This window comes from Oncorhynchus nerka, linkage group LG8 (assembly GCF_034236695.1).
Source record: "Oncorhynchus nerka isolate Pitt River linkage group LG8, Oner_Uvic_2.0, whole genome shotgun sequence".
Taxonomy (NCBI): Eukaryota; Metazoa; Chordata; class Actinopteri; order Salmoniformes; family Salmonidae; genus Oncorhynchus; species Oncorhynchus nerka.
This window is the reverse complement of record NC_088403.1, coordinates 52,393,265-52,465,353: the sequence shown is the minus strand read 5'-3', so window position 1 is coordinate 52,465,353 and position 72,089 is coordinate 52,393,265. Positions and strand designations below refer to the sequence as shown.

Genomic DNA, 72,089 nt, shown 5'->3' with positions numbered 1-72,089 from the left:
GGTTTCCAGAAGTCTCAGTTGGAAGATTACTGGAATCAGGAAATCAGGAATCCTACAACCAGGATTTCTGGTAAACTTGGGAATTTGTGTAAAGTTACTGGAATTTTGCAACCATTTGTGTGTGGATAGAGCAACTTCTCAACCTCACTGATTCTGAGCATAACAGACCTGAAAAGTATTTAAATGCCAATTAAATGTACTCCTTTCTGCAGGGAATATGTTCAAATTACACTGCTCAAAAAAATATAGGGAACACTTAAACAACACAATGTAACTCCAAGTCAATCACACTTCTGTGAAATCAAACTTTCCACTTAGGAAGCAACACTGATTGACAATAGATTTCACATGCTGTTGTACAAATGGAATACACAACAGGTGGAAATAAGACACCCCCAATAAAGGAATGGTTCTGCAGGTGGTGACCACAGACCACTTCTCAGTTCCTATGCTTCCTGGCTGATGTTTTGGTCACTTTTGAATGCTGGCGGTGCTTTCACTCTAGTGGTAGCATGAGACGGAGTCTACAACCCACACAAGTGGCTCAGGTAGTGCAGCTCATCCAGGATGGCACATCAATGCGAGATGTGGCAAGAAGGTTTGCTGTGTCTGTCAGCGTAGTGTCCAGAGCATGGAGGCGCTACCAGGAGACAGGCCAGTACATCAGGAGATGTGGAGGAGGCCGTAGGAGGGCAACAACCCAGCAGCAGGAGCGCTACCTCCGCCTTTGTGCAAGGAGGAGCAGGAGGAGCACTGCCAGAGCCCTGCAAAATGACCTCCAGCAGGCCACAAATGTGCATGTGTCTGCTCAAACGGTCAGAAACAGACTCCATGAGGGCGGTATGAGGGCCCGACGTCCACAGGTGGGGGTTGTGCTTACACCCCAACACCGTGCAGGACGTTTGACATTTGCCAGAGAACACCAAGATTGGCAAATTCAACACTGGCGCCCTGTGCTCTTCACAGATGAAAGCAGGTTCACACTGAGCACATGTGACAGACGTGACAGAGTCTGGAGACTCCGTGGAGAACGTTCTGCTGCCTGCAACATCCTCCAGCATGACCGGTTTGGCTGTGGGTCAGTCATGGTGTGGGGTGGCATTTCTTTGGGGGGCCGCACAGCCCTCCATGTGCTCGCCAGAGGTAGCCTGACTGCCAGTAGGTACCGAGATGAGATCCTCAGACCCCTTGTGAGACCATATGCTGGTGCGGTTGGCCCTGGGTTCCTCCTAATGCAAGACAATGCTAGACCTCATGTGGCTGGAGTGTGTCAGCAGTTCCTGCAAGAGGAAGGCATTGATGCTATGGACTGGCCCGCCCGTTCCCCAGACCTGAATCCAATTGAGCACATCTGGGACATCATGTCTCGCTCCATCCACCAACGCCACGTTGTACCACAGACTGTCCAGGAGTTGGCGGATGCTTTAGTCCAGGTCTGGGAGGAGATCCCTCAGGAGACCATCCGCCACCTCATGAGGAGCATGCCCAGGCGTTGTAGGGAGGTCATACAGGCACGTGGAGGCCACACACAATACTGAGCCTCATTTTTACTTGTTTTAAGGACATTACATCAAAGTTGGATCAGCCTATAGTGTGGTTTTCCACTTTAATTTTGAGTGTGACTCCGAATCCAGACCTCCATGGGTTGATACATTTGATTTCCATTGATAATTTGTGTGTGATTTTGTTGTCAGCACATTCAACTATGTAAAGAAAAAGGTATTTAATAAGAATATTTCATTCATTCAGATCAAGGATGTGTTATTTTAGTGTTCCCTTTATTTTTTTGAGCAGTGTAGTTCAGATTTGTTTTCCGTGGCAGTTTTATGCCCATAGTCATTGTTAAGAAATTTAGTTGATATAGAGTATCGTTGTAGCTATTCAGAAACACCTAAACAGCCATGTATTTTTAGTTGTTGCCACAGTCCTCTAAGACAGAGGTTCCCAAAACTTTTAACTCGAGGCACCCCCCCCCCCCCACCCCTCCAGCATTGGGAAAATCCGGCGCCCCGCCCTGCGTGCGCATGTGCCACGTCTATTTCGATGGGCACAAGCACTGTTTATGAAACAAACTGTCCACATCCCTCTTGTTGGTGGAGAGAATTTTGCAGGTTTAAAACTTATATCTGGCAATTCTACACATTGTCATGGGGTGCAAAGAACATTTTGCAGTTTTAAAGCTCATTTTCTTGCAATTCTAGACATTTTGGGACATCTAATGTGTATTCATGTGATATGAGTGACAGAAAATGGGCTACAAAACAAAACAAAAAATGTTAGCTGGCATGGGCTAGTTGATCTGGACATTTCTGACAAGCTATAAATAGCTCTCTAAAAAGGTATGTACTGAATGATGATGCAGTACCCAAGTTCGAAATTGCACCTTGTACATTCTACTATTACAACGTTCAAGAGCAAGTTTAAAACCGGAATGAGTTCCTTGAAAATATTTTTAGATGTATATTTCTGTCGGGGGGGTGATACGCGTCCCCCCTGCCTACCCCTCGTGCCCCACAGTTTGCAGTTTGGGAACCACTGCTCTAATATACAGTCTCCATTACCTCTGAACAAGAGAAGTGCTAAGCGTAATGATGTTGGAAGGACACGTTTGGTTTACAGCTTGGGCGTTGTGCTGTCTGCAATGCCAATGACCCAGAGCTGGACAATGAGAGACCAATGAGCCGTTGATTCCTGGGAGGCATTTACATTAGGTCTAAACCGGACAATGACCTGTCCATGCACATGCTGCAACTATACAGTAATATTCAGACAGACTCAGTTTTGCAGAGCGATGCTGATGTGGCACAAATCTGTGGATTCAACTGCTGATATGCAAGCTATTCCCAAGGTCACAAATCAACTTTTGAAATGTGTTACTCAACTTGGAAAGGAAATAGCCGAAGCCGGATCCATCTGTACGCATAAATATTCAGTGGCATCACTTCAAAGCAAGGTGAGGATGTCTAATGTTGGGAAGAGAGCGTCAAAAATAAAGTCAGCTCAGTACATGTGCAAACCACCCCACTGATATCAAAACACTTTTTTATTCATTCTTTCCTGTAAGCACAGAAACATTCCTAGCCTCTTGGGAGGGACTGGTATGTTATCACGTTTCTAGTGTAATTGCACTTCAGTTTGTTGTTGAAGTACACCAACTTTATTTCAAGTGCTGACTTCTTCATTCCCGTCAAAGAATTCCCCACCCGGTGAGGGGATAATGTCCTCTTCCTTACTGTAACAAGCCAGCGTCCACTGCATGGTTTTGAATTGGTGATTGTTGATAAGGGCTCAGTGGCGTAGGCTCTTAGCTCACATCACTTAAAATGATTAACACACTAAATGTGTTCCTTGGTCTGAGAGGAAGCACTGTGTGTCCCCCAGGGAAACGTTTGTCGAGGGAAAAGGCATTGTCTCCTCTATTGCTCTTTCAAGTACTTCCTGGGGAAAGCCTGGGCCATACTGTGACCCCCTTTCACCACACATTTGATCGTCGCATCGGATTTCCACGATCACTCTTTGCCATTGGACAGCTTTGTTTAAAAGCCCATGTTTATTCAGTGCAAGCTCACAAGACCTTTGGCCCGCCTGAAAATGATTAGCTCATATTGGGTTGTACAACCGATTGGATCAAGTGTGATATCTACACGGCATTAAAGCTGATCGATAGGACTGGTTGCCTGGCGAATCAAAATGAATTCTTCTGTTGCTCTATGTTTGCTACATACTTCAGTCTGTGGTGGCCATTGTTGAAGTTGTTTGTGGTGACATCAAAATGAGGGGTGTGGTACAAAACAAAGTCATCAGCGATTGGATAATCTCTAACCAATCCGAGTATCAAAGCCAATGATACATTTTCAAAACGCCGCTTCACCCACGTGTGTTCTGGTTCTGGCCCAACCCATCGGTTTGTGGGACCAATCAGAACCGTTAGAATGTGTTGGCGTTCTAAAAATTGTCTGGGAGGTACTCGGATCCAGGCTCATTGCAGAGAAGAAACTAACGTCCTTGGGCATAGCGTTCGGCCGGAGCAAGGAGTCTGGGTAGGCAGCCAATAGGACCGGAGTCCAAAGCAGCAGAAATTACATTTCATCACTTTAAACTTTGTCCCAAATTTAGCTCACTACTTCAGGATCTTCAAGATGATAAAAGAGGATTGCACTCTAAAGACTACTGTCATTCAAAATACACTGCCATTCAAAGCGCTTTCAAATCTGGGAAACAAATGGTTGAAAATTTGAGGCTAGATGACCTTTGCAAGTCTGTGTATAAAAAGAGTCCCGTTATTCCTTTTTCCTGCCCAATAAGATGGCAAAAATAAAGCCACAGCCAAACAAAACTGTGTTTGAGTGAAAAGCATGTAATATACAGTACCAGTCAAAACTTACTAATTAAAAAAACATTTTTTAAATCCTACATTGTTGAATAATAGTGAAATCAAATCAAACTTTATTTGCCACATGCACCGAATACAAGTGTAGACTTTACTGTGAAATGCTTACTTACAAGCCCTTAACCAACAGTACAGTACAAGAAGAATCAAATATTTACCAAGTAGGCTAAAATAAAAAGTAATAATAAAAAGTAACACAATAAGAATAACGAGGCTACATACAGGGCACACCAGTACCGAGTCAGTGTGCAGAGGTACAAGGCTAGTTGAGGTAATCTGGACATGTAGGTGGGGGCGAAGTGACTATGCATAGGTAACAAACAAACAGCGAGTAGCAGCAGTGTACAAGAGGTGGGGGGGTGTTGTCAATGGCGATTTTTATGAATTGTTCAGCAGTCTAACGGCTTGGGGGTAGAATCTGTTGAGGAGCCTTTTGGTCCTAGACTTGGCGCTCTGGTACCGCTTGCCGTGCGGAAGCAGAGAAAACAGTCTATAACTTGGGTGACTGGAGTTTGACAATTTTATGGGCTTTCCTCTGACACCGCCTATTATATAGGTCCTGGATGGCAGGAAGCTTGGCCCCAGTGTTGTACTGGGCCATTCGCACTACCCTCTATAGCGTCTCACAGTCAGATACCGAGCAGTTGCCATACCAAGCGTTGATGCAACCGGTCAGGATGCTCTCGATGGTGCAGCTGTAGAACCTTTTGAGGATCTGGGGGCCCATGCCAAATCTTTTCAGTATCCTGAGGGGGAAAAGGTTTTGTCGTGCCCTCTTCCAAAGTGTCTTGGTATGTTTGGACTAGAGGTTGACGGATTATGATTTTTCAACGCCGATACAGATTATTGGAGGACCAAAAAAAGCCGATACCGATTAATCTGCCGATTTAAAAAAATGTATTTGTAATAATGACAATTACAAAAATACTGAATGAACACTTATTTTAACTTAATATAATACATCAACAAAATCAATTTAGCCTCAAATAAATAATGAAACATGATCTATTTGGTTTAAATAATGCAAAAACAAAGTGTTGGAGAAGAAAGTAAAAGTGCAATATGTGCCATGTAAGAAAGCTAACGTTTAAGTTCCTTGCTCAGAACATATGAAAGATGGTGGTTCCTTTTAACATGGGTCTTCAATATTCCCAGGTAAGAAGGTTTAGGTTGTAGTTATTATAGGAATTATAGGACTATTTCCCTCTATACCATTTGTATTTCATTAACCTTTGACTATTGGATGTTCTTGTAGGCACTTTAGTATTGCCAGTGTAACAGTATAGCTTGCGTCCCTCTCCTCACTCCGACCTGGGCTCGAACCAGGAACACATCGACAACAGTCACCCTCGAAGCAGCGTTACCAATGCAGAGCAAGGGGAACAACCACTCCAAGTCTCAGAGCGAGTGACGTTTGAAACGCTATTAGCGCGCACCCCGCTAACTAGCTAGCCACTCCGCCAACTAGCTAGCCATTTCTCATCGGTTACACCAGCCTAATCTCGGAAGTTGATAGGTTTGAAGTCATAAACAGGGCAATGCTTGAAGCATTGCGAAGAGCTGTTGGCAAAACGCACGAAAGTGCTGTTTGAATGAATGCTTACGAGCCTGCTGCTGCCTACCACCGCTCCGTAAGACTGCTCTATCAAATCATAGTTAGTTATAACATAATAACACACAGAAATACGAGGCTTAGGTCATTAATATGGTAGAATCTGGAAACTATCATCTCGAAAACAAGACGTTTATTCTTTCAGTGAAATACGGAACCGTTCCGTATTTTATCTAACGGGTGGCATCCATAAATCTAAATATTCCTGTTACATTGCACAACCTTCAATGTTATGTCATAATTACTAAAATTCTGGCAAATTAGGCGGTTAAGCGGCCCAAACTGTTGTATATACATTGACTCTGCGTGTAATGAACGCAAGAGAAGTGACACAATTTCACCTGGTTAATATTGCCTGCTAACCTGGATTTATTTTAGCTAAATATGCAGGTTTAAAAATATATACTTCTGTGTAGTGATTTTAAGAAAGGCATTGATGTTTATGGTTAGGTACACATTTTTTTTTCATGAATGCGCACCGGGGCGGCAGGGTAGCCTAGTGATTAGAGCGTTGGACTAGTAACCCGAAGGTTGCAAGTTCAAATTCCGAGCTGACAAGGTACAAATCTGTCGTTCTGCCCCTGAACAGGCAGTTAACCCACTGTTCCTAGGCTGTCATTGAAAATAAGAATTTGTTCTTTAACTGACTTGCCTAGTTAAATAAAAGGTCAAATAAAAAATAAAAATAAATATGCAACGCAGGACACACTAGATAAACTAGTAATATCATCAACCATGTGTAGTTGACTATGATTGATTGATTGTTTTTTATAAGTAAATTTTTAAATATATATAAAAAATACAAAATTAAAATAATAATAATAATAATAATAATTTTTAAAAATGTTTTATTTTTAAAATCGGCCAAATTGGTGTCCAAAAATACAGATTTCCGATCGTTATGAAAACTTTAAATCGGCCCTAATTAATCAGCCATTCCGATTAATCAGTCAACCTCTAGTTTGGACCATGATAGTTCGTTGGTGATGTGGACACCAAGGAACTTGAAACTCCAAGGAACTTGAAACTCTCGACCGCTCCACTACAGTTCGGCCCGCCATTTCCTGTAGTCCACGATCAGCTCCTTTGTCTTGCTTACATTGAGGGAGAGGTTGTTGTCCTGGCACCACACAGCCAGTTCTCTGACCTCCTCCTTATAGGCAGTCTCATCGTTGTCAGTGATCAGGCCTACCACTGTTGTCGTCAGCAAACTTAATGATGGTGTTGGAGTCGTGTTTGGCCATGCAGTCGTGGGTGAACAGGGAATACAGGAGGGGACTAACTACACACCCCTGAGGGTCCCCAGTGTTAAGGATCAGCGTGGCAGACATATTGTTGCCTACTCTTACCAGCTAGGGGCAGCCCGTTAAGAAGTCCAGGATCCAGTTCCAGAGGGAGCTGTTTAGTCCCAGAGTCCTTAGCTTAGTGATGAGCTTCGTGGGCATTATGCTGTTGAACACTGAGTTGTAGTCGATGATTCTCACATAGGTGTTACTTTTGTCCATGTGAGAAAGGGTGGTGTGGAGTGCGATTGAGATTGTGTCTTCTGTGGATCTGTTGGGGCGGTATGCGAATTGGAATGGGTCTAGGGATGTCTGTGAGGATGTTGTTGATGTGAGCCATGACCAGCCTTTCAAAGCACTTCATGGCTTGGTTACCTTCGCTTCCTTGGGCACAGGGACTATGGTGGTCTGCTTGAAACATGTAGGTATTACATACTCAGTCAGGGAGAAGTTGGTCCGTGCATACTTTGAGTACACGTCCTGGTAATCTGTCTAAGAACAGTGGCTCTGAATGTTGACCTATTTAAAAGTTTTGTTCACGTCGGCTACCGAGAGCGTTATCACACAGTCATCCAGAACAGCTGGTGCTCTTGTGCATGCGTCCGTGTTGCTTGCCTTGAAGCGAGCATAAAAGGCATTTAGCTCGTTTGGTAGTCTCACGTCACTTTGCAGCTCGCGTCACTGGGCAGCTCGCGTCTGGGTTTCCCTTTGTAGTAGTGAAGACATCAAAACTATTAAAATGACACATATGGAATCATGTAGTAACCAAAAAAGTTTTCAACAAATCAAAATATATTTTAGATTTGAGATTCTTCAAAATCGCCACCCTCGATGACAGCTTTGCACAGTCTTTGCATTCTCTCAACCAGCTTCTTGAGGAATGCTTTTCCAACAGTCTTGAAGGAGTTCCCACATATTCTGAGTACTTGTTGGCTGCTTTTCCTTCACTCTTTGGTCCAACTCATCCCAAACCATCTCAATTGGGTTGAGGATTGGTGATTGTGGAGGCAAGATCATCTGATGCATTACTCCATCACTCTCCTTCTTCATCAAATATCCCTTACAATGCCTGGATGTGTGTTTTGGGTCATTGTCCTGTTGAAACATAAATTACAGTCCCACTAAGCACAAATCAGATGGGGATGGCGTATCGCTGCAGAATGCTGTGGTAGCCATGCTGGTTAAGTGAATTAATTGAATTTTAAATAATTACTGACAGTGTCACCAGCAAAGCACCCCAACACCTCCTCCTCCTCCTCCTCCAAGCTTCCAAGATGGCATAGCAGTTCAGACGTCTTTTGTCCTCGTCTTGTCGTGTGCCGTATATATATATATATATTTACAACTTTTTTCACATACATTTTTTAAATTTTCCATCAACTCATCTTCAAAACACTCTCCTCCAACCCGCCTCACCAATTTATATTTATAAAAAAGTATTATTTACCTCAAATCTGTAATCCTCCAAGAAGCTAGCCAGAAACTAGCCAGAAGCTAGCCAGAAGCTAGCCCAGAAGCTAGCCCAGAAGCTAATCCAGAAGCTAATCAGAAGCTAGTTCAGAAGCTAGTTCGCTTCTTTACTGGCAAATCGTTAGTATTCAGCTAACCACGGTTTGTGGTCATCAGCTATCCTTTAGCTCGAAAATCTATCGCCAGTTTTGTACGGCGCAGCGCGGCTCGGAACGGAACATACCGGACCAATTTCTCTCTCCATGTCCCTGGATTTCAACCGCTCTCTGGACATTCATACCTGGATCTCACAGCTAGCTAGCTGCTATCCGTGTGACTATCGGCTTTCGTCGATTCCGGAGCAAACATCAATTATTCCGGAGCTAGCCAGCTCCGTCAATCACTCCTGGGCTGCAGTCACCTATCCGGACCCGTTTTACTGCCTACGCGGAGCCCCACCGGGCCTTCACAACTGGACTGCCGACGTTATCTACCCGAAGGAGTTATCCGGCTGGCTCCTCCGTCGCGAGATTACCTGAACGGCCATCTGCGGCCTGCTAACCATTAGCTGTCTTATCGGCTGCTATCTGAATAGACAATCGGACAATTTATTTTTATTATTATTATGTTTTCTTCTTGGGCCTCTATAACTATATCTATTGTTTTTATTTTTTTTGTTGTTGTGTGATTTGGATTAATCCCCTCTACCACACGGAACCCCACTAATCTACTGACGGAACGCAAGAGGTGGCTAATAACAGACCTCCATCCTATGCTAGCTTGCTACCGATGGCCTGGCTAGCTGTCTAAATCGCCGTGACCCCCAACCAACCTCTCCACTCACCGGACCCTTTTGATCACTCGACTAAGCATGCCTCTCCTTAATGTCAATATGCCTTGTCCATTGCTGTTCTGGTTAGTGTTTATTGGCGTATTTCACTGTAGAGCCTCTAGTCCTGCTCACTATACCTTATCCAACCTATTAGTTCCACCACCCACACATGCAATGACATCTCCTGGTTTCAATGATGTTTCTAGAGACAATATCTCTCTCTTCATCACTCAATACCTAGGTTTACCTCCACTGTATTCACATCCTACCATACCTTTGTCTGTACATTATACCTTGATGCTATTTTATCGCCCCCAGAAACCTCCTTTTACTCTCTGTTCCAGACGTTCTAGACGACCAATTCTTATTGCTTTTAGCCGCACCCTTATTCTACTCCTCCTACGTTCCTCTGGCGATGTAGAGGTGAATCCAGGCCCTGCAGTGCCTAGCTCCACTCCTATTCCCCAGGCGCTCTCTTTTGACGACTTCTGTAACCGTAATAGCCTTGGTTTCATGCATGTTAACATTAGAAGCCTCCTCCCTAAGTTTGTTCTATTCACTGCTTTAGCACACTCTGCCAACCCAGATGTTCTAGCTGTGTCTGAATCCTGGCTTAGGAAGACCACCAAAAATTCTGAAATTTTAATTCCAAACTACAACATTTTCAGACAAGATAGAACTGCCAAAGGGGCGGTGTTGCAATCTACTGCAAAGATAGCCTGCAGAGTTCTGTCCTACTATCCAGGTCTGTACCCAAACAATTTGAACTTCTACTTTTAAAAATCCACCTCTCTAAAAACAAGTCTCTCACCGTTGCCGCCTGCTATAGACCACCCTCTGCCCCCAGCTGTGCTCTGGACACCATATGTGAACTGATCCCCCCATCTATCTTCAGAGCTCGTGCTGCTAGGCGACCTAAACTGGAATATGCTTAACACCCCAGCCATCCTACAATCTAAACTTGATGCCCTCAATCTCACACAAATTATCAATGAACCTACCAGGTACCTCCCCAAAGCCTTAAACACGGGCACCCTCATAGATATCATCCTAACCAACTTGCCCTCTAAATACACCTCTGCTGTCTTCAACCAAGATCTCAGCGATCACTGCCTCATTGCCTGCATCCGTAATGGGTCAGCGGTCAAACGACCTCCACTCATCACTGTAAAATGCTCCCTGAAACACTTCAGCGAGCAGGCCTTTCTAATCGACCTGGCCGGGGTATCCTGGAAGGATATTGATCTCATCCAGTCAGTAGAGGATGCCTGGATATTTAAAAAAAATGCCTTCCTAACCATCTTAAATAAACATGCCCCATTCAAGAAATTTAGAACCAGGAACAGATATAGCCCTTGGTTCTCCCCAGACCTGACTGCCCTTAACCATCACAAAAACATCCTATGGCGTTCTGCATTAGCATCGAACAGCCCCCGTGATATGCAGCTGTTCAGGGAAGCTAGAAACCATTATACACAGGCATTTAGAAAAGCAAAGGCTAGCTTTTTGAAGCAGAAATTTGCTTCCTGCAACACTAACTCAAAAAAGTTCTGGAACACTGTAAAGTCCATGGAGAATAAGAACACCTCCTCCCAGCTGCCCACTGCACTGAAGATAGGAAACACTGTCACCACTGATAAATCCACCATAATTGAGAATTTCAATAAGCATTTTTCTACGGCTGGCCATGCTTTCCACCTGGCTACTCCTACCCCGGTCAACAGCACTTCACCCCCAACAGCAACTCGCCCAAGCCTTCCCCATTTCTCCTTCTCCCAAATCCATTCAGCTGATGTTCTGAAAGAGCTGCAAAATCTGGACCCCTAAAAATCAGCCGGGCTAGACAATCTGGACCCTTTCTTTCTAAAAATTATCTGCCGAAATTGTTGCCACCCCTATTACTAGCCTGTTCAACCTCTCTTTCGTGTCATCTGAGATTCCCAAAGATTGGAAAGCAGCTGCGGTCACCCCCCTCTTTAAAGGGGGGGACACTCTTGACCCAAACTACTACAGACCTATAGCTATCCTACCATGCCTTTCTAAGGTCTTCGAAAGCCAAGTCAACAAACAGATTACCGACCATTTCGAATCTCACCATACCTTCTCTGCTATGCAATCTGGTTTCAGAGCTGCACCTCAGCCATGCTCAAGGTCCTAAACTATATCTTAACCGCCATCGATAAGAAACATTACTGTGCAGCCGTATTCATGGATCTGGCCAAGGCTTTCGACTCTGTCAATCACCACATCCTCATCGGCAGACTCGACAGCCTTGGTTTCTCAAATGATTGCCTCGCCTGGTTCACCAACTACTTCTCTGATAGAGTTCAGTGTGTCAAATCGGAGGGTCTGCTGTCCGGACCTCTGGTAGTCTCTATGGGGGTGCCACAGGGTTCAATTCTTGGACCGACTCTCTTCTCTGTATACATCAATGAGGTCGCTCTTGCTGCTGGTAAGTGTCTGATCCACCTCTACGCAGACGACACCATTCTGTATACTTCTGGCCCTTCTTTGGACACTGTGTTAACAACCCTCCAGGCAATATTCAATGCCATACAACTCTCCTTCCATGGCCTCCAATTGCTCTTAAATACAAGTAAAACTAAATGCATGCTCTTCAACCGATCGCTACCTGCACATACCCGCCTGTCCAACATCACTACTCTGGACGACTCTGACTTAGAATACGTGGACAACTACAAATACCTAGGTGTCTGGTTAGACTGTAAACTCTCCTTCCAGACCCATATCAAACATCTCCAATCCAAAGTTAAATGTAGAATTGGCTTCCTATTTCGCAACAAAGCATCCTTCACTCATGCTGCCAAACATACCCTTGTAAAACTGACCATCCTACCAATCCTCGACTTTGGCGATGTCATTTACAAAATAGCCTCCAATACCCTACTCAACAAATTGGATGCAGTCTATCACAGTGCAATCCGTTTTGTCACCAAAGCCCCATATACTACCCACCATTGCGACCTGTACGCTCTCGTTGGCTGGCCCTCGCTTCATACTCGTCGCCAAACCCACTGGCTCCACGTCATCTACAAGACCCTGCTAGGTAAAGTCCCCCCTTATCTCAGCTCGCTGGTCACCATAGCATCTCCCACCTGTAGCACACGCTCCAGCAGGTATATCTCTCTAGTCACCCCCAAAACCAATTATTTCTTTGGCCGCCTCTCCTTCCAGTTCTCTGCTGCCTATGACTGGAACGAACTACAAAAATCTCTGAAACTGGAAACACTTATCTCCCTCACTAGCTTTAAGCACCAACTGTCAGAGCAGCTCACAGATTACTGCACCTGTACATAGCCCACCTATAATTTAGCCCAAACAACTACCTCTTTCCCAACTGTATTTAATGTATTTATTTTGCTCCTTTGCACCCCATTATTTTTATTTCTACTTTGCACATTCTTCCATTGCAAAACTACCATTCCAGTGTTTTACTTGCTATATTGTATTTACTTTGCCACCATGGCCTTTTTTGCCTTTACCTCCCTTCTCACCTCATTTGCTCACATCGTATATAGACTTGTTTATACTGTATTATTGACTGTATGTTTGTTTTACTCCATGTGTAACTCTGTGTCGTTGTATCTGTCGAACTGCTTTGCTTTATCTTGGCCAGGTCGCAATTGTAAATGAGAACTTGTTCTCAACTTGCCTACCTGGTTAAATAAAGGTGAAATAAAAAATAAAAAGCTTCACGGTGGGAACCACACATGCAGATTGCACATTTTGTACTCGTCAGACCAAAGGACATTAATTTATCCTCTGCAGCAGATTTAACTCTGGGTCTTCATTTCCTGTGGTGGTCCTCATGAGAGCCAGTTTCATCATAGTACTTGATGGTTTTTGCGACTGCACTTGAAGAAACATTCAAAGTTCTTGAAATTTTCTGGATTGACTCTCTTTGCTTATTTCAGATGTTCTTGCCATAATATTTACTTGGTCTATTACCGAATAGGGCTATCTTCTGTATACCAACCCTACCTTGTCACAACACAACTGATTGGCTCAAACGCATTAAGAAGGAAAGAAATTCCTGTTAATTGAAATGCATTCCAGGTGACTACCTCATGAAGCTGGTTGAGAGAATGCCAAAAGTGTGCAAAGCTGTCAATGCAAAGGGTGGCTACTTTGAATAATTGATTTTGATTTGATTAACACTTTCTTGGTTACTACATGATTCCATATGTGTTATTTAAAAGTTGATGTCTTCACTACTATTTTACAATGTATAAAATAGTAAAAATAAAGAAAAACCCTGGAATGAGTCGGTGTCCAAACTTTTGACTGGTACTGAACGTGTTTGGTCAACAACTTAAATCATTAACTGTAAACGTTGTCTCTGAAGCTTGAAATTACGTCACGTTTTGCCTCTGGTGTCATGTGACCTTGTTAAACTACTCTTTCTCCAGGCACTAGGGGTTAATGAGTTACATTTTCTATTTCCATGAACGAAATGAGAGTGAGCGAGAGCAAGAGAGACAAATCATCATATGCATGGTGTGACCCAGAACTGTTATTTGTATTTATTTAACCCTTACCTATCCAGGAAGCTCACTGAGATGAAAAAGAGATTCTAAGGGAGACCTGGTCCAACAAATACAGCAGCAGAGGGAACAATGTGCCAGTCAAATATGAGACGTAACGACTTACAGACATAGACACACCATAAACAAATTACAGACGTAGACACATACATGTAGGTTACAACTATACAATACAAAAGTGGAGCAAAGTAGCCTATACTAAAGAATATAATACAATAATAGAATGCACAATATTTGCATTCTACACTAATGATTTTTTTGTTGTTGAATTTTTAAAATAATTGTATTGCTTTCTTTATATAACAGGATTGGGCAGATGTTGTTTGGATAACAGGATTCTTACATCACATTTTTGTAGGCCCTACAACTGGGGTGTAATCATTTGTCCAAACGGTAGCATTTTGCAACGAAAGAGAGTTTCTATTGGACAAATTCAGCTAGGTCCCGCCCAGTTTAATTTGCTTACATTTAAGAAACATTTTGCAACAGAATTGAGGTAATGATTTCAGTTCTTCATAATCCACAAGCACAGGTAAAATTGACAAGATTATTGGGGGGAGTCATGCCCCCCCAATATTCAGGACAGGTTGATTTGTCCCCCACAATAATTTCATATATGATATGAACATGCCATAAACAATGGCAAAATGTGTAGAATTGCAGAATTAAAAAAAAAAGAGTAGCATGAGATGAGCAATAAAACACCACATTTTTCTCTGAGCCTCATTATAATTTTTGGGGAAATGCAGGAAGTTAGCCGTTTTCCTAAAACAATCTGTTTTACCCCCATAAATATCATTATTGTTCGTTTTTGGGGGACCCCTGGAGGTTGGTGCCCCATGGCCCCAAATGTTGGCTGGAATAATATTGTGGCTGCCCTATCGAGTTTATACAGTCGGGAGACAGACTCCTGATCAATATTCAACAACACAAGTGTCAGTCTGACCATGGTACTGTATGTTCACACTCAATTATTATTATACAGTATGTATGTATTTTATTTGGACATAAGGTAGGGGAACTCGAACTATAATAAAACTCAGTCTTTATTTTGCGTCTTCTTAAAGCTGCAATTTGTAACTTTTTGGACGACCTGACCAAATTCACATAGTAATGTTAGTTATAGATCTGTCATTCTTTTTGAAAGCAAGTCTAAGAAGATGTAGATCTGTTCTATATGTGTTATTTCTATGCTTCCATTCTTAAATTCGTTTTTTGTGTCTTTTATTTTCCAGTTTTGCACACCAGCTTCAAACAGCTGAAAATACAATATTTTTGGTAATGAAAAATATATTTCACAGCAGTTTAGGTGGTACAATGATCATCTACACTATTTACTTGTGTTGACACAAACTGAAATTTTGTGAACTATTAGAATTGTAGCAACCAGGAAATTATAATTACAACTCAGTCTTAATGATGATATCCTTCCACTGACAGCTTTCAAAATCCCTCTCCATATTCCCCTCAAGAGATAAATCATGTCAAACTGTGTAGAATTACAGGAAATGCGTTTCAAATGTAAAAATAAAAATCCATCTACTGTTCTTTGGACTCGTCCCACCAATATCTAGGCTACACCACAATTTCGCCCTTGTTATCCTTGTTTTAGGCCTAATTGTCGCCACATTGCTTGCTTTGGAAGGCTGAGCCTGGCCAAACTATGTAAAAAATGCATAGCCAACCGGTATGCTAAATTCGACTCCTTCCATACCTGCCGCCACAATATGCTCAAACTGCACCCTACCTGAGTGATTGGTGGCGGAAAGTTCACAAGAAAGTGCAGTGAAACTCCTCCCTTCGCTCGCAGAGAGTCGTGGTTGCTGCCTGTGCGGACGTGGTTCAGTAGGCTACAGAGGGCTGCAGTAAATACAGTGCCGCTCAAGAGGCGGGGTTTGACCTCGCAGCTCTGAAAACATCACTAATCCAGTATTTCAGGTGCCGAATTCGATCATTGCTCACTACATCTGCGCATCAGCAACTGCAAGAAACATACGACTCTAAAAACCGGAATAGCCTACAGCAAGTGAATGGGACGGATGGTGTCAAAAACTGGAATTATACAGGAAGAAAGAGTCCGTAACAACGATAACAGCAAAGTTGTAACACGTGCTTTTAGTTATGTGGTTTAATTTATAACGAGCCCTCTGTATGTATATATATATATATATATATTTATTTTACCGCAACGACTGTTGGGACAGTATCATAGGCGTCGTAAATTTCTTCCCGAAACTCCTAGCTGTTTCCATTTCAAGAATTCAAACACATTTGGAAGAGCTGCAGATTCCCTCCTTGCGATATATTGGTATTTCTTTAAAACGGTGAGTGTTGTGTTCTTTTGGTTTAGGTTGGGTTGTTTGTTATTTTCTCTCTAAAATTTCCAGCATCAACGCGCATGAGGCGTAAATGTACCTGAATTACAGGTAAATTCAGTCGAAATGTATGAAATCGCCGGTGAACTTCCGATTTGTTAGCCTAATAATAGGCTGTGTCATTGACCTATTCATGAACGAAACAAAAACGTCAAACTATTAGTGCGGTATATTAGCAGTGCTTATATGACTGCATGAAACAAAAAGTAGCCTTCATGTTACATATATATATATATATATATATCTCCTAAAAATTGTGGAAGGGCCTGGCTTGACATATTTCCTCATTGTTCTTGCGACATTGTATCAACACGAACAAAGACTAGTCTGTCACATAGCCAGTTGACACTGACAGCAATTCATAAAAGTTTACTTATTGAAAGCCTCCCAAACCCATTTCCCATAAACTATGCCATATTTTTGTGCCTGGTCAATCATGTTGTTGTTAAAAATCTCCAGCAAATAGGCCAAAATACTTGTGTAATTGCAACCTATTGAACATGGCAGGTTACTGCAGCCTTGGCTTGGTTTTATTCTCACATACACCTGAAAGATGCAGTGAAATGTTGTTTTTACAGGGTCAGCCATAGTATTATCACACCGCTGGTGCAAATTAGGGTTAAGTGCCTTGCTCAAGCGCACATCGACAGATTTTTTTTTTTTTATCCCACCTTGTCAACTCGGGTCGGCTACTCGAACCAGAGACCTTTTGGTTACTGGCCCAATGCTCTTCTAGACTACCTGCAGCCCCCAAAATGTCCAATGCAGCAGTTTTTTATCTCCAATATCCAATTATTTCTGGGTAACAATTACTATGATTGTTTTCAATTAAAATGGCCAAAAATAAACAAAAATGGCTTTTTTTTAGCAAAGAGCAATTTCTCAAGCAAGAATTTTGGGAGGACTGTCACTGCTCAATAATCCCTCTGAGTGGGAGGGGAAAATGGAAAATTAGCAGAAATTGACAGAGTGAGTTGGAACTCTTTCTCATTGGTCTATTAACTCATTTGATTTCACCAGGCAGACCAAAACTCCATCCCACCAAAACAGGCAGACATTTGAGTCTGTCTTTTCAACAGCTCTTACACTAAAAGGGCATTTATCATTTTCAAAATGTCACAGTATTATTCCAACCTCAGTGTGGGAAATATACTCTCACCGAACAGTTTTAGGTACACCACCCCGTTTATTTATTTTTTATCGCTTCTACAGATCGTGAGTCACATGGCCTTGGCCTGCTATATAAAGCAGGTAGACCGGCATCGAGGCATTCAGTTATGTTCGATTGAACGTTAGCATGGGCAAAACGAGTGACCTAAGCGACTTTGAGCGTGGTTTGATCGTTGGTGTCAGGCACACCGGATCTTGGATCTCAAAAACAGCTGCCTTCCTGGGCTTTTCATGAACAACAGTGTCTAGGGTTTCCAGAGAAGGTTGCGACAAACAAAAAACATCCAGTCAGTGGCTGTCCTGTGGGGGAAAACAGCTCATTGATGAGAAAGGTTGAAGGAGAATGGCAAGAATTGTGCAAGCTAACAGGCGGGCCACAAACAGACAAATATTGCTGCAGAACAGCATATTGGAATGCACAACTCGTCGATCCTTGTCACGGATGGGCTATTGCAGCAGATGACCACACTGGGTTCCACTCCTATCAGCTAAAAACAAGAAGTGGCTCCCGTGGGTAAGCGATCTCCAACACTGGACTATTGAGCAGTGGAAAAACATTGCCTAGTCCGACGAATCCCAGTTCCTGCTGCGTCATGCTGATGGCAGATTCAGGATTTGGCGTAAACGGCATGGGTCCATGGACCCATTTCTGCCTGGTGTCAACAGTACAGGCTGGTGGTGTACCGCCTTCCAATCTGCAGCAATTGTGTGATGCCATCGCATCAGCATAGACCAACAACCCTGTGGAATGTTTCTGTCTTGTAGAATCCACACCCCAAAGAATTCATTCTGTTTTGTAGAGGGCTAGTTTTGTTAAGAACCGCTCGCGGTACCGTTTTGGAAGCATAAGGACCTTTTCTTTCATATCAGAGAGAAATAATTTTCTAAAGTATAATTGATACACAGCCTTAATAGGGTTAGGGTTAGTTTTCCCACATGGCCATGTCTCCATGTTACAGCCATAGCCGTGGGAAGTAGGGGTGCTGAGGGTGCTGCAGCACTCCCTGATAAATCACAATTTAAGAAAAAAAGTAATTAATACAAAAACACAATTCCCCACCAAATTAGTGCACTAGGCCTTTATTACTCCTTTATGAGTGGAGCAAAGAACTTGTCAGCAGAGCAGGGAGAAATGTATTTCTAGAACCGTATATCACAATTGAGAATTGATTCATGTTTAGATGGAGTATTTTATTTGGCTGTTTTGGCTGCCAGAGCCAGGCTACCTCTAAAGAAATAAATAAAAGGTCCTTGGACTTTAAGGAGTAACGGTAGGGTCCTTAATTAATATTGGGCTAAGCTACTTAGGCATTTCCATTCATGAACATATCTGTTCTATAATGAACAAAAATATAAACGCAACATCTAAAGTGTTGGTATGTTTCATGAGCTGAAATAAAAGATCCCAGAAGTGTTCCATATGCACAAAAAGCATATTTCTTTCAAATTTAAATCCCTGTTAGTGAGCATTTATCCTCTGCCAATATAATCCATCCACCTGACAGGTGTGGCATATCAAGCAGCTGATTAAACAGCATTATTTAAAATGATTTAAGGTAAGTTGACTTAGAACAGGTTCGACGAATGAGCCAATTGGAAGCTGGAGATGATTAGATGGGAATTATGAATTTCGCCAGGACAATGGGGTTAACACCCCTACTCTTACGATAAGTGCCATGGGATCTTAGTGACCACAGAGTCAGGTCACCCGTTTAACGTCCCATCCGAAAGACGGCACCCTACACAGGGCAATGTCCCCAATCACTGCCCTGAGGCATTGGGATATGGCCCTCCAATGCCACTTCCAGCAGCATCTGGTCACCCATCCAGGGACCAACAAGGACCAACCCTGCTTACCTTCAGAGGCAAGCCAGCAGTGGGATGTATGGTCGTATGCTTCTGGCACAGGTGCACCTTATGCTGGGGACCAAAGGACCTCCACATTTGGCTTCTTCACCTGCGGGACCATCTGAGACCAGCCACCCGGACAGCTGATGAAACTGAGGAGTATTTCTGTCTCTAATAAAGCACTTTGTGGGGAAAAACACATTCTGATTGGCTGGGCCTGGCTCCCCAGTGGGTGGGGCCTATGCCCTCACAGGCCCACCCAAGTCTGCACTGATTTCTTTATATGAACTGTAACTCAGTAAAATCTTTGAAATTATTGTGTATTTTTGGTCAATATATTTGTCATGATGACAACACTAGTTTCAACACTGCCAATATCACATTTCTGTACATGATTCACTTTTACAGAACATTCAGCAAACATCTGAGTGATAAGCAGACAGTCAATTAGTATTTTTTACCACATAGCTCAGTTCTTTTGAAATACTGTCTTTTTGAATGACCAGTGAGTACAGTTTGTACTCAACTCCCCAGTGAGTGTCACTGATGTGAGTCGAGTCTTCGACACCTTATTTTTTCCCTAAAGCCTTGCTAGCAAAATTAATACCTCATCCTATCCTCAAACATCAGGCTCTCTTTTTTGATATATATTCCTCACAATCAAAGGCACAGAGCTCATTAAAAACCTGAGTTGTGGGTAAGGTATTACAAACCAAATGAAAATGATCTCATCAGAAATCAATGGTTTATTCTAGACTATATGATATTGTAGGCTACTTTTATATACATTATGTGAGTTTCTTTGAATTATTTTGAGGTGAGCGAGTGGTGTTCACTTAAAATAAAGCTCAATATGAACGTGTTATGAATATAGCCTACTTATTCATCTATTTTGGGACAACAATGAGCCTCGATTGTGACAGGGTTAGATTTTCCCATTTGACAAAGCTCCAAATTAAGTTGAATTGATATGAATGATAATTTATGTTTTAGAATAAACTTCTTTCCATCACAATTAATATTGGAAAATAGACTTCATTCAGAAATTATTCTCTATTTTACACAAACCGTATGCACTCCTCAGTATAACAACTCAACATTTTGATGATCTTTTTGTGACATTCGCTTTATTGTACACCACTAGATAATGCTATGCTGTTTTTAGCCCTTGGATAATGTATCATGCTAAACTTTTTGGGGGATCGTTTCATTAGAACCCGTAGTAAGGTAGTTTTGAAAAATAATAGAATGCTGAAGGACCAGCTTGTTTCTGTAGCAGCATGGCCCATGTTACACAATGTGTTTACTCAAGAAAATGAATGGGATATTTAAGGGAGGAGATGTTTCAGAGGTTCATGGTTGTCTATGGAAGTTTATGGGTGGGATGTTTTTGTGCTTCACTGGGATAAGTGCCATTTGGAAAAGAAAAAGTGCTATCTCAATGCAGTGCAGTTCACCAGTCAGTTCTCATAATCAGCACTATTTATGAGGTTTGATTTTATTGTACCTGGCAGTATTGTAGTATGAGTCTGGTCTCGAGACCACATTGAGTGTGTCCTTGTGTCGGTGCATTTGTACTCGGTCTTGTACTCGGTCTTGTACAGTGAGGACTAGTAATTTCTTACCAAGACCAGTTGAGTAAAAGAACACCGAATTATCAGCATCCATTCAGTCAGCGCATAAAACTGCTTCACCAGGCCAAATATATACGCTCCTTTTTTGAAACATTATATTAACAGCCTTTATATCTATTGTAGACATGTTTGCATAGTGGAGAACCTGTAGGCCTTCAGTGTGTGACAGGTTCCTGATTTTGAAAGGACAGCAACCGTAATACCAGCACACTCATGCAGGAGAGTGAAAATGTAAAAAATCTCTAGGAATTAAAAAATAAAACATAGGTGGGCCGTTTGGAAACTTTTTTGCAAAATTAGTGTGCCCCACTTCACTGCATAGGGCCGGTGGAAAGGCGGCAGTCGCACACGGCATAATGTTAACGGATAAGCGGTCCATAAACTTGGTCATAATAAGCCAGTAGGTCCCAATCATAAGAATACAAAAACACAAACATTAAGCGTTTCCAAATCGATTCGGGATGCACTGTTTCAGTTTCAATGACTCAATATTCTGGACAAAAATGGATGAATGTAACTAAGGCTGGGAATGTCAATGCAATCAAACTAGCAACGGCAATGATCACAAGTCACTCATAACATGGCTAATAGGCTAGCATGTCTATTTATGTAGTAAGCTAAAAACACAGAGCCTAACGTTTGCTAGCTAGGAGGAAGTCCTGCCATTGGAGGAGTGGGTGTGTGACTGACATTTTCCTAATTTATTTTTTTGGTGGCTATACACAGTTAGTGATGCAGGTATCGTTTGGTTAGCTAGCAAGAACTTGAATGACTAACCCCATTCCGTACAAATCTGCGCAACCGCGGCATTCAAACGAGGCTGCAGTGAAAACTAATGGGATTGTAGCGACTGTGTTGGCATCAAAATCTGGGGTGTGAACTATGTTTCTATTGAAGCGTTGTTTGACATGGTAATGGCCCAATTAGTATTGGAGAAAAGTTTTAAAAACTGACCCCTCTGACGCTGTACCTTTTTTAAATTGTGACATGTCATGATGTAGCGTACAGCACGCATAATGCAACTCCTGTGTCGGACAGCTTCTCCACCAGGTGTAGCGCTTCTCTCGCAGATTCAAAACAAGAAAGGGACAGGGTAAGGGGGATATCTAGTCAATTGTACAACTGAATGCATTCATTTTTTGCGTCATCACTGCAGCCATCATGACTCTCAAAAGCCACGACAACCGCTGTTTACTTTTGAAGATCACTTTAGCGACCGCCCTAAAAAGATGATTCAATTCGACACTAACCTTCAGGTATGTGATGGTATGTAATGACACATTATATGACACATTATATAAACTCCTTTATAGTGTTTATTTACATTTTAGAGGTGATAGATTGGACCGATCGGGTAACAAAAAAAAGCTGTTTCCCCACACAGCTTTCCCTATCACGCAGTAGGTTTCGTTCCTGACCTGTCATTTTTAAAAAGACCAGACGGAGCTCATTGCTTTCTTAAATCATGCAGAGATGGGCAGCTAAAATAAGGTCAATTGTACGTTACAGGGTGATGTACAAAAGTGCGTTAGCTAACTATAAACAGTTAGATTATCTCTTGTGTATGTAAATTCACTCTGGCCATCTACTCCAATTTCAGAGCACTCTCAAATCAAATTAAAGTTTATTTGTCACGTGGGCGGAATACAACAGGAGACCTTACAGTGAAATGCTTACTTACAGGCTCTAACCAATATTGCAAAAAAAGGTATTAGGTGAACAATAGGTAAAGAAATAAAACAACAGTAAAAAGACAGGCTATACAAGTAGGGAGGCTACATACAGTCACCGGTTAGTCAGGCTGATTGAGGTAGTATGTACATGAATGTATAGACAAAGTGACTATGTATATATGATAAACAGAGAGTAGCAGCAGCGTAGAAAGAGGGGTTGGGGGAGGCACACAATGCAAATAGTCTGGGTAGCCATTTTGATTACCTGTTCAGGTGTCTTATGGCTTGGGGGTAAAAACTGTTGAGAAGCCTTTTTGTCCTACACTTGGCACTCCGGTACCGCTTGCCATGTGGTAGTAGAGAGAACAGTCTATGGCTGGGGTCTTTGACCATTTTTAGGGCCTTCCTCTGACACCGCCTGGTGTAGAGGTCCTGGATGGCAGGCAGTTTAGCCCCGGTGATGTACTGGGCCGTACGCATCACCCTCTGTAGGGCCTTGCGGTCAGAGGCCGAGCAGTTGCCGTACCAGGCAGTGATGCAACCTGTCAGAATGCTCTCGATGTTGCAGCTGTAGAACCTTTTGAGGATCTCAGGACCCAAGCCAAATCTTTTTAGTTTCCTGAGGGGGAATAGGCTTTGTCGTGCACTCTTCACGACTGTCTTGGTGTGCCAGAGTGCAGAATAATTGATGAATTTACGAATGCGCAACACCTGCTGAATATGACCGGTGTCAGTAAATGTAGGCCAAAAAAGATAGTTAGTCAAGCACGCTCTAGAAAACATGTAAACAGCCTAGCCAGTTCTGCCTTGGCAAGTAAAATGGTCAGTGGGGTGCTCTCTCATTTGTGTCTGGAAGTAGCTAGTTAGCAAGCTTGACAACTTTAGCTTGGTTGGTGCTTGGTTGGGACAAGCATGCATTGGCAGTTTAGCTGCAGAAAGACGAGGAGGTTATAATTCCCTATAGTTTCAGTGCAATTTTGACGGCCAACTAGCTGAAAAAGTTTGAGGGGGTTTATCTAATATTCCTTTGTTAGATTTGAGATAATCTTGCTCTGGCTAGCATTAGTTGTTGGTGTGCATATCTGAGGGAGAGAGAAACTATCTTTTTGATGATTGTTTGCTCAATAGACCAATGTTCCCAAATTTAAGAGGACTCCCGTAGTATTTACATATTTGCAGAAATTCATTCAGGTGTGTTTTGTTGCTTTTGGCGACTGCGTTCTAATGACCTAAAGTCGCGCTGTTGCAACTGCCTGTAAACACACACTCCAGTTCAAAGTGAATGATTGCTGGCCCGTGTGGCAAATGGCTTGTTTGTATAAAGGTCCACTGTAGCTCTGATATAACTATAGCACACTGGTCTGTGTAGACTCCGGTCCAGGACAAGACAGATGTTCATATGAACAGGGGTGTACAGTGGTTCCTCCTTTAAAAGTTGCAGCATACTGCAGTGCAGCTTGCATGTTGCTGCAGAATTATATGGTACGTTATTGAAGTGTGAACCACTGGTACCATTTAATGATAGTTAATGCTAGTTTGACCACCAGAGGGCATCTTTGAGAAACATTTCATGGCCTTCAATAATGGCTGTACTAGAGAATGCAGCCACTCTGGAGACCGGTATTCAATTCCCTGACTGGGAGGAAGGAGTAGGCTGTTCTTAACTGATTCCATATGTGTTATTTCATAGTTGTGATGTCTTTACTATTATTCTACAACGTTGAAAATAGTACAAATAAAGAAACCCTGGAATGAGTAAGTGTGTCCAAACTTTTGACTGGTACTTGCTTAATTCATTTGATTAATATTACTGTTTCTATTCCAAGAAAAATGAAAAACTCTCTGGGTTTCCATTAGCATTGAACGGAAAATATGGCGATGTACAATGTGATGGTCGGGAGTACAGTACTGGGCTGTTTAGCTAAAGAATCCCTGTGTCGTGCGGGCAGGGCACATGGGAGACAGGGGTTTAATTCCCCGACGGGGTGGAAGGAGTAGGCTGTCCTTGTCAATAAGAATGTGTTCTTAACTGACTTGCCTAGTTAAATAAAGGTTACACTAAGAGCATAACATTTCTGCACCCTAATTTTCTAATTCTAGTCTAACCAATACCCAAACGGAGATTAAGTGAAAATAAAAATCTCATTGATTTGTTAAAACCAGTCCGCATGCTTGTCTCAGAGCTGTGCGAAACGGTGCTAAAATGTTGTAGACTTTTGCTTCAAATCCTATTGCTTCTAACTTCAAGATGCTCTTTAAATAAATAGGACTTACACCACTTTTAACAGCACATTACTCAACACTAGTGGGACTCATGTCACCTACAGTATATCGAAAAATATGACGTGACTCTCCTCCAATAATTACGTATAGAGGATTGGAGGATATTTCTACAATTCAGTGATATTTATTCCCATGTAATTCCATAACTAAATAAACATTGGCATTTGAAAGAGTATTTTTATCATTATTTTATTAATGAAATCATTGTTTTAGTTTGAACGTGCAGACGGGTACTAAGAACAGAACAGTCGGAACGTTTCCCTAGTCAGTGCCATTATTAGTGTGATGCCCCTTAAATATTTTGGCGATTTAGTTTTTCATATAATGTAAAATGAACATGGGGTGAGACATTCTTGAACATTGGGTGAGACATTGCTACTAATTTGTAAATGAAGCCAGTTTGTTGTTTAGAATTATTTCTGTTTTTAGAGGGAGAAAAAACAAAAACCTACAGTCATCTTATGGGTCTCCCAGTCGAGGCCGGCATGGGTATTGAACCAGCATCTGTATCAACACAGCTGTCTTAGACCGTTGCACCACTTAGGTGCTGCACAATGTGACCAGTCGGGAGTGGCCTACAGTACTACAGTAAGAGCAAAATAAAATAATAACCTTAGTGTAACAACAGTTTTAGCAAGTAAAACTGAAGTTGTGTACAATTATCAGTTTCTATTTAGTTTTATGTCGCCCATTCATTGTCAGTCAGACACAGTAGGACCCAAAAGCATAATCAGTGCTCTAACTCCCCCTTGTGCTGGTCTGGAGCAATGAAGTGGTGACTCAGGGTACCGTACTAAACCACAAATGACCTATAAGTCCCACGGCATAAGCTTGCAACTTCTTAAAGGAGGAACCACTGTATATGAACAGATTTGAATAGGATTTCATGTTGCTAAAATTCCACTTTAAATGCAACAATGTTTCAATACATGCATTATTTTCAAAGAGATGTCTAACAACAGCAAGCGCACTGCAATAGAGAACACATTTCCACTCACCAGAGGATGATCATTTGAAACTTAATTTCTTGTTGAAAGTTATTCTTGAAAAGGGAAAGGCTAACAAATGAGCAACAACATCCTCTTTGATAACACCTGCTGCAAACTAGCCGACAACAAAAGCTAGCTAGACCGTGGGAAAAATTCTGCTCGGTATTGCGCAGTGACCTGTTGGCCTTCGAAAGTAGAAGTTTCCATATGATTTTGTAAAACTGTCCCACTCATTAAGTCAAAGTGTGATTGGTTGATTCTACTGTCACTAACATTTTGCCCAAATACAGTTGAATGGCAGATGCCTTTTTATCTAGCTTCTGATGTCCTAGCCAATGGCTGATTTTTAGCTAGCTAGATTGATCTCCTCAGAGACCATTGTTAACCCTTTCGAACAAACTGTAGAGATTTAATTATTATAATCATTATTTTATAAATCCCTTCTCTGAAGACCAATTGTTCCCCACTGTGGTTAGTAATAATTTGTAAATTGGCTCTATTTTCCTTCAGAATGCATTTTTTTTTCACTATTCGAATGTCTAAAGAATCCATATGTTGCTCTGAAATATGAACACAGAAGTACTGGACATTTTGAACTCTTATGGTGGTGACTTGATCAAATTTACAATCATGGTCTTGAATTGGACTTGCATTTTTCTGGTCTTGATTTGGTCTTGAACACAACACTGGTACCTGGCATTGATGATAACTTTTGCCCCATTTGTTGGCCTATGTAGCAACTGCATCGTCCATTCATTAAAGCCACAGTCTGGAGGTGGTAGGCTACATCAGAGTGGACCACTAACTAAACTGTAGACAATGGAGAAAATGCATCCAATCACATTTTCACTGTAGTGTTCAAAGAATTACATTCCCTGCAAGCAACATTCATTTTTAAAACCTGTTTTGAAGCTATACATAATTTTCTTACAAATTACACAAATCTTACAGGCATTAAAGGGCTAAGCCAGAGTGCACTAAAACCCTCTCATACACACACCCCGCTTGCAGAATTTCAATTAGCTGCTGGAACTGAATAAACTCATTAATCTGTTTTAAAATAAATGGAGGGTGGGGGTGGTGGGGGGAGTTGTTGGCCATGGCTCTAACATTTATTAGCAAGTCGTAGGAAGCAGCGAAACATTTAGGAAGTAGTCTGAACAGTCTAAGGAAGTTATATTTCAATCGGAGCCTTTAAAAAAATAAATACAGGATCTGTTTTTGGGAACATTTTACTTCTGTTCTCTCCCTATTCCACTCTCGCTGTGACCGAATGGGGGCTGTTCGTTGAGTGGCTCTCAGCGAGGTGTGGCTGACCTGTTCAGTTTCACAGGGTTCAAGGAGTGTCCACGTGCTGGAATGTTTCAGCAGGAAGTTCACACAGGAAACTTCTGCTTGCCTTGGAAAATAAAATAAAAATATTTGGGTTGCGTACACATATTTGAAGATGTTATCGCAGGTGCAGCAAAATGCTTGTGTTTCTAGCTCCAACAGTGCAGCAATACCCTTTCATCTATCTATCAAAACAGTTGAAGAAATTAAGAAACATCCTAACGAGCAATGTCAGAGTTATTTATATCTAAATAAATAAATTGTGTGTGTGGACAGTATATTAATAGAAAAGGTGTGTACAGCTGTAATTTTATAAGGTTAACCTTGACTAGAATACAGAATGTGCTTTTGGAAAGTATTCAGACCCCTTGAATGTTTCCAAATGTTATGCTACAGCCTTATTCTAAAATTTATGAAATAAATAACAATTCTCAGCAATCTACACACAATAGCCCTTAATGACGAAGCGAGAACAGGTTTTTACCAAATGTAAATAAGGTATTTCTGTTTTCTATTTTTAATACAAGTATTCAGACTCTTTGCTATGAGACTCGAAATTGAACTCCGGTGAACCCTGTTTCCATTGATCATCCTAGAGATGTTTCTACAACTTGATTGGAGTTCACCTGTGGTAAATTCAATTGATTGGACATGATTTGTAAAGGCACACACCTGTCTATGAAAGGTCCCACATTTGACAGTGCATGTCACAGCAAAAACCAAGGAATTTTCCATTGAGCTCCGAGACAGGATTGTAATTGAGGCACAGATCTGGGGACGGGTACCAAAACATTTCTGCAGCATTGAAGGTACCAAAGAACACAGTGCCCTCCATCATTCTTAAATGGAAGAAGTTTGGAACCACCAAGACTCTTCCTAGAGCTGGCTGCCTGCTAAACTGAATAATCGGGGAAGAAGGGTCTCCCCAGTAAAAGACACATGACAGCCCACTTGGAGTTTGCCAAAAGACACCTAAACTCTCAATCTCTGATCTGATGCAACCAATATAGAACTCTTTGGCCTGAATGCCAAGCATCACGTCTGGAGGAAATCTGGCACCATCCTTATGGTGATGCATGGTGGTGGCGGCATCATGCTGTGGAGATGTTTTTCAACGACGGGGACTGGGAGACTAGTCAGGATTGAGGTAAAGATGAATGGAGCAAAGTACAGAGAGATCCTTGATGAAAACCTACTCCAGAGCGCTCAGGACCTCTGACTCACGTGAAGGTTCACCTTCCAACAGGACAACAACCCTAAGCACACAGCCAAGACAATGCAAGAGTGGCTTCGGGACAAGTCTCTGAATGCCCTTGAGTAGGCCAGCCAAAGCCTGGATTTGAACCCGATCTAACATTTCTGGAGAGACCTGAAAATAGCTGTGCAACAATGCTCCTCATCCAACCTGAGAGCATGAGATGATCTGCAGAGAATACTGGGAGAAACTCCCCCAATACAAGTGTGCCAAGCTTGTAGCGTCATACCCAAGAAGACTCGAGGCTTTTAGTCGCTGCTAAAGGTGCTTCAACAAAGCAGTGAGTAAAAAAAATTATTATTATAAATTAGCGAACATTTCTAAACCTGTTTTTGATTTGTCATAATGGGCTATTGTGTGTAGATTTTAGAAAAAGGCTTTAATGTAACAAAATGTGCAAAAAGCCAAGGGGTCTGAATACTTTCCGAAGGCACTGTAAACCGTGTTCTATGACTATATACATATGGCAGGGCAGGGTACTGGGCGGAGGCCGGCTAGTGGTGACTATTTAACAGTCTGATGGCCTGGAGATGGAAGCATTTTTTTGTTGTCTCCGAACTTTGATGCACCTGTACATCTCCGCCTTCTAGATGGTAGCGGGGTGAACAGGCTGTGGCTCGGGTGACTGAGGTCCTTGATGATCTTGGCCTTCCTGTGACACCGGGTACTGTGGATGTCGTTGAGGGCAGGTAGTATACCCCTAGTGACGTGTTGGGCTGACCGCACAACCCTGCGGACTGTGCAATTGCCGTAACAGGCAGTGATACAGCCCAACAGGATGGTCTCAATGGTGCGATTGTAGAAGTCTGTGAGGGTCTTGGGGAACAAGCCAAATTTCATCAGCCTCCTGAGGTTGTAGAGGTGCTGCTGTGCCTTCTTCACCACACTGTCTGTGTGAATGGACTGTTTCAGGTCGCCAGTGATGTGTACGCCGAGGAACTTGAAGCTATTTACCCTCTCCACTGCGGCCCATCCATGTGGATGGGGGGGTCGTGCTCTGTGGTTTCCTGAAGCTCTTTCATTTTGTTGACGTTGAGTGAGCGATTATTTCCTGGCACCACTTTTGCTCCATTCTGCAGGGAATTCTCCAGTTTTTGTTTCTTTCTGTTATTTCAGGATTTTCATCAGAGGGGTCTTGTTTCATTTCCCCACAGCTGAGCCCAGTTTCCTCATGGTCAGCTTGCATTTTTACATGGTCAAAAAGGTTTGAGGATTTTATGTTTCATGAAGTCGTACTGCCAAGGCCTCTGCAGCAACATCTAGGGATTGTGACATACACAAGTGTTTTCGATTGAAACCAATTGAAGCAAAAATGTGTGTGGGAAGCAAAGTGAGGCAGGTTCTGACCGAGTGTGGGGGACGATATCAATAAACATTGGTTTTCTCTTCACTTTCGCACTTCACTGCATTTGCCTAACGGCAGCTTTAAATTAAGTAGTCAGTGAAGTATTGAGCGCACATTGGAATTGATCAATACCAAGGTTTGGGTCAATTTCAGTTCAGAAAGTACACCAAATTCCAATTCCAAATTTCCCTCAATGAAAAACATGGAATTTGTGTACTTCCTGAATTGACTGGAATTCAAAATTCAACCCTGGCCAACACCGAGAAGGCTGGCTTTAACTGTCTGGTGTCTGCCCCACATGGGAGAATTGTTGAAGATGTAGGGGCCTCATTTTCCCGCAAAGGTTGATAGTTATTAACATAGAACTTGACGGGAAAGTGTGCGTATCTCCACGCAAATCCCAAACCATGCATGCGCACAACTTCAAGAAGGTTGGTCAACTGTATTGCAAGCAAATAGGCTTATTGATTGTTTTGGGGGGAAATGGGAGATGTTTGTTGCACAGGAAATATAATAATGGTAGGCTAATAAAAACGTTCAAACGTAGGCCTAATGATAAAATGGAGGCATTTTGAACAACAATTTGCATTTATTTTGCATAGATGTGGACTGTAGCATTTACTTTTAAATAGTTAGAAAGGACAATGAATCTTGCAGAATGCGCGGCCAGTGTTTGGCACCCGCTAGGCGGCATGCATTTTTAGTTTGAAGAAGTCACTGCAACATTCTGCCCAGACCTCTACAGAAATGTGATCATATATTCCATTGGGCTTTCTTTTACGAACTGTCATTATCCAGTTTCAACATACAGAAAATGAGAGTGTTTTTGTTACTATAAAAGTTGAATAGACAGCCCGGTAGGGCTGTAGCGCTCAAATATAATATGGCTCTGATTTTATCGATGAGAATATGTGTATATGTTGACAGTTTGATTACTATTTGATTTGAAATGTACACGTGGTTGACAAATGAGGCCCCGTTACATGAGGGTGGAAGGGACATGACATTTCCAGTTGGTCAAGGATGTTTCCTCTGTTGATTTAATGGACGGCTAACTGTATGTCAATCTACTGAGTCCTTAACTTGCTGTAGGTTTGCAGAACATGGCTTTGAAAGCAGTTAACCACAGTTTGATTGTTTCTGGCAAGAACATATAGGCCCCAATAGTACCAACGGAGAATATTTTGTAGGTTTTCATTACATTTTTTGTACCCCCCTTTTTTCTCTCCAATTGCGTGGAATCCAATTGGTAGTTAGTCTTGTCCCATCACTGAAACCCCCGTACGAGCTCTGGAGACGCGAAGGTCGAGAGCTGTGTGTCCTCCGAAACACAACCCAGCCAAGCCGCACTGCCTCTTTAACATAATGCCCTCTTAACCTGGAAGCCAGCCGCACCAATGTGTAGGAGGAAACACCGTACAACTGGCGACCGTGTCAGCGTGTGTTGCGCCCGGCCCGCCACAGGAGTCGCTAGTGCCAAATTGCTGTCATTTTGTGAACAAACAGAACACTCGAGTAAAACCTCGGAGAGCATAAGCAAGGAAGGCAAACTTCTGAACCTTTGAAGTGTCTGCAAACAACAGTAATATGTTTCCTTGGTAGGTATTTGTTTTGTGTAGTGTTGATTTGGGAAGTTAACATTCCCTTTATTCCCCAAGTCTGTGTGAAAACAACTTAAACTGAACAATCTTATTACCAACTGTAGGTTCTAGAGGAAAAGTGTAGTCTTTAGACATTTATATAAAGGAATGTGTTCTTGGCTGTTAGTTCATCAGATACCTCACTTGTCCCGTGTTATATTTTTGTGCATGAGTAAGTATAGTGACAATGGATGGACATGGTTTCTTTTGTTATTTCCAAAACATGCTCTGTCTGGTTCTCATCTATTTTGGGTCAGGCGGGGTGTCATGGCAAACAGTCTCGGGGGGGGGGGGGGGTTTATGATATTTCCATTTCACACTTGCATGTAATGTGTGAAACAAGAAGATTTCTGGGGGGGCGTCATAGCAAACAGTGGAAGAGTTTCTAAAAGTATAAAACATATTTTTTTATAGCAGCTGTCTTTGGTTATTTTAAGTGTGATTTCTGAACATGTTGAGTTGACCACAGTCAGGATTTGGAACAGATTGGTCTAATTAATTTAATAACACACAGGTCAAAGTGCTGGGAAAAACAACTTGTTTGAATATGTTTTTAAATTAGTCATGGAATATTACGAACGTTAAGGTGCCGTATTTACATTTTTGTCAGTCATCCAAGTTATGCTGCCATAGACAGCTCTTAGCTAAAATGTCAAGAAAGAAAAAATATATATACTTTACTTTTCATTAAGATTAACACCCATAGATTTATCCTACTGCATACATTTAAAGTGCAATGAGCCACACCATTTCTTTCCTTTATCGTCTCATATGCCAGAATCTCAAGATGAGCAACGTCTTCAGAGAGAATATGATATACATTTAAAGACCATTGTTAATACCTAATTTGATTTGAGGACAAAAAGCAGCAGCTAGCCTGAAAGCACTGGGCATTCTCTCACCCCAGGGAACTAGTTTCACCACTGAATGTGTTCTCCTATTGGGAAAGCCATCCATCAGCGTTGAGTCGGAGTCGGCGAGTTGTGGGGAGGGACACGCTTTAGCCGTCACAAAGGTGTGTAATGCGCCAGCTAGGTGGGATGATGTATTGATCTGCATTGAGCAAAGGCACACTGCACCACTGTCTAACATCAAGGATTCAGTATGGAAATGCCTCAGGGAGTTTCATATTGGAGGCAACAAGAGTGGGAAAGTCAGTTATTGAAGTTGTTACACAGGTATTAGGGCAACTTGATGTCAAATTAAAACACACTGAGCTTTGTGTTTCTGTAAAATTGCCAGTGGCTGCTTCTTGAACAGTCACGTTTTGTTATTATTTATCTGACATATGTTAAAGCAATGTTACAGTTTGACGACAGACCATCTAATGAAAGGCTCTTGACATTTCCATATAAAATACATCAGTTAAACCTCTGAGGCCATTCATCAACACATCTCTAATAGATCAATTACATCACCAGATGACTTAAATGTCCCACACTGTTGACCAGGTCACGTTTGCGGTGTTCATGTCTAACAGACATACCCTGTCAAAAATGCTGATGCAGAACAGACACTCTAGCTGATTGCTCAAAGGCCTTATCATTTTTGCTATGATGAGAATTTTTTTGTTTGTTTGCGCTTGGAATTCGCAAGACTCTCTCTTTACAAAGGACGTCTCAACTCCTTCATGTGCTTTGGTCGATTCCAAAAAATCCAGACCAGTGAAATGACTCGGGTGACCCCTCACTTGGCTACGAATCAACATAATGCTTAGGATATTACTGTTGACCAAATAATTATTTTAGAGGAATATTGTGAAGCAGAATAACAGAAAATGACTGACCGTACACAAAAGTGCTTCAGTAAGAAGAAGTCGGTGTCTGTAATTTATCTTTCCAGTTCTAGTCAGGGATGCAAATTACAGTTGTTGTTGAACAAGGATATGCAAAACGAATCCAATAGAGATGTGATGGATAGGCCCCTTGAAAGGCCTGCCATCTCAGTTGAATGTGCTTTTCATTGAGATCAGATGTTTGTTGGTGGATTTTGCATGTCTGCACTTTTTGTTAGACCCAAGGATAAGTGATCAAGCCACACTGTGCTTTATTAACAAGTCTTGCCATCATTAACAAAGACTCATTTTAAAGCTGCAATATGTAAGCAATAGATCTGTTCTATGTGCGGTATTTCTATGCTTCCTGTTCTTAAGTTTTGCCTCTTACTTTTGGTTTTGTACACCAGCTGAAAATATGTCACAGCAATTTAGATGGTACAATGATTCTTTCCACACTATACATTTGCATGTTTTGTCACAAACTGAAATCCACAGGGGATTAATAAGGATCCATCCCTCTTTAAAAAGATATATATTTTCGCCTAAAATGACATACCCAAATCTAACAGTCTGTAGCTCAGGACCTGAAGTAAGGATATGCATATTATTGATACCATTTGAAAGGAAACACTTTGAAGTTTGTGGAAATGTGAAATTAATTTAGTAGAATTATAACACATTTAGATATGGTAAAAGATAATAATACAATGACAAAAACATGCATTATTTTGCATTTAAAACACATGTTTATAACATCTTTGAAATGCAAGAGGTCATAATGTATTATTCCAGCCCAGGCACAATTTAGATTTTGGCCACTAGATGGCAGTGTATGTGCAAAGTTTTAGACTGATCCAATGAACCATTGTATTTCTGTTCAAAATGTTGTATCAAGGCTGCCTAGTTGGTTTATTAATACATCTTCAAGTTCATAACTGTGCACTCTCCTCAAAAAATAGCATTTTATTCTTTCACTGTCAGAGCTATTCTAAATTGGACAGTGCAGTTAGATTAACAAGAATTTAAGCTTTCTGTCAATGTCAGATATGTCTATGTCCTGGGACATTTTCTTGTTACTTACAACATGCTAATCACATTAGCCTACTTTAGCTCAACCGTCCCGCAGGGGACCCACTGATCCGGTAAAGGTTTTAACCAATGTATAACACTTGTATTTTCATGAGTGTTTATTACTATTTTTGTCATTTGAATTTGGCGCTCTGCAATTTCACCGGATGTTGTCGAGGTGGGATGCTAGCGCCCCAATGAGCCCAAAGAAGTTAATAATGGTGTTGGAGTTATGCTTGGCCATGCAGTTGTAGGTGAACAGGGAGTACAGGAGGGGACTAAGCACGCACCGCTGGGGGGCCCCCATTGAGGATCATTGTGGCAGATATGTTGTTGCCTACCTTCACCACCTGGAGGCGGCCTGTCAGGAAGTCCAAATGATGATAATTCTCCACATAAAACCCCTAAAGATGGACCAGCCCATCTGGCATTTGCCAGAACTGCCCTATGGCCAGTCCGTTTCTGACTGCATGCCTTAACACACAATATCTACCTGTTGCAGTCGATTACTAATGCTGTGGATCTATTTGTTGATTGTTAAGCAATGAATGGCACTTCACTGGTCTACATGGGTGCTTGTGAGCTGTAGAATACAGGATTTGCATCATCATGTACTCAGAGGTGCCTAACTTAAAACAGAAGTATGAATTGTATGACAGTGGAAACTGCTGATCAGTGTCATTTTATAGCTTCTAGATCATTTCCTGTGATTATCCCACTTGTCTGAATTTCCCCTAACCATATTTTCAGCTATATAAGTAACACTAATGTGAATAGAATACAGATTTGTATAGAATCCTTAGTGTTCCTCAGCTAACATTTACAAGTTTCAAACAGACAGATAAGAACAACAAAACACCACATGGTTTAGGAAGCTTGTTGGTTGACTGTGGTCTGCTGGTTCCCCAGTGGGATGTGTCACCCTAATAACCTTGGTACTGAATTGCCCAGCTCCTTTAGCACAAATACAGTATATGTACATGCATTGTACTTAAACAACCCTTAACCAGCATGTCCAAAGCGAGCAGATGACACATTGCAGATGACACCGGCAGCATTCTGGGAAACGGCTCTGTTGTCTCTGTCGTGGCTGCCTTACGGGTCGGTTATTGCATTTGAAGTTCAGTGTGCCAGTAGGCCCTTGAGCATGTGGGCTGCACTGCTTCCAGGATCAACTGAATCTCAAATGGTTGACGACACGTTTCCCGGTTATGTTTTTGAGAGGAGATGGTGAGCAGTAGGTCAGGCTGGGCAGGATAATGCCTTGTCTGCCATGTTAGCCTAATGCTAAGTCTGCTCCAAGGCGAACACGCACGTTGGCATGGCTATGAGAGGCACTATGTGGCTTAATGTTGAACGACTGGCCATTGACCAGGCATTGAACCTGAAGGAAGGCGTGCTGCAAGTATCTTATTTGCACTACATTGTTTACTGGGCAGATGATATTACCGTGTAACTTGGCATAGCTCCCATTTATTGTTTAACCTTCAACTCGGAAGCTGGGGCACGACTATTCAAAGTGACAAGGTGACGAAAGGTTTAAGCTTTACAGCATGTAATATGTATGCACAGTTGCCTATAATATTTTAGTTTGGTGAACTTTGGAATTTGTGACCTGATTTCTCGGTGAAGCCTGATGTTTACTATTGCCAGAAATATAATTTACTGACTAGAAGGATCCAAACACCCCTTTTTCAATAAAGGTCATACAGTATTGCACAATAGGTCCTCGAGAGAATGTTTCTCCTGGATATTCATTTGTTTTCAGTTAAATTATTATTTTTGTTGTGACTCAAGTCTCCTTTCACTCTTACTTTTACAGATCAGACCCAATTGACATCCAATGGTAAGAACTGCCTGGATAGATCTTCGCTATGGATGAACCTTGGAAAGGGGCGATCAATTCTATTTGACTGCTCTATAACGTCAGGCCAATGTGGAGAGCCCCCAGAGACAACCGGGACCCACAGCCCCTCCCATCCCTGTACTGAATCCCCAGTGCAGAATGATCCAGGTTGGAGAATGTCTAACACCCCTACTTCAGGAGTCAAACGGCTATGCATAAGAACAATCAGACTAGCAATCTGTTTTGAAAGGATTTTCTCTGGACTCAAAAGACTTCCTAGCCAGTGACTTAAAATAGAAATACTTTTTTTTTGTGACATTTCAGACTTTTCCAAGTGGTGGACAAGGTAACATTACCTTCCTATCGAGCTGTGGAGAGGTGGCAGTAGTCGCCCATGTGTAGCAGGAAAATAGCTGCTGATAGCGGAATAACGTAGCCTCAGATTGTCGGGGTTCGTTTCTTGACTGGGCGAGGGATCCCACCGCTACCAGCAACGAGCCCCAGTCTGCCTCACCGAGTCACTCCACTCCCGTCCAAAGGCAGACACTATCAAATGGCATGGGCCAAGTTCTTCAGAAAGCCGGGGGGCAATCTCGCCAAATCGTACCAGCCGGGGAGCATGCTGTCTCTAGCCCCCACAAAAGGCCTGCTGAACGAGCCGGGGCAGAACAGCTGCTTTCTCAACAGTGCGGTGCAGGTGAGTCCTAATTTACCAATAAATAGTAAATTGTTACTGCATGTTTTCTTCATATGCAGCAGAGGTAATGGCCATGAACAGAAATGCTTTGTTTTTGAATGGTTATGTATCCAGAACAATGGGATGGATCTAGAGACACTGTTAATCTCTGATTAGGGACATTAGTAAAAACTGGCAACAATGCCAAATCCTTTTATTGCAACACCTGGTAAGCCGAGTCGATACAAAACGTTCTCATTTCCAGTAGGCTACATCACTCATGTTAGCGTTGCATAGTTTTAAGAAAGGACTCGACAGCATGTCCCCCCGGACAAAAATATTTACCAACACCAGCATTACTTTACAGCCTCAAAGCCCATAGCTTAGTCACTGTAAATTTGTCAGTATGTCCCGGCAAGTTACTGGAAGGTTGTTTTTGGCTCGTGGGATGGCAGTTGTCGACAGGGTTGACTGGTGCAATCATCCCGCGGTGAGGTCACTCTTCCAGGCTGTGACTCAGGGGGCGAGACATGGCTGAGCTGGGTGACGATGTCTGACACCGAGGGCTATGTTTCCAAGGAACAGTAGCCTTCCTTTATTCTCCCTCCTTCCTCTGTCCTCCTCCATGGCCTGACTCAACCAGAGACCCCTTTTTAAATCTAAGCACCATCTACCAAGGAAGGCCATCACTAGCCCCAAATCTATGGTTGAGAATGTTTGAGAATAGGTGAAGTAAAGTTGGATAAACCTTGATTTCCACCCATAAATATTAACTGGCCCTCAAGTGTCACATTTGGAACTGAAAAATTGTTTTCTAAAACAAATCCCATTTAAAACCTGTCTTTCATCAAAGGTTATCAGGAAGGATTAGCTGGGCAAGTCTGGGTTATAATGAGAGTTGGGTGTGGATAATGAGCACTTAATGAACATGACAATACTTTGTCAATATATTTTCTTCATCCATTGTTCAGGTGCTGTGGCAGCTGGACATCTTCAGACGCAGTCTAAGGCAGCTTCCTGGGCACTTCTGTCTCGGAGACTCTTGCATCTTCTGTGCGTTGAAGGTATGCACCCTACATCAAGTCTTACAGTTGTTGCAAGCAATCACAATATATTAAAGTTACTTTTTAGGGCTTTATTGTTGCTGACACGTAGTTGTCCCTTGAACTGCTGTTAATAATTCATTTAAAATGTTTTCATTTTCAGGTTCTTGAAAGTCAGTTAGGTTTGTTCAGAAACCTTGAATTAAATGAATGGTCTGGTTAATTCCCTTTTCTGCAGGGCATCTTCTCCCAGTTCCAGCACAGTCGGGAGCGCGCTTTGCCGTCGGACAACCTGCGTCATGCTCTGGCAGAGACCTTTAAGGACGAGCACCGCTTTCAGCTCGGCTTCATGGACGATGCTGCAGAGTGCTTCGTAAGTTTCCCATGGTGATCGACCAAGCTTACCGGCTTAACCCAGGTATCCAGGGGCGCCTCTGAGCGGAGGCGACTGGGGCCTCCCCAGGGATAGACTGGAATGTGTGTTGGGGATATATGAGGGCAGACGTGCTGTAACAAAGATTTCAGCAAGGTCACCGTCTGAAAGAGCCCTGTCCCCTCTCCCACCAATCTCCTCGACACAACCCGTAATATATAATGGTGGTGGGTTATGGAAGCAGAAGCACCATCTTTGGGCCTTTACGGTTTCCTCACTGTGTATGCAGCATCACTCCGAGTGGTTTAGAGATGTCTCTATGAGCCCTCTGAATGATTCATTATAACCATAACTATTCAGTCCACTTGTGCTTAGTTCCACTGTACTTCCACTGTAGTAGTAATGCTTTCTTACCCTGTTCTTTTTAACACTCATTCTAGACCCAACAGAGAGAATGTCATTACAAGCTCAGACCCTGGAATGTTCAGACGCTTCAACACCAACTAAGAAACATCCAGGATTTAGGAATATTACTGTACCATTACATCTAGTTTTTGACTTCATCTTCGCTAATGATTTGTTCCTCTTTAGCCATAGGGATTAGGGGACGGTACACCCCAGTACATTGTGTTCTCTGTCTGCGAGTATTGGGTTTGACGCCGTAGTGAAATTGCTGTAAACCTACTCAGCACAAACGTACACTCATTTTCTGTTCAGCGCAGCAGCTCTCGAGTGGGGAGGTCATTCACTCAGGAGGGCTCATTCTACAGTGGAGGATAAATGGATTTGAAAATTAAGTCTCTCGTTCTCTGTAGAACAGGAGGTGATGAGAAAAAGAGAGGCCAGCCAAACCAAATAACCAATGAGCCCACTCTCCGAGCTCCCCGGCAACACAGGGAACTACTCACACAGGCCGTTAGTAAAAATTTACCTCAGACTCCTGTGGTTTCCGTCTCGTACTGCAGTTTGTTTTGAATAAACAATGATTTAGAAAGAACCACAATCCAATCAAATCCAAGGTGGTGGTCAGGTGCCAGACAAAACAAAAAATGAAATGTTTGTCCTGTAACCAATGTCCCATTCTCAGTTTGGCAACAACCCTGTTTTAATGATATAGCTAGAATAGAAATGTAACGTGAGATCACAGGGTTTTCTCCCTTTATTTTTTACCTGCAATTTGGTCAGGCATGTCATCTGAATCATTCTAACATTGTTACAACTGGTTTAATTCTCAATGTACGTTTCGCTGTGTGCATGTTCAGATTTGGCAAGGCCCTGCATATAGCCATTCTCTCTTTTTCCTAAGGACCTAATAACCATGTGAATCTTAGGTTCACATGCGTAAATTAAAGACCAAATCAAGGCCCTGTAATGCTTCAGCCAGTACGACTTGGATTAATTTCTGAGCAGAATTAGCCAGTGTCAGATTAAATCGCTTCGAAATGGTGAAGGTCTAAAAGCAGCCTGACTCTTTCATAAACCCAGTGGGATTCTGTAGCAACGTGTGAGTTTCAAGTGGAGGCCGCTTGCACTCAGACTGGTTCCTTAACTAAAGTAGTGAGGCACTGCATAACTCCCTAGCTGTTAAATGTCACAAAACAATACAGGTTTATACAGATGTATCAGGGGGGGAAGTATTGGTTTACCAGACTTTATTTTTCTCTTTACTGGTACATTAAGGAGATAAGTGTATAGCTGAGGGTGAGTTGAGGGCGATACATGCTGAGGAAAAAATAATTAGCTGATGATTGCTAATATTTCAATAGAGGGGGGCGATTACCAAAGTTTCAATTTGAAAATGTGAATATTCCTTTGGATAAGATCAAGCTAACTTTGCTAATGGTGATTTGGTGAAAACTATTACACGTTTTGTTTTGACCCATTTCTTATTGTCATGGTATATTTCCACAGGAGAATATTCTGGAACGGATCCACCTGCACATTGTGCCTGAGGAGACAGATGCCTGCACCTCAAAGTCCTGCATCACACACCAGAAGTTTGCCATGACACTCTACGAACAGGTTAAAGGAAACTCCTAGCATGTGGAAGCATACACACACACACAGGTCCATATCCAGTTGCAGGCACAGGGATCACACACACACACCATCCGGGGGTACAGCAGCAGCCACATGGATCACTGTCTGAGATAGGAGCTACCCAATTCGTCACGTCTCCAGAGTGGGGCTGCTACTCTGGAATAGAGAGGGGGGTTTTCCTAAGATCCCTCCCTGCCGGTATGATGTTCATCTCACTAAATCCCAGAGCAGTCCTGTCGTCAACGTATCAGACAGCTTTGATGCAGGGTTTGATGGTGATGCATAGGTGGCCAACTCTGAGAGCAAGTAGATATGCAAGCTCTTCTTCCAGCACGGTTTTACACACCTGATTCCGTTAATCAGCTGCTCAACAGGTTAGTGGAATCGGGTGTTGTGTGGTGTTGGGACCGCTGGGGTCAGAGCGCGTTGTGTTCGAGTGCACTGTAGCGGATAGTTTGCTGTGCTACAGTTACAGTATGGTTGGAACAAAACACCTGTATACCCCAGTAGCTCTCCAGCAGGAGGGTTGCTTTGATGTTTCGGTAGAGGCCCTATAGTGTAAAAGCCAGCAGTGCTGTGGCCCAGTGTTGAGAAAGGAGGCAATAGATGACGTCTGAAGACTGGACACAAAACACAACCCACCCCGCCTGCCACTTTTCCTCTCAACTGACAAACAATCCACTCTCTTCCATCACAGTTCACACAAACACCCTAAAGTAGTAATTTCCCCATAACTGCCCCCAAACTACAACACCTCGTGAAATGACACGCTGACTTGATAATTAGTGCTTGGCAGTGGCTAAGCGGCGCCTAGCTAACGGCCACGTGTCTGTGTGGTGTTCCTGTTCCCCTCTCCCCTGCAGTCTGTGTGCCGTAGCTGTGGGGCATCCTCCGACCCCCTGCCCTTCACTGAGCTAGTGCATTATGTCTCCACCACTGCCCTCTGGTAAGCCATGCTTACTGACGTCACACAAAACACACATTTCTCCATGTTCCTCTTAGGGTTACTGAGTGACTTTTGTAGCTTTGTCACTCTCTGTAAACGCTCTCTCTCATATCTTTCTCTCACTCTCTTTCTGGTTCTCTCAGTCAACAGGTTTATCAGAGGCGGGACGAGTCATTTGGAGAGCTGCTGCAAGCGGCTAGCACCATCGGGGATTCCCGCAACTGTCCGGTAAGTGTCTGTCCTATCAAGCATTAAGAAAATCATACATTGATGTCAATGGCAGTTTTGTGCAAAAACTATCTCAACTATCTAAACTATCTCAAGTCAGGATGCAGCTCCATTCTCATCACACTAGACAACTAGTAGGGGGCGATGTTGGAAAGTCACTAGCAAGACAACAGCAGAACCCCCACTGTGAAGTGGTATTTAGGGTTCTTGTTACTTAGTTGTCTGGTTAGTTAGCTAATAGAGCTGGGACGATAGCAGTATCGCAATATTTTTTCCCATGGCAAAAATGAAAACACAAAGCCGATCAAACTCTTTGGTCCTTTAAAAACCTGCTGTATGTAAAATATTGTGTGCTATAGCTTGGAAAATAAGGACATGTGACTCTGGATGACAACCATAATGATGTTTGTTTCCAACATTAGGGCTGTTTTCCTAAAGATGTGAAATCCACTTTCTGTTTGTTTCCTTTGCCACGATTCAAATGAGTATCGCAATACCGGTATTGTCCCGGCCCTGTTAGCTAAACTGGTTAGTTAGCTCTGCTCCCCTAGTTATCTGTCTCCTCCCTCTCTCGCTGTCACCAGAGTAACTGTGGCCAGAGGATCAAGATACGCCGAGTCCTCATGAACTCCCCGGAGATCGTCACCATCGGCTTCGTGTGGGACTCAGACCAGTCAGACCTCACGGAGGACGTCATTCGCTCGCTGGGGCCACACCTCAACCTCTCTGGGGTAAGGATGGCAAGCCAGCAGGGACAAAAAGCACAACAAACTGATTATATTATTACGAAGATCAGTTCAATATTGTAGTGTAGTCTTTCCCAAACTTGGTACGGAGGCCCCAAGGGTTGCACGTTTTGGTTTTTCCCCAGCACTACACAGCTGATTCAAATAACCAAATCATCATTAAGTTTTGTATTATTTGAATCAGCTGTGTAGGGCTGGGGCAAAAACCAAAACGTTCACCCCTTGGAGTCCCCAGGACTGAGTTTTGGAAACACTGATGTAGCGCTTTCAGTCTGCTCTTGTGTTTTGTTTATTGAAAGTGATGGGTCGTAGAGAAACTAAAAAAGGTTCAAAGACAGTGGAGAAGTGTACTTTTCCAATCACTGTCATAAAAAACCCATTGGGCAATACAAAGTTGGATCTTTGATCGGGGCCAAAGACCTGTGAAAAAAGTTAGTGATGGCCAAGAACCTCCACATAAGATTAAAACATGTCTAATTCTCTGTCAGCCCATCATAAAACAGATTAGTCATGTAGTGTGATTAAAATTGCCAAAGCAGTGATTGCACCCAAACAAAATGTCCACCTTACCCCCCCCAAAATGGGAACCCTGGAAATAGGAAAAACAACAATAATACACTATTTAGAATTGGTCGAGCTCCTAAAATATGGTTCAAATCACTGCATTCTGGTTTTACTCTATTTGCTTTCTGTCTTTTTCTGTTTGTTTGTTTGTTTGTTGGAGCCTCCACAGCTGGTGTTCCTTGCCCTGGTTGTGTTGGGGTCAGTTTATTTCGGTGCCATGGAGCATATGGGGGAAATAAAGTGGGCTTTATCCCTGCGTAAGTCGGAGCGTTGCGTAAGCAGTGCGTGGTGCAATGCCCAGTTGGCCCACGCCGCTGATCAAAAAGCCCCTGCTGCATGGCCAGATCGTGTCAACACCCCCTCAGTACCACGATGGAAGAGTACAGTGTTTGTGTGCGATTTGTTTGTGAGAGAATCAGAGAAAAATTACATGTGAATGTGTGTATATTATGTTTAAGAGAATGGTGTGTGTCTGGAAGGTGTGTGTGAGTCCATGTTGGAGTACAGAGTGTCCTTGGCATGGGCGTACAGGAGGTTTAATTTGTAGCACTCAACTCTGGCTGACACTGCCCCTGTTCCTTGAAGAATAAAAGGAAATGAGCTTCACTGAAACCTGCTACAAATCTAGAACAAACTGTCATAGGCCAGGAACAACATATTACACAACACCATCTCCCTTGAATACTACAAGCACAGATTCCTCTTTTCCCCTCTCCTTGTTTTGAGCGCATTCCAATACTGGATTAGTCTAGCTCGTCTAGCAGAACCCCCCCCCCCCCCCCACCACCAAGTACCACAAAGGGCTTGATTCATACTTGTACTGTTCATGTGACTGTGCTGGGTGTTGGAGAAAACCTCCCCCTGCCTAGGAATCCATTGTCTCCCATGACCAAAGAGAACCAGCCATTCAGGAAAAACAAGAGGCTATTTCACAACCTCCTCATCCAGCGGTTTATTCAAACTGGTGGGAGGATGACATTATACTGACGATTGCCTGAGCAGCTAGAGATGTGTAAATTTACCATGCAGGCGATGCCAGCAATAGTCCAAGTTGAAGGGCAATGTTACTGTCCAAATGCTACCGTGTGGATGACAAACATGAATGTTTTTGGTAAAATGCTGTATATCTGACTGAGAAGATTCTGCTGTGTGATAAGACTGTTAGTCCATTGAGCTAAAGTTCGGGGAGCCAACTTAAGTCTTTAAGTCTTAGGCAAGAATACTCATGGGCAGGGTGGGAGTGTTTTGGGCAAAATTTGTCCAAATAAAGTAATTGTAAGTGTGTGTGTCCGCAGCTCTTCTACCGGGTGACAGACGAGCATGCCAAAAAGGGAGAGCTTCAATTGGTTGGGATGATCTGTTACTCCAGTCGCCACTATTGTGCCTTCGCCTTCCACACCAAGTCCGCCAAATGGGTGTTCTTCGACGACGCCACAGTCAAAGAGGTGAGGAAGGGGAAAAAGACATGCAGTCCTCCTAGCAAGGGAGTAAAAACACTACACCTCAACCGACACTCATAGCATCTTTCGCTGTGCTAACGTATGCTGCTTGGACCACACACGTATAAATGCATGGACAGGCGCACCCCACACGCACTAGCCTCTGTCTCGTTTGCTGTAGTGGTTCACACACACTCCCTCTCTGACACTATGACTAGAAAAAGGAATTCACCAAGTAACTAAAGTAACATTTTTGTCGGTAACTTTCTTTAAAGGGAAAGATTCAACTAGTTGATTTGAAATAAAATCAGGAATACAGTCTGACATGAGAGGATTTTCCAGGAAGCTGATGTATAATATCATGGGATAAAAATCTGCTATTATCTGGAGCTAAAGCCTCCCTAGACAACAACTCAAAGTGCAGAAATGTACTCGTCTGAGCTGATGAAAAGGAGACTGTTTTACAAGAGAATGAGAGCAGGGAGCTCCCTGAGCCATCTCTTATCTCCACCATCTTCTTATAAGGGCCACATCGATCTTTCTTCACCACCCCCGGGTTGATGACTCTTCAGTGGGGTTGAACAGTCTGCAATAATCACCACCACCAACACCCACACATGTTTGCAAGGGTGGACACACACACACACACACACACACACGCAGCAGCAGCACTAGTATTAGGTTTTCCCAGTGGAAGCACCTTCAGTCTTTCCCTAGTTAATTGCATCAGTCATCCACAGTTGAGCTACACTGTTTAGTGGACTTCCACATTTCAGGATATCAAATTGAAATGACTTACGGTAAGAATTGATATGTTGTGTGTGCATGCATATGTGAGAATGATAATGCACAACACTGGGTGTGTCTGTGTCCAGTCCATTTGATTGGACTGCGGTGCAGAGGCTGGCTGGCTCGGAGTCAATCCAGCAGCAGCAGCAGCTTGTGCTGTGTATGCACTTCAGCCCGACTGGGACAGAGTGCTACAAGCACAGCACCCGAGCCAACCAAATAACACACCATAGACCTGCTGTGTTGCTGCTCGTTCTCTTACGGCCTCACACCAAGTAATGAGCAGAAATACCCTACAGTTTATGGATGGCTTTTAAAACTATATTTATATTTGACATTTATGGTTGCAGTTTGTTGACTGTCATAATTGCTTGTATCAGTTATTGCAGTGGTTCAGTGGTTCCACTAAGCCTATGTTGTTGTTGTTGTTGTCCCAGGTGGGGATCAGTGGCCAACATGAAAAATGTCAACTTTGAGCACCCTCTCTCCATCTTTTAATTAGACCCCCCCCCATTTTACTGTCACATTCCTTTCTTGCTCTTTCTCCTTCCTGTCTCTCTCTCTCACACCTTCTGCTCCTCTCTCCTTCTCCTTCCTTTGGTTAATTAAGGAGTACACTAGCATCTGTTAGCCTCCAGTCTGCCTCTGTGGCGTTTTGTAGTGAGGCACGCACTTAACTCTGCTCAGCTAATGTGATTGTGAAACTGCTTCAACGCATAATATTCACTTAAGATCCAAGACAAAGGGGCAATGTGCTTTCGCAGTGCACAACAATGTCTCCTTGGACATTCTAAAATGACATTTCCTCCCTGAACCCTTTTTGTGACATGCCTGGTCGATGGTCACCATATGTTTTCAGGGTAGTGGTTCAAAGAATGTCCCTGAATTCAAGCAAGCATTGTCAACATTTGTCCTCTGGGGTTTTTGTTTGTGCACTATCAATTTAAATGAGGCATAAGATAGTATGTACTCCGTTAATAACATTTCTTAGAGCCCAAGTCCTTTTAAATGTATGAACCAATTACAAGTCAGCATTTTCTGCACGGTGTACTCCAAGGTACCTAACATTTACATAGTTAGGTTTTGGCAACTGATGCTCATCAAATAAATAGTCTCTTCAAAAGTAGTAATGTGTATTGACTGGCACTAAATGACACATTTGGCTTCTGACAAGACCTCTCTGTCTAATGAGATGAGGAAACTGGTCGGTGCCAGTAAGACACGGGGAACATTTTATTTTCTTGTCACATTGGGAAAATGCCATTTTGCTTTTCTGCCTGTCAAGCAGGAACACACACACACACACACACACATACACACACATACACACACACACTCACACACACTCTTCATGTGAGTCTCCTATTGACCTCCCAGTCTCATCTCCCCTATCCTAGATTGGGACCCGGTGGAAAGATGTGGTCACCAAATGCACCAAAGGCCACTTCCAACCCCTCCTCCTATTCTACTCCAACCCAGATGGCAGCGCCATCTCCGTAGACGACACCTCGCGCCAGAACACTGACCAGTCCTGCTACAAGTCCCCCGTCAACGGAGACGTCCAAGGTATACATCGGACAAAGTGTCATTCTTTTTTTCATTTATAGGAAGAACTACACACTACCCCTAGAGTCATGGAACTTTTACAGCACATTGAGGGGAAATAACTGCTTTCAAATTTGCGTATATCAAAATTATGCACAAATATATATATTTTTTCAGGATGCCAACAATATTAAGTCAATTGTACAATCACTTGTCATGGTGTCATCAACCCATGATGTGACTTCTGGTGTTTTTGCGATGGCGATGCAGTCTCTATCTCGTGGTCTTGGTTTAGGTCTTTTGGAGACCAGATTCAAATGGCCCCCCTTTCCAAAATGGTTGAACGACCCGCTTAGCTTCACTCGAGACGATTCCCAGGAACCACACACCACCTTTATAATTCACAGTTCCTTTTAATTCATGCTTAACATGGGGATGCTATATTTAAGTCGGTGCAGTAAATTCTCAGCGAGAGGGGGTCCTAAAAGTGGGGGTCCTAAAATAAGTGCTTATATGAGTAGAGATCTCCGGCAAGAGCAATTTGGAATTCATGTCAGCAAGTGTTGCCAATGGTGTGTGACTGTGGTTACAACTTCCTTTTAACAGTGTGTACTAGCCAAATGACCACCACTGCCACAGAGCAGTGGTTTTCAAACTTTTTTGGCTAGCATCCCCTTGAACTATTTTGGTCTAAATTTGAGCCCTGTTCCGGATGCACATGAATTGCTTTCTGTGGAGTGTTAGCCTCACCACATTCAGTCGGAGAGATGGGGGGGGGACTACAGTACATGTTGCAGTGTAGAATTCTGTTTTGTTAATATGATTGGGTCGATGGGTCTGTTCGGGCCACAATTTTGGCATTTTGAAGTCTCTCAATGTGCTTGAGATTTTCTGTTTTGACTGTATGACCAGAAAATACGTTGGGTTGACAAAAGTGACTGACTTTACAAATACGTGCTGGACTTCAAAACAAGTTTGGGATGCCCATCACTTCAGTTGGATTTATGGTTGCAAAATTCCAGTAACTTAACTAAAATTCCCCAAATCCTGTTTGGAGGATTCCCAAATTCCCTGCTTATTGTTTCCTGATTCCAGGAATATTCCAAACCGGGATTTCTGGAAAAACTGTCAATTTGAGGAAAGTTCCCAGAATTTTGCACTCTAGTTGGATTACTGTTTATTAGTGAATTAGCTAATGGTGTTCCAACCTTTCTGTACCACTCAATGCTTGATTTGAAACTGAACTACGAGAGTTCATGAGCAGAAGGCATTGAACAATATATATTTTTTTAATTAAAAAAATTATATATACGACCTCGACCATAATACCCGTCAATGTTGGCAATGTCAAGAAGTTGTACATTTGTACAGCTAAACATTTCTGTGTGAGGATTAAAAACCTCTGGATTTGTTTGGGGTGGGGTTTATCCCCCTTAATGATCTGCTCTCTAACTCTCTGAGCTGGCCTCGCCCCCAGGTCGTGATGGTGACTGCGGCTCACTGGCCTTCAGAGGCGTGCTTTAGAAGAAATATAAATGTTCCGTTACATTTTCAAAATGTTAATTGGGTCGCACTAAACAATTAATTTTTTTAATTGAAATTTTTCCAGAGATTTTTGGAATGAACTGAAACGTAATGGTAATAGGAAGCTTATTTACATAATACCTAAGAATTGCTTGTTGGAATTGATCCCCACCCTGGTTTGTCTTACCAGTAGAAACGGATCCATGAAGAGACATAGGCCATCCATATGTAAAAAATAAAATAAAAGATTCTGTCCCTCTCCTCCTTTTTGACCAACCAGCGCCCTCCTCTCCACTTCCGGGCCCCAAGAAACTGGACCTGACCAGGGAGAACCTGAATGCACTGCTGGGCCCCAGCAGCTTCAAACAGAATAGCCAGACCCCTTCCACCTTTACCAGGGGCAGTGGCCAGACTGGCGGGGGTCGTGGACCAGGTACGACAAGGGGTTGGGGACGGGGGGGATATGATGGGAGACAGGAAGAGGAATGGTTATTTCTACACATAGCTATGGAAAATGGGTATTATCAGAGTGAGACATTTGGGAGGTACATGATAGGTATTGAGAGAAGAGACTGAAAGATGTGGCAGGGTTAGAGGTAGAGAAGATTGCAGGTAGATTAGAGTTACTATAGAGTGAGGGGGGTGGAGCATGGATAGAGGCAAGAACAGCCAAGAGGGTAGAAGGACAGCCTTTGAGAGGAGGAGTAAGGCCTGGGAGGGAGATGGGGCAGAGTTTGAAAAGTGACCTTTATGATGGAAGGGAATGAGGACACATGGGAGTGAGGGATCAGGAGCACGTACACCTCCAAGGAGAAGAGGCAAGCGATGACAAGAGAAGCAAGGAAAGAGCATAAGGGCAGACTCTTTTAAGCACCCTATTCCCTATATAGTGCACTACCTTTAACCAGGGTCAAAAGTAGTGCACTATAGTGGAAAGAGTGCGCCATTTGGGACACAAGCCGTAGTTATTATTGCACATTCCTTTGTGATTACGAAGGATTGCGTAACGTCTGTCCTTGTTTAGGTCCCCCTTTGTTGTTACTCCCTGCTTAAAGCCATCAGCTCAATATGATGCATTTTGAATGTTTTCTATCCCCCAGCACTGGAAAAGTTACCAGTCGCTCAGGGCTTTTGAGAACAGCAAGGCCACCCCGAATGACTGAAAATAATAATCATAGCAGTCAAGTATCTTGTGGGAAAAGTGATGAATTGTCCTCATGACACTTTATCCAGGCAATAGAGTGACTGTGCAATTTGCAAAATTGTCTCGTCATTGATTTCAATGCGAAGCCGAAACCTTCAGTTCTTATTCACACAGAGCCTCTTCTAGCACATTTTCTGTGCTACACAGAGTTGTTTGCCATTTTCAACGACCGCAGCCACATGCTTCTAGTTCTATCCATTGTATCCGACTTTCTCCTACTTTACGAGAAGAGGCTACAGAGATGAGACTTAGGGAGGATAGAAGGAGAGAGAATTTCTTCTGCGGGTTCCATCTCAGTGCATTTCCCCCCCGTGATGCAGAAAAGCACGGCGTGTACATCACATCGATCGGCCCTAAACTACTCCTTAAACTCAGCACTGTTCAATGCCTCCAGGGGGCTAGTCAGGGGATGGAAGGGAGGAGTAGTGGAGGTGGAAGATGGGTTGGGGGTGGCTTAAGTGACTGTAGTTTGTGTTGGGATTAGATGTACAGTAGAAAGGACTTTACCCCTTCGTGTTTGACGGCTTGTTCCTTTTGGTGTGTTGTCTATTGGAAGTCACTCTGTTTCTCAAAATGACTGAAATAGAATGTGGTCTAGAATGTGTTTCTTTCCCCTGTTGTGCAGTGAAGCTGGGCACCAGTGATCCTAAGAGCCGTCTGAAGGACATCTCCAGAGAGGTGGTCATGAAGGCAGGGGAGGTCCGGGGAATGCACCCCTCCAAGAGAGACCAGGACAGGACAGAGAGGAGGAGACAGGACGCCCGCTACCGAGGTATGGCGCTACACACACACACACACACACACACACACACACACTTTACATACACATGTCCTTGGTCGACATAAATATCATAGAAGAGTGGTATTGTCTTTAGGACAGCTGTTTTTTTGAGTTATGACATTTGTTTTTATGTAATTGTTGTATCGTGTGTGTCTAGTTTTGTTCAATGTTGTGTTAGTGTATGTAAGTTGTTTTGTCTGAATCTTTGTTCACCCTGTTGCTGTTGGACAAGGTCTCTCTTGAAAACGAGATTTTAACTCCATGAAAAAAAACCTGTATAAATAAAGGTTAAATAAAAACACACGCGCGCACACACAGGGAGGAAAAGTAACTGATATGAAATGATAGTGGCATTGCACTATACACACACACACACACACACACACACACATGAAAATAGAAAATGATCCTTGACACAATGCTCTACACAGTACACATGCAATCCATCATTACCACCATAAATGTGCACAACAAACCAGCGGTGCACTGGAATGGCCTACCAGGCAGGGTGGTTTGGGAGCAATGTGTCAGGATGGGTATCATGTCTCCCTCCCTTTTGAATCAGGCCCTTCCACGTACCGTTCTCGATCTCACTACTGGATACTGTGGTAGAGTGTATACCCTGTTCTATTTGGATTCCTAGCTGCTGTCTGGAGGTGCTATTTCAATGTGTTGAGTGATCACACGACAGTGTTAGTAGAGTATGTGAGAGTAGGATCATAGAACTCCTGGCACTGGACCCATATCGCTTATATCTAGGCCAGCAAAAGAAATAAGGCAACATCTATGACCACATGAGACCCACTACCACCCTCATATAGCCTACCTTCTCTCATCCAACCATAAGTAGTCCCTCAAAGGTGTTGTGGCTTGCTGTGTGTGTTGGTGGGGGACTTACAGGTAGATCGATGTGAAAGCAATCTCTAAAATTGTTCATAAGAACGGATCTAAGGATCAGCATACCCAAAGCCTAACCCGAACCATTGGAGGAAAATGCCAAATTGATCATAGGTCAGTGTCTAGAGGCAACTTCACCCCTTTCCTCCTTGGTCTCTAACCCTCTGTCGTATTTCTCTCACCTGTTCTGTCGTTACATTTCTGTAAACACCAAACGGGTTGGAAATAGGGGCAAGGTGATAGGAACTGAAATTGAACTAGCCCCCACAGCCACTATGTTAGCACCAGGCTCATGTCCCATTATGATTGAATGCACAAGGCTAACAGAGGCTAGCATCATGGCTGTGCTGAATGGTGAGGCTGGAGATGAGCTAAAGTAAGTGGAATAAATCTATATATAATACTGCTCGTGCCCAGGCTAGCTCTCTTCTAAAGGTACTTGATCGTTTTAGTTTCAAGTTAACGCTCTACACACGATCAGTTCCACTACCATATTTACAATATGCAGGGATACCGGAGTAATGGAGGTAGATATGTATAGGGGTAAGGTGACTAGGCATCAGGATATATGGTAAACAGGGAGTATGTGTGTTGGCGTGTCAGTGTGTGTAGGTCCCTATGAGTGTGCATAGAGACAGTGGGGAAAATAAAATACAAGGATCAACTTGGACAATCCGTGTAGCTATTTTGTTAGCTATTTAGCAGTCTAATGGCTTGGGGATAGAAACTGTTCCGTAGCATGTTGGTGTCAGACTTGGCGCACCAGTAGAGCTTGCCATGTGGAAGTAGTGAGAACAGCCCATGGCTTGGGGATAGAAACTGTTCCGTAGCCTGTTGATGTCAGACTTGGCGCACCAGTAGAGCTTGCCATGCGGAAGTAGAGAGAACAGCTTGGGTGCCTGGAATCTTAAACTTAATCTTAAATTTTCCGTCCCGTCACACTTGGAAAAATAGCAAAACAAGAAAGTTGGCGTTCAGGTCAGATAGGGAGAGTTGGTTTCAATGGGAGACATTGGCTTCATCGCAAATGGCACCCTATTCTCTCTATAATGCAATACTTTTGACCACAGGGCTTTGGTAGTACACCGTGTACGACATAGGGCTCCATTTGGGATATTGCAGTTGGTGTTACCAGGACACGTTTCCCTCTTCATCTAGCACAGTGTAACTGTGTTGACATTTAGCTTCCAATCCTAACTGACACGCATGCCGTGTTAGCATCGCTACACGCATAGTTAGACAGTCTTTGTCGCACGTGTGTACACATGCACGCACACACACAGCTGGACCAGTTCACAGAAACGCTTACATAGACGGGCACAAAATCACACATCAAATATCACACGAGTCTCTCACACACGCCATGTGAACAGGGCAAGTTACGGTCGAGGTGATTTAACCCTCGCGCTCTCCGTCAGCAGATTCCCTAGCCATAGCGACTCCGTCTCTCGGGGGAGGTTCCATCCTAAGGCGCTGTGGATTGTAACCTCTCATAACTCTCTGCACACCTGAGACCTCAGTGCAGGCTTCAATCCTAGACCACACGCCCTGTCATACTATTAATTCATATTAATATGGGGATTTAGACACTTTTATACCAGACCGCTTCCAGTTCTAAAATGTATATCCAGACCAGGACATATGTAGAATGTGTGGGAGTCAAAACCCACAACCCTGATGTTGGAAGGACAATGCTCCATCCAACCGAGCCATTGGTCATCCTTACGTTGAGTAATTGTCCCTTAGTGCGTCTTCTGTTAGAGCTCTTCAACAAAGAAGACTATCAGTAAATAAAGTTAAACGGAAATTAATATTTAGCAAGTTAAGCTTACTGCCCACCTTACTGCATACCCCTCCCCCTGAATAACATATCCCTGTACTGTTCCAGTGGAGATGTCCAGTCTAATCATATTTTTCGAAAGTGGCCGGCATGACTCGGTGTCCTTGAAAAACAAACACTCGTGTACACACACATACACACACACACACACACACACACACACACACACACTATGTCCTCAAAGTCATACACATCTCTAGGCCACAGACTCCTCTATTCAAGGAGTCATGAACAGCCAGCAGGGAGTATGTATACAGGCACTGTATACAGACATACACACACGCACACGGCCACCTTTCATCATTAATATCTCCACAGATGTCACAGCGTGAGGTTGCTAACCATACTGCTATGCCACGGAGATGCACACGGTATCCCGGCGTCCATTATTTACACCTTCCTCTTGTCTACAGACGTACAACTGACCACGACGACCTCATTGTTCCCATACTCCACTACACCCCTGCGGTCTTCCTTAGCAAACGCTGGCCTGGAATGACCTTGCCAAGTGCAACAATTCTAACTTTCAATGTGTCACACTACACTGGCATTTGGCATTAAGGGCGGCAGTTTGGATACTACGCCAGCTCGAGGGCAATGTTGGAATCAGCATTTCCCACGTGGAAAAAGAGACTTTCTTAGCGACATCAACCAGAAAAGGTTATTTTCCTAAGAATTTTAAGGTCCTCTCCCTTCGCACCCTACTTTGGCCTCAGGTGAATTGATGCGACTCAGTGGGTTTTGTTTGCCTCTTTTTGGACAAGCCTTGGCGACTTTGTAATGACAGAGGTCGCCCAACGTGTTTATTTTGTCTCATATTGTAAAAAAAACATGGAACAAATTTGTCTTGTCATGTGGAATAACAGCTTCTTGCAATGAAGCTCGAAATAGGTTTTGCTAGAGGATTTTCTACCTCATTGTAGCCAACAAATTGAAGAGGACAGCAGTTTTTAACATGTAGGATAAATTATCTTGGGCAATATCTGTAGAAAAAGCTTACCACATCCTTGTAAGTAGCAGACAGACTTCTAGGACAATGTCCTTACAAAATGTGTGTTCATGTCTTCCTAAACACTACACTTGAATAAATTCTCATAAAATCCTGCTTCTCTTTCCTTCAGATCCAATATCAGAGAGATACTCGCGCTCCGCCTCCCCGCCGGAGAATGGCTTCAAGCAGTACCTGGATACGCGCCTGTATGCCAGCCAGGGCAAAGGGCCCACCAGGACAGAGAGGGCCCCCCACTTTGGCGGCAGGTGCTCCTCTCACGAGGGTCCTCCTCACTCCCATTCCAGGGTCCAGGTACTACCAGCCCTGCCCAGCGGCAGCGAGGGCTCCGGTGGCAGCCATTACAGCCGGAGACTAGAGCAGCTTGCTAACGGCTACGACACGGACAGCAGCCAGGAATCGCGGGAGCGCCCTGGGAGCCGGGAGGGCGGCCGGAACTCCAGCTCCAGCAGCAGTAGCAGCAGCAGGCCAAGTCGGCCATGGAAGCCCATGCGCGAGGTGCTAAACGTGGATAGTGTGATAAGCGGTAGTGGTGGAGGGAGTCAGGAGCACCGACAGCACAGTCCCCACCGGAGTCCCTCCAGCCAGGAGATGGCACCACCCTCCAACGAAAGAGACAGGGAACAGGACCAGGACTTCACATGGGGCGGGCGTGAGGAGCACAAGTCCAAGAGCCTGATGACCATCTACGAGGATGAGCAGCGGCCCGAGACGGGCGACAGCCGCAGTTCACTGGAGTCAGAGGGCAAGGACAGGTCAAAGGTCAGCACGCTGAAGGTGCACAGCGACAACTGGAAGATCCAGCGCACCGAGTCGGGATACGAGAGCAGCGACCGGCTTAGCAACGGCTCGGCCAACCTGGACTCGCCTGTGGTGGAGAATTTTACATCCAAAGAGCTGAGGCCCAAACCTGAGGTACACCTGACAAGGTAAACAGGAGTGTTATTTTCTGTCTGCTGTTGATTCTCTTATAAGATCATTTGAAGCACTAATATATTTAGTTAATATACAGTGCATTCGGGAAGTATTCATACCCCTTGACTTTTTCCACATTTTGTTACAGCCTTATTCTAAAATGGATACGTATTTTTCCCCTCATCAATCCATACACAATACCCCATAATGACAAAGCAAAAACTGTTTTTTAGAAATGTTTGCAAATTGAAACATCACATTTACATAAGTATTCAGAGTTTTTACTCTACTTTGTTGAAACACTTTTGGCATCGATTACAGTCTTAAGTCTTCTTGGGTATGACGCTACAAGCTTGGCACACCTTTATTGGGGGAGTTTCTCCCATTTTCCTCTGCAGATCCTCTCAAGCTCTGTTAGGTTGGATGGGGAGCGTCGCTGCACAGCTATTTTCAGGTCTCTCCAGAGATGTTCGATCTGGTTCAAGTCCAGGCTCTGGCTGGGCCACATACATTCAGAGACTTGTATCAAAGCCGCTCCTGCGTTGTCTTGGCTATTTGTCTCGAAGCCACTCCTGTGTTGTCTTGGCTGTGTGCTTCGGATCGTTGTCCTGTTGGAAGGTGAACCTTCACCCCAGTAGGAGGTACTGAGCGCTCTGGAGCAGGTTTTTTAAAATGTACTTTTCTCTGTTAATCTTTCCCTCGATCCTGACTAGTCTCCCAGACCCTGCCGCTGAAAAACATCCCCACAGCATGATGCTGCCACCACCATGCTTCACCGTAGGGATAGTGCCAGGTTTCCTACAGATGTGATGTTTGGCATTCAGGCCAAAGAGTCCAATCTTGGTTTCTTCAGACCAGAGAATCTTTCTCATGGTCTGAGAGTCCTTTAGGTGCCTTGTGACAAACCCCAAGTGGGCTGTCATTTGCCTTTTACTGAGGAGTGGCTTCCGTCTGCCCACTCTACCATAAAGGCCTGATTGGTAGAGTGCTGCAGAGATGGTTGTCCTTCTGGAAGGTTCTCCCATCTCAACAGAGAAACTCTGGAGCTCTGTCAGAGTGACCATCGGGTTCTTGGTCACCTCTCTGACCATGGCCCTTCTCCCCCGATTGCTCAGTTTGGCCAGGCGGCCAGGTCTCGGAAGATGCCACAGTGTTCTTGGGGACATTCAATGTGGCAGACATGTTTTGGTTCCCTTCCCCCAGATCTGAGCCTCGACACAATCCTGTCTGAGCTCTACGGACAATTCTTTCGACTTCATGGCTTGGTTTTTGCTCTGACATGCACTGTCAATATGTGGGACCTTATATACACAGGTGTGTGCCTTTCCAAATCATGTCCAATCAATCAAATTTACCATAGGTGGACTCCTGTCAAGTTGTAGAAACATAAAGGGTGATCAATAGAAAAAGGATGTACCTGTGCTCAATTTCAAGTCTCACATCAAAGTGTTTGAATATTTATTTCAATCATTTAAAAAAAAATCTGCATTTGCAAACATTTCTAAAAACCTGTCTTTGCTTTGTCATTATGGGGTATTGTGTGTAGATTTGAGGATTTTTAAATTGATCAATTTTAGAATAAGGCTGTAACGTAACAATGTGTAAAAAGTCAAGGGGTCTGCATACTTTCTGAATGCACTGTATAGCCTACTTTTGGATTTTTCATTCTGTTCTATTCAGATATTTTTGAGACCCCTTTTATTCACTCGCTGCCTCCCTTCAGCTATAATCTCTTCACTACTCATGTTATGATTTGACTCTACTTCAAAATCTCTGCCATTTATGAATAATTAGACGGTGCAAACAACCCATTCTGAGACTTTTTTAAATGTTATTTTTATACAGACGTGCACACAGCAGAATCTACCGAGTCTTCAGTGTCGGCTCGCCAGGCGATAATGATCCCAACTAGCTGACGACTGCTTTCTTCCCAAGAGGCACAGTCAATCGATGGGCAAACACCAGTCTGACCAAAATGCGTTATGCAATCCAGCGTCTATTGACAGTAGTGTAGTCATTATAACAAGATTAGTACAATATGTTAATTAATCCTTATGTATATGATATAAATACCTTACTCAATGAGTGAATTATTTGTTTTCGATGAGTCAGTACTACGACTATATACACTGAGTAAAAAAAACATTAAGACACTTTCCTAATATTGAGTTGCACCACCTTTTGCCCTCAGAACAGCCTCAATTAGTCAGGGCATGGACTCTACAAGGTGTCAAGCATTCCACAGGGATGCTGGCCCATGTTGACTCCAATGCATCTCACAGTTGTCAAGTTGGCTAGATGTCCTTTGGGTGGTGGGCCATTCTTGATACACACAAACTGTTGAGCGTGGAAAAACCCAGCAGCGTTGCAGTTCTTGACACAAACCGGTGCGCCTGGCAACTACTACCATACCCCGTTCAAAGGCACTTAAACATTTTTTATTTCCCATTCACCCTCTGAATGGCACGAATACACAATCCATGTCTCAAGGCTTAAAAATGATTATTTAACCTGTCTCCTCCCCTTCATCTACAGTGATTTGAAGTATATTTAACAAGTGACATCAATAAGGGATCATAGCTTTCACCTGAATTCACCTGGTCAGTCTGTCATGGAAAGAGCAGGTGTTTTTAATGTTTTGTACACTCAGTGTAGGTACTTTACTTGACCAAGAAATCCATGTCAAAATCTTTAAGTGAAATCTCTAAAAGGCCTTAATGTACGTAGATAATCTCTTTACATGCGTCTGTAGATTACTGCACTTTATTGCTAGTTGATTTCAAGAGGTGATAGTGCCACACTTATAGCCTATTGTATTGACACCCCTCAATTCAGTGCTCCATTCCTGTTAGGGCACAATTAGTATTGACTCTTCTCAGTCACCTGAATTCACCAATGCACCAAACTGAGAGAGAAATTGATGTGAGCCATGCATGGACTAAAATAAAAAAGCTGTTTTGTAGATTTAGTATCAGATTACTCATTAATAAATAATTCACAGAACAAAGTAGTGTGGAGTGGGATCTGGGTGGGTGGGGGTGTTATTTCTGTGTTTAGCAGGTTAGATCCAAAATAATCTCTTTAAAAGGTTGGAAAAACCTGCATGTGGAGAGATGCCATACAATGGGACTTGCATAGAGAGAAAGGCCTTTGTCATGTGGTGTCAGCGTTTGACTCAGCCCTGCCCAATTTGTGAATTTCAGGGATCCCTTCCCTCGCCGGAGAGGTGACGACTCCAAGACTGATATCTTGCACTCCTCTTTCTCCTATGGTAAGCACTACAGGGTAAAGTCTCCCCTACAGTAGGTACAGATCTAGGATCCGCTTTCCCTCCAAACACTGGTAATTCACCATTAGTTGTCCGGCCTTCCCATGATGCTTTGTGCCAGTTGCCTTTCAGCTCTTCACGTACACGACTCCTTATTTGTTTTGCTAGTTTTGTACACCTGCTTCTCAGGTACTTTTTAATGATGTGGTCCTTGTTTGTTAGTTCTCAGAAAAGCCATCTGGCAAAATTCTCACTTTTGCCCAAAGCAAGAACACGCAAAAATGATTAAACGAGGCAGCTGTCCTAATTTCAAGTCAATATTTTGGCGACCTAGATGAGACCTCATTTAGACTAAATGGATTGTTGTGTATAAGAGGCAGCTGAACCTTTCCGATGGTAGGAAATATAATTTTCTGTCAGCCACTTATGTCTGATATGGAGGGAAGGAAGACTGGTGGCGTCATTATCATCAGAGAATGATAATCTTTGTCATTAGGTCCTAAAGTTTAATGTGCAGTATAAGGTCTAGCGATATTAAGAAATGCCTCTCTGTAATTTCCTTGATTTATGGTCCCATCAGTTGTGCTAAGGTCATAGCCCAATGGTGGAGATTCTGTAAGGAAGCACATGAGACCGATTCCTCATTTACTGGATCTGACCTTTTCCAGAGGAAAGTTTGTGTTCTGTGCAGTGCACAGAGTAATATGATGTGTCCTGCCCTGAACAATGCATGTATGAACATGAAGTGGTGTGGAGAGGGGTGAACATCAATATAAAGTGTTTGTTAACACTTAATCAACCAGTTTCAAAGAGAAGTAGAACAAATCACTAATTCCTGTGTCGGATTGACGATAAAAAGCAACCATCTTTTAGTACACACTTTTTTCCCAGAATAAAAACCAGGTTTACAACAAGCTATAATAGCTATTTTTTGTCCCCAGACAGGATAAAGGGAGATTAGCTGACATGAATAGCCGCAGGGTGGTTCGCCGCTCAGTCTAAGGGTGAGAACGTCTAAACGAGTAAAAGGTGCATGACAGCCCGCTTTGAGTTTGCCAAAAGGCACCTAAAGACTCTCCGACCATGAGAAACAAGATTGAACTCTTTGGCCTGAATGCCAAGCGTCACGTCTGGAGGAAACCTGGCACCATCCCTACGGTGAAGCATTCTGGTGGCAGCATGCCGTGAGGATGTTTTTTCGGCTAGTCAGGATCGAGGGAAAGATGAACGGGGATGATAGTGGACATCTTGAAGCAGGTGGGGATAACGGTCTGAGCTAGCGACAGATTTGAAAATGTCAGAAAACACAACAGCCTAAAGGACAGAGTATGGTAGCTACTTCTGTGAATTTGCGAGGCATGTAACAAGACATTGAGATTTTTTCCAATAGAAACTGAATCTTAGGAGTCGACTCCTAGCTGAATCGATTCTCGAGAGGATTTGAGGACCATTGCTGGCAGCAGCGCAGCTCTGTTGTGAATTCATTCAATTAATTTTTCTATCCATTTTAAGCAAAAACTGGTATAAAAAAAAATGGCAGTTTAAACGTTTCTTATTCTCCATTTGTTACATCCCTAGCTCAGACACCCCTTACATATACTCTCTGATTTCCATCACATGTTCCCACTGTCTGACCCATCTATTCCACCAGAGAAAAAACATTGTTTTGTAATGCTCCAATCTACGGCAGCCCTTTAAACACCCGTCACCAATTCTCAGAATTGAAATCCATGGAGTTTGTCCTTACAGAGCAGGGATGATGAGCGAGCTTGCGGGGGCCTCCCAGCTGTGCCCAGCTGAGCAGAAAATGCCACGACCGGGCCTGTCAGAAGGTGGAATTCCCTCATGCACATAAATAAAATGCCATTGTCTGTGGCACCAAATATTTTCTCCTCCCCTCCTTTTATTGTGTCCCTTCTTGATAACAACGAATGCGGTGAATGCGAGGTCTCAACCAATGTTTACAGAGCGAAGGTGGGTTGGTTTTATGTAAGTTTGGTGAGCTGACTAATTGAAGCGGAAAAGGGTAGTGTTTTGTCGGCCCTGTGCTAGCCCTTGAGCGTCTTTGTATGCAGAGCAGAGCAATCCATGTGGAAATACTCCCTGGCAAGGAAACAAATGCTTTTAAGCCTTGATGTATTTTTCACCGCTGGGATTTCTGTTCCCCTGCTCCCCCCCCTTTTTTGAAAACAGTGGTGACCAATGAAATAGATTTTAATATTTTTTGTAGCTTATTGCACACACAGTAGGACTACAATAGAATCAATTGATTTAATTGTTCCGGCACCATGTTGATTCATTGCCTTGCACTTGGCTTCCGTGATATTTTTCTGTAACAAAATGTCATATTTCCGATTTTGCGTCACAAAGACACGGGGGTTGGAACTTAAAATCTCAAATTTGGAGGGGTCTCCCGGGTGGCGCAGTGGTTAAGGGCGCTGCACTGCAGCGCCAGCTGTGCCACTAGAGACTCAGGGTTCGCGCCCAGGCTCTGTCGTAACCGGCCGCGACCGGGAGGTCCGTGGGGTGACGCACAATTGGCCTAGCGCTGTCCGGGTTAGGGAGGGTTTAGGCCGGTAGAGCTATCCTTGTCTCATTGCGCACCAGCGACTCCTGTGGCGGGCCGGGCGCAGTGCACGCTAACCACTGCGCCCGGCCTGCAACAGGAGTACACGGTGTTTCCTCCGACACATTGGTGCGGCTGGCTTCCGGGTTGGATGCGCGCTGTGTTAAGAAGCAGTGCTTGGTTGGGTTGTGTATCGGAGGACGCATGACTTTCGACCTTCGTCTCTCCCGAGCGATGAGACAAGATAGTAGCCACTAACAATTGGATACCACGAAATTGGGGAGAAAAAGGGGGTACATTTGGACTCCTCATACTTAGGTGCTGATATGTATTTTGATTCGATACTGTGATTTTATTGAGATTCGATGTCCCAAACATATTGTTCACCCTGCTGCAGAGGGACAAGAGAGCCATGAGGAAACACATTTTGATCAGTCATTTTGATCAGTCATGGAAATAAGTGCTGAAAACAACTTGTCTCCCTATAAGATTGAGAACAAGCTATGAATGGAGTTTTGGTCCAGGTAAAGACAATTGGTGCAAAAAATAATATAACAATATTGTCGATACAATATATCATTAAAAATAATATCCCGATAGCTACCTATTGATTTTGTTCCCCCATCACTACTTGTTGATAACTTGAGTGTTCGATGTTGTCACTCTATTTGTGCCTGGGATGTTGCCTCTGCTCCCTGCCATTTGCAAATTGTATTGACAAGCTACAGTGTTTTGAAGTCAATTTGGCAGGAGTTCAGCTGTGGTACTCTGGCCTGGGCTTGTGCTGCAGATTGGAATCTACTCAGACCTGAGGTCCATTAGAGGCTAAAATCCTTTTTAAAAGCACATGGGTGTGTGGGTGGGAGAATAGATGGCAAAACGATAAAAAAAAAAAAATCTAAGATGTAAATCGTAAACACCATTTTAGAAACCATGAACTGTTTTGTCTGGATATACAGTGTTACATCTACAAACAACAGTAATAAAAAAGAGAACGTGGATGTCTCTCTTCTGGAACAGCCATCCAGATATTGCCCACCCAAATGACAGCGCTATATTCCCTGTTGCCGGTATGCCAGCCTAACCACAGCGTACTAAAATGGATGCAATGCCTTTAGAGAAGGCGTTCTCTCTCTGTGTGTCTGTGTGTGTGGCTTCGAAAGGTCACGGCCACTGGGGGGGAGATAAAGTCCAGCCGCTTCAAACAGCCATATCCAAGCAGTAAATCATGCCCTCACTTGATTTACTCCGATTGGCTCCCGCGGTTCCCCAGACGCTTGTCTGGAGACCATAGTCACGCGCTCTGCAGTGCTAACTGTTGTTTTGCTATCGTGTTAGCACAACATCCCTAATGCTGCCTGAATATGCCCCCTTAGACGAAATATGGACCTCTCTCATTAACAATGAAAGTCACATTTTGCAGTCGATAATTACCCGTCCTTTTCAATGCACCAACCTCTGTCATCAAGACACAAACTATCTCTATTCATTAATGCTGACAACTTATTGCTATGTAGGTGTTAATTTGTCTGTGAAATACAGAAGATTTTGAGCAAACAAGTGAACGTCGTTGTGCTCAAGCATTTGTGGTGGCGTGTATTAGTGTGTGTCTAAGACTTTGCTTTGAGAGCAGGTCTTAGCTCTGCTGCTTCCACCTGTTGAGATGGAAAGAGTGCCCTTTGACTCCCAATGGATAACCAAGCACAACCAAGCCATGTCTGCTTTCTCAAGGAATTAATAGGCCTCTTGCATATTAATTTCAAACATTCATCCAGTCAGGTGTGCTGTCATATCTCTCCCTTTTGTAATACTCACATATTTGCATGAACATAGTAGATAGAATAACCTATATTCAATGAATGGAAATGATTAACATAAAGCCTTTTCCAGGCAGGGTTTCTCTCTGTCCTGTACCAAATGACATCCTATTTCATATACACTGAGTATACCAAACATTAGGAACACCTTCCTAATATTGAGTTGCGCCTCCACCTTTTGCCCTCAGAACAGCCTCATTTCGCCGGGGCGTGGACTCTACAAGGTGTCGAAAGCGTTCCACAGGAATGCTGGCCCATGTTGATGCCAATGCTTTCCACAGTTGTCAAGTTGGCTAGATGTCCTTTGGTTGGTGGACCATTCTTGACACAAACCGGTGCGCCTGGCACCTACTACCATACCCTGTTCAAAGGCACTTAAATCGTTTATCTTGCCCATTCATCCTCTGAATGGCACACATATACATCTATATTTAACCTGTCTCCTCCCCTTCATCTACACTGATTTTGAAGTTGATTTAACTGGTAACATCAATGAGGGATCATAGCTTTCACCTGTTCAGTCTGTCATGGAAAGAGCAGGTGTTAATGTTTTGTACACTCTGTGCATAGGACACTACTTCTGACCAGTGCTTTATGGGCCTGGTAGTGTAATATATAGGGGATGGCGGATTGGGAGTTGGGTTGTAAATGCTCCCAGGCTTAGCTAGCCCATTGACACCACTTAACAAGCCAGTGACTTATGTGTTAACCTTGGCGTTAACACCCTCAGATAGAGTACACATTAATATCAGGCCTTTTTAGGTTTAATGTTCTCAGACCAGGGTCTCATCAACACACCTATAAACCATACAAAGTGGATGGATTACGTTGAGTGATGAGATTTATGGACAATATGGACAGGGTTGGGGTTTAAAGTGATGCTAGAAATGTTTTGTATAATTTCAGCTAGTAGTTTTGAAAGTAGTGATCGTGAGCCACAGTTGTGTATAACGCCATCCTTTTCATATGATATGTTATGTTCTGAATTTTTTTTTTTTCACCCTACAATTCGTATAATAGGTTACAAATTGTAATTTGTACAATATGTTACACGTGTAGGTGCTTAAGATCCCGTTCAAACCCTTTTCATAACAATCTCAAATATTGTACGAAATTTGTAATGACTTTGTGGCCAAATGGTCCATTATTTCCTAATTGAATTTGAACAAATTGCCTAAGTAAATATGGTTGAAATGATTGATTCATGTATTGAAGTACAGAAGTTGAGTTTAAAACTGAACCGGAGCAACGCGAAGAGTGGAAAGCTTGCGAGATCCTGTATTTTTGTGTCCCTGCCATCCATACCACCTTGAGTTATATTCCTATGATCTGTGTGCTATTGGTGTTTCAAGCTGGAACAGGAACCATTTATTAGATGTCAATAAATACTCTTGGCAGTTTTTTTGTCCCCTGATCACTTTGATCACCATCAGTTCACATTTAGATTTATCGAAAGCTCTACATTTTTACCATGGTTAACTTTTTTCTCCTCCCATAATTGATTCGCACCAGAAACTGAATTGCAATGTGAATGCAAGTATGATTGATGTTGCGGATTTTGAAGGACTGCAGATCAGCAGAAAACCCTGAGGTCTACAAATCTTGGCTCTTGCAATCTTAAAATTGAAACGTCTGACATTGCCTCATTTTGCTGCATCAACACAGCTACTTAAGACGTTCAAAGAGCTGTCAACATTCTGGTGTTATCATAAAAAAACAGGTTGGAGTTCGTGATGACATGTTTGATATTTGCAAAATAACCTTTAGCTCAAAGATGCTGAGCTATGATGGTAGAGCTTTTGAAACAAAATGACATCACTACTGTGATTTAGTAAGATGATGATTTGATTGGCTTTCGGCACATGAGATGGTGTCCTTTTCGGCTGCTCTGTGTAGTCCCATTCGCTGAAATGGTACCTTCAAAACTGTCAGCGCTGGAACACAACACTGAATGACGTACACAAAAACACCAGAGGCCATAGTCAATCACAGAGAATAACTGGTTTTCAAAGTGTATGTTCTCCATTTGGATTCATCCAGTAAACAAATGTGTTTTAAGTGTCGTTGTGAGGAAATTTAGTATATATTAGCGGTTTTGATTCTATAAGGACCCAAGCTTACACATATGGTTTCTTACGCCAGCACAAGCAACTTAATGCAACAGTTTTTTGAACTATACAATTGAACTTGTGGTGCCCCTAACTTCTAGGAAATTAACCAAAACCACATGAATTTATTAATGCACCCTACCTAAATTACTTTGTGGGTCTCTAATGGTTATATTTGTAACACTAAGGGAAAAGTGCACCACAATGCTATTAATGACCCCGACTCTGCCGTTAATCACTTAAGATATTATTCAGCCATTGATTAATATCTAGTCTGATTGCTGATGTCTGAAACATTTTTGTGATTTTAAAGTGCGACGAGGCATCTCTGTAAGCAGTGACCGCAGCCGCCTCTTTGTTATACAGCAGCTACTCTCCCCGGTCCCTCAACTTTTCTCTTGGCAACAGCCCACAACACCGTAAAGAAGAGGATTTGCTACAGTAAGGCCCAATGTAGTGGAGGGCTGTAAACTGCATCCTCGCTTTGTTTTTCATGTTTGGGTTGCTTGTCCACATTACAAATCAACAGCGTCAAATTGAGAATCGCCACACGGACTTTAGCGGCTTAAAAACACACAGCGTTGGGAGGGGAGGGAGAGAAAAAAAAGAATGAAAACAGAGCCTGGACTCTGGAGTCCGATCCCAGCGTAATCATAGCATGCCAGCAGAAGGGATTTAGACAGTAATGCTCCTGCGGAGAGTGCAAAAGAAAAAAAAGGGGGGAAAGTCGAGTGTGCTGACGCGCCACAGATATCCTAAACCACTCGCTCACCTCTCCAACCCAGTCAGCTGTTCAAAGCCCGACACAGTGCTGCAAACACACTCACCTTGTCAGTGTGCTTATATACTGAACAGAAATATACATGTAAATTGTTGGTCACATGTTAGAACTGAAATAAAAGATCCCAGGCATTTTCCATATGCACAAGATTATTTCTCTGAAATTTTGTGCACATATTTGTTTACATCCCTGTTAGCAAGCATTTCTCCTTTGACAAGATAATCCATCCACCTGACCGGTGTGGCATATCAAGATGCTGATTAAACAGCAGGATCATTACACAGGTGCACCTTGCGCTGGGGACAATAAAAGGACACTATAATGTTCAGTTTTGTCACACAACACAGTGCCACATGTCTCAAGTTGAGGGAGCGTGCAATTGGCATGCTGACTGCAGGAATGTCCACCAGAGATGCTGCCAGAGAATTTAATGTTAATTTCTCTACCATAAGCCACCTCCAATGTCATTTTAGAGAATTTGGCAGTACGTCCAACCAGCCTCACAACTGCAGACCACATGTAACCATGCCAGCGCAGGACCTCAACATCCGGTTTCTTCACCAGCGGGATCGTCTGAGACCAGCCAGTCTGTCAGCTGATGAAATTGAGTTTGCACAACCGAAGAATTTCTGCCCAAACTGTCACAGGAAAGCTCATCTGCATGCTCGTCTTCCTCACCGGCGTCTTGACCGCAGTCCGGCGTCGTAACCGACTTTAGTGGGGAAATGTTCACCTTCGACGGCCACTAGCACGCTGGAGATATGTGCAATTCACAGATGAATCCCTCTTTCAACTGTAACGTGCAGATTGCAGACCGTGTGTATGGCATCTTGTGGGAGAGTGGTTTGCTATTGTCAATGTTGTGAACAGAGTGTCCCATGGTGGGGTTGTGATATTGGCAGGCATAAGCTACAGACAACGAAAACAACAGTTTTGGTCCATTCATCCATCGCTATCACCTCATGCACTGCCCTGTTGCAAGGATCTGTATACAATTCCTGGAAACTGAAAATGTCCCATTTCTTCCATGGCCTGCATACTCACCTGACATGTCACCCGTTGAGCCTGTTTGGGATGCTCTGGATCTCGCCAATATACTGCAACTTCGCACAGCCATTTGAAGAGAAGTGGGACAACAGTCTACAGGCCACAATCAACAGCCTGATCAACTCTATGCGAAGGAGATGTCGCGCTGCATGAGGCAAATGGTGGTCAGACCAGATACTGACTGGACTTCTGATCCACGCCTCTACTTTGTTTTAAAGGTATCTGTGAACAACCGATGCATATCTGCATTCCCAGTCAAGTCAAATCCATAGATTAGGGCCTAATTTATTTATTTCAATTTACTGATTTTCTTATGAACTGTAACTCATTCAAATATTTTAAATTGTTACATGTTGCGTTTATATTTTTGTTTAAGTTCTCACTTTGCGTTAGCAGGGATTAGCATCGTTAACCTGAAGGCAAGCAAATGGGCATCGGCTTGGTACTTCAGTTCTGGCTCCCTTTGAGGGGCCTCAGCCTCGCTCATGCCGGGTCAGACAGTGGTACACAGGGGGCCCGGGGGCACTCTACCAGACTGCCACTCTACTTTGATACCTATTCCCCCAGCACCTGGCTAGGCCCTTAACATGACCCCAGTTAGATAACATGTCTGTGACCCTGTTCGAACATGGGATCAAAGCAGAGGCACAGCAATATTTGAGTGGTTTGTGTGTGTCAGTGAGGGTAAGGTTTGACAATGTATTTATAGAGAAGTAATTTTTGGTACTTGATTCAGAATAGGGCAGTGTTGTTTCTAAGTGTTTTGGGCTAAGCGTTTTTGTTTGTTTTGTATGTTTTACTAGATATAGAGGAACATATGCCAACTATAATCAGTCTTACAATAGCAATACATTCATACCTTATGTCAAATGCTTTAGCAAATTCGGAGCAATTTACCAAATCTAATGAATGTATTAATCTATTCCAGGTGAACACCCAGCAAAGTTTCCAGACCTGCAAGACTCACATCTCCTAAAATTGAGTCCAAGTTCCCAAAGGTAAAGCATGGTCATTGTACTAGTTTCAGTAGAGTGAAAGGTTTCTTTCTTTGATTCTTTACTATAACTGAAAAGTAATGGAAACAATTGACCCATTTTGATGTGCCAGTATTGATGCTTGTGATGAAGTATTACATCTTATTCTGGATAGACTGTTTTCCTTCAAGTTTGAAAATATATTAATGTATGTCCTATTCTCCTTGCGGCAGAAGAAGAGCCTTCCGATATACGCATGGGATTCTGGAGAGGACGGAAGGTCTGGATGACGAGCAGGAGGATAACATCGATGGCAGCCCCAGCCCGGTCAGCCCTATCCCCCCATACCTGCCCAAGACCAGCAGCTCAGAGTGGAACAGCTACGACGACCTCGCCGGCTCCTTCTCTGAACAGGAAGAGACCAAGGCCCTGGTAACCAAAGACCGCTCCCCCCAGCCCCACTACCACATCCTGACCCCACTTCTCCCTCCCAAGACCAATGTCCACCGGTTGACAGACCAGTCGGGGTTCCGTGCTCCCCAGCTCCAGGAGCCCATTTGCACAAGCGCCAGGAACGAGGCCAAAAACGGGCCGATACTCTCCCAAACCATCCTCCGCAGGTGGATTGAGACGCCCGTCGAGCACAAGCTCTCATCGGACGCTAGCTCCAAGTCAGGCTCGTTGGACCAGGACCGGAACGATCTGTCGGCCAGTGAGAGCGGAGAGGAGAAGGTTCCCAGTTCAATGCCAGGGGACGACCTAGACTCCCCGGTGACAGGGGAGATGGTTCTACCTATGGGCCTCCCCACCACCTACTTCTCTGTGGACAATTGTATGACAGACACATACCGGGCAAAATACCACCAGAGGCCCGCCCTGCACATGATGACGAACGCTAAAGGCGGGGAACAACACATGTCGTCTGGTGAGAGCGACCTGGGAGAGGGAGGCCTCCCCATCCCAGATTCCCAACCTACAGAGCCCCCCAAGAGCCAGCCTGAATCAGGTAATTGGAGCTCTCTGTAGACAATTTGCCACGGAAAGTGGAAGACACTTGGAGCCCTAGTTGTTTGTGGTCATACCCATGTCACCATTTGTGGGTTTTAATGTGTGAAAGCATGTTTTCTACTATAGATTTTTGGGTCATCAATAAATGTTATAAAAACTTTAATTAGAAGTCTATTACAGGGGTGAATAATATATGTTCCTGTCTCTTGCAGGTTACTACTCCAGTAAAACTATAGCTAAATGGAATCCTGTAACACCCAAAGGACTTGATGAACATGGGTTTCTATGATGGAAATTCTACTGTTGAAGGGGCCTGGTACGAAAGCCACAGTTAGAAAAAATGTAATCTCCTTCTACAATTTTTGAATCCTCTTACGGTGATGCTTATTTGCTTGTAGAGATGTCATATCAGAAGACAGACATGAATCTGGAATGCCAAAGAGATTGGTAACTCCCAGAGGCAGTAAAAGTCTGAAGAGTACTCTTCAGTTCAGCAGTAGTCTCAGGAGTCTTATGCCATGCCTGCACACCGGTCTTCATGTGATTGGGATTGTGGCCACTAGATGGCAGCAGCAGTAATTGTGGATTTGCACAGTAGAAAGGCAAAAATAATTTACGAAAGAGGATCCAAACCTAGGATGGTTCTTGGTCGATGCAGGGAACTGCTCGAACTTACTTCCAAGGTCATTCACAGGTTGGCTCACTGAAGAATGTTTCCCACGAAACCACTTTTCCCCTCCAGAGATGATCAAATAAACTACATGTAACAATGACAATAACTCAGCTCTAACCAATTTACACTTTAGCCAGAAAATCTATGAAATGCTTGTATTTGTTTCTCGAATTACTGTCATTTCATTTTTCTACAGTGACTGCGCAACCTCTGCCTATGTAACAAGGTGAGGTAAATATGCCTTGAGCAGGTTTTTTACTTTTAATGTCCAGTGTTGATGCAGTCATGGAATAAGGGAGATTCAGTTTGTGTGCACTTATGCATTGTTTTTGTAGGAGCACTACTTTAAAATAAGTCCCAAGGGTCCCCCTATGTGGCCACAGAGGAACCTAATCTTGGGTGAATCTGTTCCAGTCCGAGGTTGAATGAGTGTTTTAAAGGCCCAGTGCAGTCAAACTTGCTTTTCCTGTGTTTTATAGAGTATATATTTCCACACAGAGGTTGTGAAATTGTGAAAATTATATTACAATTTTAGTGTAAAAGCTGTTTGAAAAGACTGCCTGAAATGTCAGCCTGTTGTGGTGAGACTGAGTTTTGACCTGCCTGTTGACATCACCAGGAAGAAATTAGTTGATTGACCAGTTCAAAAGAGTTCCAAACCTCTGCCAATAACAGCTAGTTTTCAGTTTCCCCCTCCCCACTCAGCACTCCCATAAGGTCCGATCAAAATTTTTGCTTGAGAAATTGCTCTTTCCTAAGAGGCAATTTTAATTGAAAACAAATCACAGTAAAGTACTTAATTGTGACCCACAGAATTTTATATTGAGATAAAAACAGCTACTTGTTAGGAGAGAAGCATCTCAAAGCTACTTGTTAGGAGAGAATCATCTCAAGTCATTGGTATCTGGCGTATGTTCTAAGCTGCCTTTTTAACCCTGCCATTCCAGGGGTGTATTCACTAGGAACCAAATGGATGAAACGGGGAGTGACTAACCCGAACTTGTTCAATAAGAAACACTCATTTTTGTTAAATGGTTTGCACTAACAAATACACCCCTGACAACTTGCTGCTGTGTTTTATATGGCTTTCTATCCCCAGTTCAGATCGCCTCTCACACACCTTTCCAGATATAAGCCTCATTGTTCGCTCTTTTAATGTTTCTCCTGTCACATACTGGGCAGTGTGTTAAAGGTACGTTACTTTTCATGTTGTCAAACCGTGCTTCTGTTTGTCTCCTGAGTCAAACACGTGTCAAATTCATTTAGATGTTCCTGTAGAATGGAACCAATTGAATTTGTTCCAAAAGTCTAAACTCCAAGCTAAATCCAACCCACCTCAAACTTGTAAGTATTTGAAATATGAATTTGACCCAGGTCTGTTTGATTTACCAAAACCTCAAGAATGGATTGATTACTGGATGTAAGAATTTTAAGAGTGAGGTAAATGAAGTAGAAAATTCCCGCTTTTCTGCAGGTATTGTTCTAGTTTGACCCAGAGATTATCACAACATTGCCTACATGCTATGTCATTTTTTTTTCATGGCGGACCATTCTAGTGATGCTGTAAGAAAGTAATTTTTGTTGTAAATGTTTGAATATATTGCTCGGCAGACTTCACTGCACAGTGCCTTTCTAGTTTTCTACGTCAAGTTGAAATAGGAGCCGGCATTTGTACAATATGTCATTTTTCTAGATGTTTTTTTTAACATTTAATTTCATTTTTGATTAACAATTGTTTAATAAATAATTATATTTAACCATAGCCATGTCCAAGTTTTCTAAATCAGTTATTCTCATATAACATACATACATACATAATTATAATATCCATAATTATAGATAGACTACTTGGGGTAAATATAATCTCTGCAAACCTGAACCTAAATCTCACAAACGTATTTTATGACTATGCCTGAACACGAAAGATTAGGGTAAATGTAATCAAACAAGTCTACAAAGATATAAACAAAAAAAGAAACATACTCTCACTGTCAACTGCGTTTTATTTTCAGCAAACTTAACTCATCAGTGAAGAGCACTTTTTGCCAGTCCTGTCTGGTCCAGCGACGGTGGGTTTGAGCCCGTAGGCGATGTTGTTTCCAGTGATTTCTGTTGAGGACCTGCCTTACAACAGGCCTACAAGCCCTCAGTCCAGCCTTTCTCAGCCTATTGTGGACAGTCTGAGCACTGATGGAGGGATTGTGTGTTCCTGGTGTAACTCTGCAGTTGTTGTTGCCATCCTGTACCTGTCCTGCTGGTGTGATGTTCGGATGTACTGATCCTGGGCAGGTGTTTTTACGCGTGGTCTGCCACTGCGAGGACGATCAGCAGGTCTCCCTGCAGCGCTGTCTTAGGTGTCTCACAGTACGAACATTGCAATTTATTGCCCTGGCCAAATCTGCAGTCCTCATGCCTCCTTGCAGCATGCCTAAGGCACGTTCACGCAGATGATCAGGGACCCTGGGCATCTTTTTTTGGTGTTTTACAGAGTCCGTAGAAAGGCCTCTTTAGTGTCCTAAGTTTTCATAACTGTGACCTTAATTGCCTAACGTCTGTATGCTGTTAGTGTCTTAACGACCGTTCCACAGGTGCATGTTCATTAATTGTTTATGGTTCATTGAACAAGCCTGGGATACAGTGTTTAAACCCTTTACAATGAATGTCTGAGTTTACATGTACTGGAAGAGTAAATAGGAAGGCAACAGTAAAATTATACAGGGAGTTAAGTGAAGTTAGTGCAGTGAAAAACTTGAATTAGAATTTTTCTAAGAAGCTATTTAGTAAAACATTTTTTAAACTGTTTTAATTGAAAACAACCACAGCAAGGTACTTAATTTTAACCCAGAAATGATTTGATATTGAGAAAGAAAATGCTGCAATGAACTTAAGTGATACATGGAGAACAAGAGGCTTAGCCATGGA

General features: G+C 43.1%; 1 protein-coding gene across 3 annotated transcripts; it reads left to right on the top strand.

Moving 5' to 3' along the window:
- The first annotated feature begins 15,964 nt into the window (after positions 1 to 15,964).
- On the top strand, positions 15,965 to 70,929 carry LOC115133551 (inactive ubiquitin carboxyl-terminal hydrolase 53-like). 3 transcript variants are annotated; one of them, XM_029666909.2, is made up of 18 exons: positions 15,965 to 16,455; positions 36,343 to 36,534; positions 36,691 to 37,063; positions 38,014 to 38,106; positions 38,324 to 38,458; positions 40,370 to 40,480; positions 41,362 to 41,444; positions 41,588 to 41,672; positions 42,257 to 42,403; positions 44,278 to 44,427; positions 46,608 to 46,776; positions 48,560 to 48,712; positions 50,109 to 50,255; positions 54,123 to 54,939; positions 58,129 to 58,196; positions 67,441 to 67,510; positions 67,720 to 68,492; positions 68,707 to 70,929. In XM_029666909.2, the coding sequence occupies exons 3-18, from the start codon at positions 36,920 to 36,922 to the stop codon at positions 68,781 to 68,783; spliced, it is 3,222 nt and encodes a 1,073-aa protein (XP_029522769.2). In that variant the 5' UTR covers positions 15,965 to 16,455; positions 36,343 to 36,534; positions 36,691 to 36,919; the 3' UTR covers positions 68,784 to 70,929. The 3 variants fall into 3 exon arrangements, with proteins under 3 accessions (XP_029522769.2, XP_029522771.2, XP_029522772.2); XM_029666911.2 differs by having other exon boundaries at positions 36,343 to 37,063; positions 67,723 to 68,492; XM_029666912.2 differs by lacking the exons at positions 15,965 to 16,455; positions 36,343 to 36,534; positions 36,691 to 37,063 and having other exon boundaries at positions 38,031 to 38,095.
- Positions 70,930 to 72,089: the final 1,160 nt, after the last annotated feature.

Excerpts from the sequence above, each read along its gene's own strand:
- LOC115133551 (XM_029666909.2), top strand. The coding sequence starts at position 36,920 with ATGGCATGGGCCAAGTTCTTCAGAAAGCCGGGGGGCAATCTCGCCAAA. Across the intron at positions 44,428-46,607 it reads ACGACGCCACAGTCAAAGAG|ATTGGGACCCGGTGGAAAGA; the intron begins GTGAGGAAGGGG and ends CCCCTATCCTAG. Across the intron at positions 50,256-54,122 it reads ACAGGACGCCCGCTACCGAG|ATCCAATATCAGAGAGATAC; the intron begins GTATGGCGCTAC and ends TCTTTCCTTCAG.